General features: G+C 36.0%; 1 protein-coding gene across 1 annotated transcript; it reads left to right on the top strand.

Moving 5' to 3' along the window:
* The first annotated feature begins 33,476 nt into the window (after positions 1-33,476).
* On the top strand, positions 33,477-70,426 carry LOC139962714 (probable ATP-dependent RNA helicase DDX10). The gene is made up of 16 exons (XM_071962949.1): positions 33,477-33,707; positions 35,635-35,826; positions 37,241-37,399; positions 38,191-38,311; positions 40,657-40,771; positions 52,715-52,811; positions 54,532-54,636; positions 57,141-57,303; positions 59,499-59,685; positions 60,734-60,910; positions 63,322-63,610; positions 64,937-65,071; positions 65,290-65,433; positions 67,473-67,538; positions 68,785-69,011; positions 69,461-70,426. The coding sequence occupies exons 1-16, from the start codon at positions 33,540-33,542 to the stop codon at positions 69,606-69,608; spliced, it is 2,493 nt and encodes an 830-aa protein (XP_071819050.1). The 5' UTR covers positions 33,477-33,539; the 3' UTR covers positions 69,609-70,426.
* Positions 70,427-72,089: the final 1,663 nt, after the last annotated feature.

Raw genomic sequence — 72,089 nt, 5'->3', positions numbered from 1 at the left:
CCAAATTATTTTCAATATTTTGTGATAACTGATCAGGTTAATGACCTTATCATAGTTTTGAAGTTCCTTTAACAATATGACAGCTACTGAAATATTGCGATCTTATTTTTCATCAAGGACAAATTTTAATGTACCTTCTTGAAGCAACTTGATAATTAGCCTACCAAAGAAAAGTGTCAATATCGCTTCATTTGATACCACCAAGCATATCAAAGCTTCAAAATATAGCTTTGAGCTAAAAATAAGTCATTCCGTGAACAAAAAATGTGACGTCAGACCTTATTAAAAGTTTTAATGGAGAGAAATTGTTTTGAATAAACGATTTGGTTTTACTTGATGATTCAGGATTAATTGTTGTGTTTGGCTTTGAGTCACATTTGAAACGGGCGCAATGAATACAATCATTTTACTATGGTTGTTAACCGTCTGTGCTGTAATGGGATATGTTATCTAAGTCCGTTATAAATGTGACAATTAAATGTGTAGATGATGATGTGAGATATAAAGGTGTCATTTATCATTACGCTGAAAGTGTCTGTATATATACGTGTGTTAGAAATGTCCGTCGTTATGCGCACAAACGTTTTCATGTTTTAACTTCAAAACTAACGGTCGATGTGGCAATGTGATTCTGTAATTATTTCTTCTTTTTTCTCTTTTTTTCTTTTTGATTTCTACACTCATTAGCATTGTTGAAGGTATACTACTTCAACGTTAGTACAAGTCTAGCTAATCATCTGCATTATTATGAGGTATAGTACTAGTCGAGCTAATTATCTGCATCATTATGAGGTATAGTACTAGTGGAGCTAATCATCTGTATTATTATGAGGTGTAGTACTAGTCGAGCTTATTATGTGTATTATTATGAGGTATAGTACTAGTCGAGCTAATGAGGTATAGTACTTGTCGAGCTAATTATCTGTATAGTATTATGAGGTATAGTACTAGTCGAGCTTATTATGTGTAGTATTATGAGGTATAGTACTAGTCGAGCTTATTATGTGTATTATTATGAGGTATAGTACTAGTCGAGCTTATTATGTGTATTATTATGAGGTATAGTACTAGTCGAGCTAATTATCTGTAGTATTATGAGGTATAGTACTAGTCGAGCTTATTATGTGTAATATTATGAGGTATAGTACTAGTCGAGCTTATTATGTGTATTATTATGAGGTATAGTACTAGTCGAGCTAATTATCTGTAGTATTATGAGGTATAGTACTAGTCGAGCTTATTATGTGTAGTATTATGAGGTATAGTACTAGTCGAGCTTATTATGTATATTATTATGAGGTATAGTACTAGTCGAGCTAATGAGGTATAGTACTTGTCGAGCTAATTATCTGTATTATTATGAGGTATGGTACAAGTCGAGCTAATTATCTGTATTTATTATGAGGTATAGTACTAGTCGAGCTTATTATCTGTATGATTATGAGGTATAGTACTTGTCGAGCTTATTATGTGTATTATTATGAGGTATAGTACTAGTCGAGCTAATGAGGTATAGTACTTGTCGAGCTAATTATCTGTATTATTGTGAGGTATAGTACTAGTCGAGCTAATTATCTGTAGTATTATGAGGTATAGTACTAGTCGAGCTTATTATGTGTAGTATTATGAGGTATAGTACTAGTCGAGCTTATTATGTGTATTATTATGAGGTATAGTACTAGTCGAGCTTATTATGTGTAGTATTATGAGGTATAGTACTAGTCGAGCTTATTATGTGTATTATTATGAGGTATAGTACTAGTCGAGCTAATGAGGTATAGTACTTGTCGAGCTAATTATCTGTATTATTATGAGGTATGGTACAAGTCGAGCTAATTATCTGTATTTATTATGAGGTATAGTACTAGTCGAGCTTATTATCTGTATGATTATGAGGTATAGTACTTGTCGAGCTTATTATGTGTATTATTATGAGGTATAGTACTAGTCGAGCTAATGAGGTATAGTACTTGTCGAGCTAATTATCTGTATTATTGTGAGGTATAGTACTAGTCGAGCTAATTATCTGTAGTATTATGAGGTATAGTACTAGTCGAGCTTATTATGTGTAGTATTATGAGGTATAGTACTAGTCGAGCTTATTATGTGTATTATTATGAGGTATAGTACTAGTCGAGCTAATGAGGTATAGTACTTGTCGAGCTAATTATCTGTATTATTATGAGGTATGGTACAAGTCGAGCTAATTATCTGTATTTATTATGAGGTATAGTACTAGTCGAGCTTATTATCTGTATGATTATGAGGTATAGTACTTGTCGAGCTTATTATGTGTATTATTATGAGGTATAGTACTAGTCGAGCTAATGAGGTATAGTACTTGTCGAGCTAATTATCTGTATTATTGTGAGGTATAGTACTAGTCGAGCTAATTATCTGTAGTATTATGAGGTATAGTACTAGTCGAGCTTATTATGTGTAGTATTATGAGGTATAGTACTAGTCGAGCTTATTATGTGTATTATTATGAGGTATAGTACTAGTCGAGCTAATGAGGTATAGTACTTGTCGAGCTAATTATCTGTATTATTATGAGGTATGGTACAAGTCGAGTTAATTATCTGTATTTATTATGAGGTATAGTACTAGTCGAGCTTATTATCTGTATGATTATGAGGTATAGTACTTGTCGAGCTTATTATGTTTATTATTATGAGGTATAGTACTAGTCGAGCTAATGAGGTATAGTACTTGTCGAGCTAATTATCTGTATTATTGTGAGGTATAGTACTAGTCGAGCTTATTATGTGCATTATTATGAGGTATAGTACTAGTCGAGCTAATGAGGTATAGTACTTGTCGAGCTAATTATCTGTATTATTGTGAGGTATAGTACTTGTCGAGCTTATTATCTGTGTTATTATTAGGTATGGTACTAGTCGAGCTAATTATCTGCATTATTATGAGGTATAGTACTAGTCGAGCTGATTATCTGTATTATTATGAGGTATAATACTAGTCGAGCTAATCATCTGTATTATCATGATGTATAATACTAGTGGAGTTAATCATCTCTATTATTATGAGGTGTAGTACTAGTGGAGCTAATTATCTGCATTATTATGAGGTATAGTACTAGTCGAGCTAATTATCTGCATTATCATGATGTATAATACTAGTGGAGTTAATCATCTCTATTATTATGAGGTGTAGTACTAGTGGAGCTAATTATCTGCATTATTATGAGGTATAGTACTAGTCGAGCTAATTATCTGCATTATCATGATGTATAATACTAGTGGAGTTAATCATCTCTATTATTATGAGGTGTAGTACTAGTGGAGCTAATTATCTGCATTATTATGAGGTATAGTACTAGTCGAGCTAATTATCTGCATTATCATGATGTATAATACTAGTGGAGTTAATCATCTCTATTATTATGAGGTGTAGTACTAGTGGAGCTAATTATCTGCATTATTATGAGGTATAGTACTAGTCGAGCTAATTATCTGCATTATCATGATGTATAATACTAGTGGAGTTAATCATCTCTATTATTATGAGGTGTAGTACTAGTGGAGCTAATTATCTGCATTATTATGAGGTATAGTACTAGTCGAGCTAATTATCTGCATTATCATGATGTATAATACTAGTGGAGTTAATCATCTCTATTATTATGAGGTGTAGTACTAGTGGAGCTAATTATCTGCATTATTATGAGGTATAGTATTAGTCGATCTAATCATCTGTATTATTATGAGAGATAGTACTAGTCCAGCTAATTATCTGTATTATTATGAGGAACAGTACTAGTGGTGCAATTTATCTGTATTATTATGAGATATAGTACTAGTCCAGCTAATTATCTGTATTATTATGAGGAACAGTACTAGTGGTGCAATTTATCTGTATTATTATGAGATATAGTACTAGTGGAGCTAATTATCTGTATTATTATGAGGTATAGTAGTAATCATCTTTATTATTATGAGGTATAGTACTAGTCTAGCTAATCATCTGCATTATTATGAGGTACAGTACTAGTCGAGCTAATTATCTGTATTATTATGAGGTATGGTACTAGTCGAGCTAATTATCTGTATTATTATGAGGTATAGTACTAGTGGAGCTAATTATCTGCATTATTATGAGGTATAGTACTAGTCGAGCTAATTATCTGCATTATCATGATGTATAATACTAGTGGAGTTAATCATCTCTATTATTATGAGGTGTAGTACTAGTGGAGCTAATTATCTGCATTATTATGAGGTATAGTACTAGTCGAGCTAATTATCTGCATTATCATGATGTATAATACTAGTGGAGTTAATCATCTCTATTATTATGAGGTGTAGTACTAGTGGAGCTAATTATCTGCATTATTATGAGGTATAGTATTAGTCGATCTAATCATCTGTATTATTATGAGAGATAGTACTAGTCCAGCTAATTATCTGTATTATTATGAGGAACAGTACTAGTGGTGCAATTTATCTGTATTATTATGAGATATAGTACTAGTCCAGCTAATTATCTGCATTATCATGATGTATAATACTAGTGGAGTTAATCATCTCTATTATTATGAGGTGTAGTACTAGTGGAGCTAATTATCTGCATTATTATGAGGTATAGTACTAGTCGAGCTAATTATCTGCATTATCATGATGTATAATACTAGTGGAGTTAATCATCTCTATTATTATGAGGTGTAGTACTAGTCGAGCTAATTATCTGTATTATTATTATGAGGTATAGTACTAGTGGAGCTAATCATCTGTATTATTATGAGAGATAGTACTAGTCCAGCTAATTATCTGTATTATTATGAGGAACAGTACTAGTGGTGCAATTTATCTGTATTATTATGAGATATAGTACTAGTCCAGCTAATTATCTGTATTATTATGAGGAACAGTACTAGTGGTGCAATTTATCTGTATTATTATGAGATATAGTAGTAGTGGAGCTAATTATCTGTATTATTATGAGGTATAGTAGTAATCATCTTTATTATTATGAGGTATAGTACTAGTCTAGCTAATCATCTGCATTATTATGAGGTACAGTACTAGTCGAGCTAATTATCTGTATTATTATGAGGTATGGTACTAGTCGAGCTAATTATCTGTATTATTATGAGGTATAGTACTAGTGGAGCTAATTATCTGTATTATTATGAGGTGCAGTACTAGTCGAGCTAATTATCTGCATTATCATGAGGTATAGTACTAGTCGAGGTAATTATCTGTATTATTATGAGGTTTAGTACTAGTGGAGCTAATTATCTGCATTATTATGAGGTATAGTACTAGTGGAGCTAATTATCTGCATTATCATGAGGTAAAGTACTAGTCGAGCTAATTATCTGCATTATCATGAGGTATACTACTAGTCGAGGTAATTATCTGTATTATTATGAGGTTTAGTACTAGTGGAGCTAATTATATGCATTATTATGGGGTATAGTACTAGTCGAGCAATTTATCTGTATTATTATGAGATATAGTACTAGTGGAGCTAATTATCTGCATTATTATGAGGTATAGTACTAGTGGAGCTAATCATCTGTATTATTATGAGGTATAGTACTAGTTAACTATCTGTATTATTATGAGGTACAACACTATTGGAGGTAATCATCTGCATTATAATGAGGTATAGTACTAGTCGAGCTAATTATCGGTGTTATTATGAGGTTTAGTATTGATTACTTTTACCAAAACTTTAAACAAAAAATAGTGGAATGAATTGCTTTAAAGAAGATAGTACAACAATTATTATGCAAAGTGTCATCCTAAGGCTTCAAAGTAGCGATCAAATATAAATTACTTTCGGTTTTTGTGATAACGATCGGTTAGACAACGTCACCGTAAGACAATTTACAACTATACTTACGTACTCCACCGTGTCGGTTGAGTGTCGAGAGGGGTCCCTCCGGGGATTATGTCAGGAACCAGTTTTATGTACATGATTAAAAGAGCAAGAGAATTACAAACACCTTCTTAGTTTGATCTGTCACATAGTTATATTTATGGTGTCAGCGGTGGGATATAAATTCCAAAAATGCTGTAATATATCTGTTATTTCGAACATCCTTGGAGGATCTTTGTCACTGAGTCGTTAGTCTTCTGGTGACGACATTCATTTAAAAGTTTCTTTATTTTCATTTATTATTACTTTTTTTCCATTGTTGATGGTGTGGATTGACAGCAGTGGCATCTGCTAGGTGAATGAGCTGAAATTCAAGATATACAACTCGGCTAGCTTATAAACATTGCAACATATTTGAATATATCTGAACATTATAACCGATAGCCTCCACGTGAAAGAGGCCTAGGAAAAACTTTCGATGATAAGTTTAACAGTCTAGAAGTCACACAAGGATATAGACTCTTGAAGGACTATGAAGGTAATTATCTTGCCAAGGGCTCAATGATTTCGGGAAATCGAGGAAGTTTCATTTACTTTTGAGGTCAATGAAGAAGGCTTAGTTGTAATTAAAACTTCCGTGGATGACCAATTTCGAAATAATTTGACCTTACTACGAATTACTTCGCTAAATATAAACTTCACCTCTATCATGCAAGACGGAGTATACAGAATTATATTGCTATATTGACAGTAGCGTGCAGATATATAGAGTTCCTATGATATGATCTTAACTGATTCAAATCTTAAGAAGTTCCTCGTTCAGATATTATTTTTATCTTATGAAATACTAAATATTACACATTTTGAGTATTATACTTTGTATTTTGAACTTTTCAACAGATCTACCAAGAAGACAAGCTCCACTATCACGTCATTATGTGACTGGTTTATCTGTCACATTTATTAATGAGGAAAAAGGGTGGCCGGTTACTGATAGAAACGGATAGTAAAGCAATAAAACGTCTAGATCGAGATATTCTTTTCTTTTTTGCCCTTCTCTCGTCGTTAATAACTCGACAATATTAAAATTGGCCACTTTTTAATTTACGTTTGTAAGGTAAAGTGGTCTTCCTTTCCTTAACTTTTAAAATTGTGTTGAATTTGTAACAATCTGGCGACCGTTAAAGAAAATAAGACATCGGCAAACTCAGTGGCGTAGGAAGGTACTTTTGAGTGGGGGGGGGGCTGAAGACTGATGGCTGGCCTGGGGGAGGGGTCTAAAGGGAGGGGGTGTCCCCCTCCCCCTTTGGAATTTTTTACATTTCCAGGTAGCCTCAGATGCAATTTGGTGCAATATAGCACACTTCAACACCTACTCCATTTTGTAAACTTAATTTTGTATTTTCACCAGGCCTTAGATGCAATTTGGTGCTCCAAATGAGATTTTTTTTCTCATTTGGAAATTAAAAAGGGGTTTTCTGACTTGCGAAGCGGGGGGGGGGGCGGAATGATACTTCCGCCCTCCACATTTTTCACTGGGGGGCTGGCGCCCCCAGCCCCCCGGTTCCTACGCCCTTGGGCAAACTTAATGCGATTCCCCTTTTGTCCTCGGAATGTTCAAAATGCCTCAGGTATTGTAGTCATGACTTATACGAGCAGCCTAGTACACGGATGGGATTCTTACCCACCCCTCTCCCCCCAAAATGTGTCGCCATTTTGTATTTAAACACCCTTAATTATACAAATCCCCCCCCCCTCCCCACGAATGGTGTTAATAAAAAGGTTCACAATCAGTGAGAGCAACACCCCATAGAAAATCATACCCACGGTTCTGTGAAGGTTGCGAATGAAACAATAACGTTATTTCATTCAATATTCCTCTCCTTTTTTGTCTCACAAAAGTGTCTGTAATTAATTGTGAACTTTATTGTTTTCTTCAGATAAATGTTTGCAATCACAGAGATTTCATAGTTAGTTTCATTGCTGTTCAATTATAGCCCTATATGTTTTCACACCTTTTATTGGTTGTTATTATATTTTATATTATAGTTTTAGTCATATATAAGCTTCCTATTTATAAATTGTTTGAAATTTATTCTAGAATAAACCGAAATGAACTACCTATAGACAATGCATAACCTTCCAATATGCTTTCTACGTGTGAGCATGTAATCGGCTGTCCAATTTGTATATCATAACTTACTCTCTATGATTAACGATATTGTGGGAAGAATTTATTTTGGAAATATGTTTGTTTAATCAATTTCAATTTTGACAAACTTGCTCCAAATTGATGCTACATTTACTCATCTTCTGAAGATGAACCAAAAAAAAAACAGATTCGATGTCATTTTGTCAAGTATTAATATACATTAATGAGACTGTAAGGGGCACCATTTAGCCAGAAGAGGTATCTTACTCAACGAAGGCACAAACAGGATTTATTTCTAGTCCTGCAGAGGAAGAGCCCCGGGGTAAACATCTGTTGCTTAGTCTGATTATCAATTTCATCCAAAGAAGTAAGAGGTTCATATGGTACATAGGGGAGGGGTGGAGGGGGGTGGTAAATCTCCACCCCAACTTGCTGACATTGTCATGTTCTGCATAAAAACAATACGCTTACAACTAACTAATAAGGGAAGTGTTGATGTATGTGTACACCTTTGCGATCGAGAAACACTCAGAGCAACTTAGAAGCAGAAGGAATAATACATTCTTCTGTACCAAAACCTTTAGAGGTCCTCTCCTACATATTTTTCGTTTTTAATTTCTTTTTGCCATTGTCTCGAAATACAAAGCTCGTTATTCAAATGATTTCGGTTCAGTCACCATATCATTTCAATACTTACTGATCTGGGTTGGACCTATCTGCTAAGTTTGCAAAACCAAAGTAAAACAATAGAGTTAGAGACATAGACGACGTAATAAATTCCAGATCGATAATTCGTTTCAAATCTAACCAGATTGGAACCCCACTCTAGAACCGTACATGTACCCTATGACCTTTTCAGTTCCTGGTAGCAGTGTGTTATATAACAAATTCCATACACCCTCCAAAATGCATTATACCTTCGAGTGATGCTTGACCTAATTGTGATTTCGTTTCTTTAACTGAGAGGTGATACATTAGCAGAGATTTCGTTCATTTATACGATTCTGGACAAAGACTCAATGTGTTGTCCTTGAAACGGTTCGGTTACTGATCAGGGAATGTAAAGGCATTGCTCTTTATATCTGGTTAAACTCAAAAAGAAATATTCCCTCGAAATCAGATCAAGGCCAGTGCCACTATATATATCTTATGTTTTTGCTCTCTGCTCTGAGATGCACAACTGCCATTACGGCGGCGAACTCTCATTTAAAATGGAGACGCGCGGAAAATCAATAGATGCGCATGCGTGGAAACTACGCGCGTGAAAATATGAAATATGAGTAGTACCGTGAATTGATTTATGTCACTGTGTCTGACAGTAACAGTATGAATTGTGAAAGCTTTAATTTTGGTTTCGTAATTACCATAATCGCACACAGAATAATGAAATGCATTTTCAAGTTGTTTTTGTTTTTACCATGTGTTTCGATTGGCGTACCTTATTTCAACCTTTTAATTAAATTGTATGAAAGCCACGAGCAGTGAGTTGCTGGATTGTAAATCTTGATTATAAACTTTTGAGGACAGAATGTTCACCTTTTTTTTTGTCTCAGTGTCAACAGTTTCCCATCGCAGCAGTGTTGAATCATACAAGGGGCAAGATGGGGGATAAAATATTGAAACAAAATTGATCTGATTGTTCTTTATAGCAGCGTATACAAGGACAGACATAGGAACATATTATTAAATGTTCATTCTCGACAGACTTGGAGAACAGAGCTAACGTAATATATGAGGGGTGCAAGAAAACACGTCATCTGCAATGACCATCAAGTGGCTCCTTGAAAGAGGCATGAAGGGGGGTATTGATGGGGTCATAAAAGGTTACGCCGAGAGGACTTTGCTAAATGGTCAACTTATGTATCTTAGAACAGCTAGAGAGCTTTCATATCAAAAATGATATGAATACTATGTATGATAATCAATAACGGAGAGAAACCGTCCAATAGGATATAGGTTAATTTATCATCTAAGATATTACACAATCCAAAATGGAAGGTTTTCCATAAAAGGCGAGTGAAGGCTGCTTTTTGGCTAAGATACTAAGGCCCGTACATCGGATTTTCTATGGGGGTCGTGCGTTTGTTGAAGATGTGGAATTGTTTGGTTATTGAACACCGATCAGGAGGTAGGGGGTAGGGGTGTCTACATGTGTATAATTTAGGGTGCGCAGAAGGAAAATGGTGCATATTTTACAACCGTATCAAGTTGGTTTGTGACTTTTCACGCAGTTAGAGCAGTACGAAACACCATTGTCTAACCAGGAAACTGTAGACATTTGAGCATAGAGCGTAGGAGAACAACCCCCCCCCCCTCCCCCACCCATCGCCCTCCCCATCCCCATCCCAAGAACGGACCTGCTCCTCAGAAACAGAACTACACCGGGAACCTAGCTTAATGACAAACGATACTCTCTATGTTTCAACGTTTGTAACTAAAGAGAGAGAAATTCGACTCTAAGTATAAGACTGCACTCAATTTATTGTTACTATGTTTGCTTTCGCAACAGCAACAAGTCATATGAATGCCTGAACATGTATGAGCTGTTAATCAATTGTCACGTGATGTTGGATTATAATACATATAGTTTTGACAATGTTGTTCAACACGTCAGGTCATTACAACTATGATATACTCGATACAGTATGTTTTATGATTCCCCCGAGGCCTATATTAATGTAAATGTACGACGTATTGTGTCTAAAGGTGTTCTTTTAAGTAATAAATCATAGGCATGATTAAGATCCGTGAGCAGATATCTCAGCGCGCCGAAATTCACATCCTTGAACTGCGGTAGCAATGAACTTGTTCTTAAGCCAACTCATCTAACGTAACCTTGTTCTCGTTATTCATAACAATACCCCACCGCCTGAGTGAAAGGTCATCCGTATAGAATCACCTTGACTTAAATTTTGTCGCTTTGCCGGGAACTTCTTTCCCCTTTTCCTTTCCTTTCCTTTGGTTAGTGAACATTTCAAAATGAAGGACACAGGTTCCGTACTCCATACTGAATTCGTAATAGTATTACCCGGACTACTATGGTGCGCCAAGTGTGCCAAAAGTCCTGATATCGACATATGTCGATCGAATTAAAAAGTTGACATATGTAAGTTTCTCGTGCTCTGATTGGATGAAAATCGACGTCTAGTGTGCCACGAGTCCTGAAATTGACATATATCGAAGTATCTCAAATGTATGTCAATAAGTAGATTTGACATAGGCCTATTGTCGACTTCAGCACTTATGGCATCCTAGGCCCACCATAGAATTTCATACTGGGATCAAACTTACTCCAGTTCGGTTGAACTTAGAAGCCCATAATTTAAACCAACATCTAGGGCCTTGGGGATACTACAGTCGTATAATTACCGATGAAAAAACATCCTTTTAACATTAGTTAAGAAAATGGTGAGCTGACGTTTTCGTCATAGCAGGATCTTCAGTCTTAGGAGGCTTATTAAGACTAAATTTGAAAACAGGTTAAAAACAGACAGATGGAACCGACAAGTTAATTCAAACATTGACTAATCATGAACATAGTAGAAACAATAGGCAGTGACCAGAAAGAAGCAGGTTATATTTTGTATATGGTAACAAATGGCCGCTTTATTCAAAATTGTTCTTCTGATCTACTGCACATTTGTACTAAACGAAAGAAAACAGTTCAAAAGGAAATTCTGTGAACTCTTTGTACCGCGTACCAAGGTAGCCTATATGACGCCACAGATCATGCCGATTGTACAGGAAGTCTTGAAATATTGAATGCTAAGCTAATATGGAATTACGCATGAACATGATACATGCATGATATGTGTGAGGGAATGGGCGAGGGGGCCGGGTGGGATCGGGGCCGGGACGGGGAGGGGGTAGGAACCACTGAAGACTCACAAATTGGAACGTTTGTCTACTGATTCACAATCCCATTCATATTTAATTGTAGGGGTTTCTCTCAATAAATGCTTGTGATATATTAAACCAACCGTTCCTCTTCTTTCGGTCCCAGACTTACTCAAGTAAACTATCAGACCATAAACAATTGCTTCTCTCCTAAATAGGTACGATTAGTGGACAATTAGTTCCACCAGCTAATGAGAAGACAGTATAGGGTGCAATTAGCATATATATTAATTTTTGAAAATTTGAAGCATATATCCGACAGCTGCAGCCTAGTAAATGTCATCATAGCAATCACACTAAACAAGGTCTTTTCATAATCTTACACATCCTTTTCGCAAAAACACATATTTTGAAAAATTCCTTGAAATCTGATAATAACCATTTAAAAGCTAAAATGCGTCATCGTTTACGGACAAATCGACAAGAACATTTTGATGTCCAAAACCGATCTCTGAGATCCATTTCCGTTCCCGGCAAAGTTAAAATATTATGTGACTGCATACATGCCCATATAGGGCTGGTAGTGGAATGCATATTATTTTAATTTATGTACTGGACACTTGACTGCGTCAAACAGATGAATTGGTCTCTCTTCTCTCTTTCGACGCTACATTCGGTCAGATCCGAGCCTGGTAAGTTGCTTTCTTGAATTTCAATCAATTAAGCTAAGTATGAATATAAGAATTGATTTGCAAGACTTTTTGACCAGGTATATAAATGACATCTCCAATGGTCCGACTTTATACCCAACGCCACAACTATATATAATCCTAACTTTGAAATTTCCCAACGGGATGTGTGATAATACCATTTCATGTATATGATTTCATTCTCTATTTTTTTTATTTTTTTTTAGTCACCGAGTATCTCTCTTAAAAAAGTTCAGAACACAGTCGTCGTCGTTATCAATGCCATTTAAGGCAGGGAAGGACGTGACCTTTTAGTTGTTTACTGCATTATAGAGTGCCTTGGATTAGCCAAGGACGTTAAGTCGCCCTTGAACATGGGACTCAAGCGGAGGTGGCAACTCGCTACATCGGAAGCGTTTCAGTGAGTCACTACAGCTCTCATGGTAGGTTCTCTCTTACAGTCAAGGGGGTTATTATACAGATGGTGGGAACATGAAAGTTTGAATAAAACCGTCCAAAAAAAAAAAAAAAATACAAACGAAGACTTACCGTTGATACATTCTGCTTTATTGTTCAAAATAATCAGTGTGTTCTTTGTTTTTGGCTTTGTATTTGACTTTGATTAGTTCTGTGCAACTGTGCATGCTTAAATCAAGGTAAAACATAAATAGTGATTGAAAATTGTGTAAATGTCTGTCATGAAATAATACAATGGCTTTTTTTTTTTGTATGAGAATAATTGGGTATATACATGTTTTTGTCTGAAAATATTAAATTTCGATCAACGTGGATGTGTATGTTTGTGTGTCAAAGTGTTCAGTTAAAAAGACACGTAGAAACACACATACACACGCATATATATATATATAAATATATATATATATATATATATATATATATATATATTTATATATATATATATATGAACATACGCTGTGCACGGTCTGATTTTCGCAGTTACTATATCACTTCTTCCAAGTAGACCTACCTGAAATTAACATTCTCCCTCTCTAATAGGCTCGCTGCAAACTGAAGAAATTGTTGAAAATCAACCTTGACCAGTCAATCAATTACAACTGAGGAGAAAATCCACTAGCACAAAGAACTTTGAACTTCCAGGAAAGCCTTGGATTTGCAGATTTTAACCTTGTCCACGAGATGACCAAAGCTGACTCAGTCAAAAGTGCTAACGGGTTGCTAGCCTTCGACTAACACGGTCAGATGCGAGGCTGATTTTGGCCCATTCAATTATTTATACAATGTAGGCTACACATGTAAAAAGAAATGAATAATTTGCTTGAAATATGATTTCATGGAATCTATTTCGATTATCAGTACGCGAAGGGAGAAAGACTTCTTATGTTCTAAAGAAGACATGGAGATCTTCTTAGTAACGGCTCCGTGCTCATAGTAAGCTTACTAGAATGGAACGATTTATCATGACTACTTCATATATACAAATAACTGCGAACTGCAGAAGTATATGCCTATAATGGCGGGTGTGTGCGATGGTGAGGGGTGCGGAAACGACAGACGGGTGGGGTACCTTGAAAGAAAAAAAAATATTTTTATTATTCTTTATGACAAGATTAGTTAAATATTAGGAATTGAAGATCACTATATACAATCACAAAACAAGTTATTGGATTCGATGTTAATGGTATGGTTATAGTTTTCCCCATGGCAGTGAAATATGACTGTTTCAAAGAGTAGGTAGGTAGAGTAGGTATAGTTACATCTGAGGAAGTGACCTAATGGTCTGTGTATTGGGCTAAATATTAAATAGTCGGCCAGACACTTTAAATTATGATCCTTATTGTTAAAGGGTCTGAATTCTCAAAACTTAAAGTTGGCACAGAAATAGAGCCTGTACTCATGGCAGTATTTGCTAATGTTCTCCAATGTTATATTCATTCATTCTTTCTTTCATTCATTCATTCATTCATTCATTCATTCATTCATTCATTCATTCATCCATCCATTCATTCATGCATTCATGCATTCGGTCATTCATTCATTCACTCACTCATTCATTCATTCATTCAATCATTTAATCATTCATTCATTCAACCATTCATTCGCATTCATTCATTTCATAATGTAATCCTGTTAATTTCAATACACTATTACCATAGTTTTGTCCACACAGAAAAGTCAGTGTATGTGTATTTCTTTATGTACTACTTGTGTATGTACACATCTGTACGTGCAAAGTTACATGATGCATTGTTGATTGGTGAGTTCAATCACTTTAGCATGTCACGTGAGCATATTTGTTGCCGTGGATATTACGTCTGTATGCGGCACGTCTCTATCTTGCCTGTAGGAAGAAGTGGGCTAATGAAGTCCTCTAAAACATGATGCAAACACGACCATAACAATTAATAGACGAAAGATCATCCCGCTTCTCGCTTCCGTAGAAGGGCACGAAGCATCGATTCCGTAGCGACCTCGCGCAAGGCAAGGTAACTTCCCATTGCAATTCTCGTATTTCGTGATTGCGCACAACGCTGCTTGTAACATGCATTTAGTTTAGCACCTTGACAGACGGAAGCAAATACGTGCCATACCTTTTTTCTTTTCTTTTTTTCTTTTTTAACCCAACTGCAAGCTTTCAGCTGAGGTATAGCTATCGCGTGAGTTTGCCGGCTTTCTGTCACTTTTTTCGACCATGTTTTCAAATCGATTTGGCTGAAAATTCGTGAGGGGCTTTAAGTTTTCATACATGCGATCATATTTTATAAATTCGAGGTCACGAGAGGTCATTTTCTGAAAACGTAAAAAATGCTTCTCCTATTAGAGCTATTGTACAAATTAGCTGAAATGCTATGGATATAACGTTTGGATGGTGGTGAACTAAAGTTGTTCAGGAAAAACATTTTGCCGTTATTCGAGGGCCCATAACAGGGCCCTCTGTATATTTTTCAGTTATGATGAAACGTAGGCCACAGCTGATATGCAATGATCGATATGGCTGAAATAGTGAGTGGTTTGTGTGAGGTATGTTTCCATACATGCGATCATATTTTATCAATATGAAGGTCATTTGAGGTCACGAGAAGTCATTTTCTGCAAATGTAGAAAATGATACTCCTTCAGACTGGTGGTTTTGCATCATCGGTTATGAGAGTATTATCTGATTGGATTACAAATTTAGCTTGGGGTTGGGCTATGTTTAATCAAGCAGATATATATAGATATGATATGAGACAGAAATTCTATAAGGAAAACTTGATATACCTCATGAAAATATACTACGAAGGCAGCTCTGCATTTTAAATATTCAAGAACACAACTTAGCAGTAATTACAGCTTTTTGACTTTTTTAAGTTTATTTCAATCTATTATCATTGTTCATTTTAATAAAAAATAAAAAGTAAATTTATCTTGATGTATTTTATTTTTGCAAAAAAAAGTTTACAACTTCCTAACAATGTAACAAACTATGTCTGCTAAGAAGGATCATAAGGCAAGAGCAAAGGACGTGGGAGGAAAGGAAATGACATCTTTATCCCGCCTATGTCTTATATTTCTCGCACAAACAAATGGATAACCTGCTCATAAATGTTACCAATCATAACAAATTTCAAAAGACGCTTAGCTGAGCCTCTGCAGCATTGCTGCTTTTGTTCCTTTCTGACTCTCATCTGGTACTGTACGTCCTTTATCGAAAAGTTACTTCGTTGTTAAATAAGTAATTTGTGCAAAAGGAAGAGAACCTGACGTAAAAGTATAAGAGGGCCTGACGTTTAAATTAGTAATTTGTAATCATTTAAATATGCACTGTCTGTAACAGTACTGTCTACGGAACTTGTAATTGTTTCATTGTGCAATGTTTGTGAGAATATTAGCCACGGTAACAGTATCAGAGACGTTTTTCAGTCGTGGAATCTTTAAACCTCCGTAATAAATTATCCTACGGAACAATTACACAAAAGTTAAATATTTGAAATAGAACGAAACATTGATTGATGTTTTAATAAAGGTGACCATTTTGTGAGTTTCTATGATAGGATACACCTTCGGTGGTTGATGTATTAACAGTGATCACATGTCCTATACTCGGTTCTAATTCGTACGAAGTTACTGAATAAGCACCAAAAATGGCGGAGATAATATACACGGATGAAAAGAAAGTCCTTGGTTCGGAAATGGTATTGACGGGTACAGTTAGACAGGAATGATTTACAAGGTATAGTGTTACAAAAATGTCAACAAATTCGTGCTTGTGTAGGTGTTAGGAAGTTCGACTCATGCATAATTATTCGACTTACCTTCAATGTATTTGATCATTAGCAAACATAGAACGATTTTGTATTGGTTTTGTGATCTGTCGTGTGATCTGCTGCAAAAACAGGAAGGAATTTGGTAATTTTGGAGATAATGTCAGAAGACAGAATACCATTTAAATAAAATTCGCTATAGATTTGACTAGTCCAGTTTTCTTTCAAGTTATACATTTATGTCAACTTTAGTTTAAATTTCGAGTTGTTGAGCTGGAATTGGATCGGCGACAGAATCGAATACTGTCAAATGATAATTATGTAGTGTACTAGTGTTAGGGTTACCGCAGTATAGACAACTACATGTAACTGCTGCAGAATCATGTTTTCGTCGCCATCATTTCCTACCGAGTGTGGTCCATTTATTTTAACATCACTCCCCACCCCCCTTTTTGGTAGAAGAAAACCAAAACCCGGTGACGTTACAATATTGATAATGGACTGGTTCTGACGCACTCTAGCTGAAAGATATCCCGCTATGATCGATTAGCCCCTCTATTTGTTTTAACATCCATCTATATTAATACGCTAGCGCAACAGTGTTCTACCATGGAGCTAGCTCCATGGTTCTACACAATGATATCAACAATGTCAAACGCATTACGATAAGGTTCGGTGTGGTCGTGACTGAGTCACTAAATAATAATAATAAAGTAATAATAATAATAACAATCAGTTATTTTTGCGACGCTTAACCTACCACAAATGTGGGAAAACCCGCAAGGGCTCATAGATTATAAGTAAGTAAGTAGGTAAGTAAAACTTTATTTCATCCCAAAAGGGAAAATACAAGCTCGCATATGTACATATAAGACAAATACAAGATGATAAAGAGTAAAAAGATATAAGAATGACAAACATGAGAGTATCAGAGAATTAAAGTATAAAAGTTTAAAGGCGTGATGATAAAACAAATGTAACACCCGAATAGATATGTACAAATAAGACAAATACAAGATGATAAAGAGTAAAAAGACATAAGAATGGCAAACATAAGAGTATCAGAGAATTAAGTATAAAAGTATAAAGGCGTGAAATATAACAAATGAACACCCGTATGGATGGCAAGAACGGGAAGATAAAGCAGGCAACTAACGATTGAAACGAAAATTAAAGAGCTTAATGCACTGAGGGATAAAGGAAGATTTGTGTCGATTTGTTACTGCACTCGGAAGCCTCATCCGCCCACTCCGAGAGATTATTGCACTGCTGAGATTAAGAAACAGTGGGTGATTCTCGTCGGCAAGGATGGCGTCGAGCTTAGACTCTATAACATTATGATACATACACTCCATTGTGAGCTGGTCCCCACCCAGAATACGGTTAGCCTGTCTGATAACAGAATCAATGCGACTCTTATCATAAGCAGTCACATTACCACCCCAGCAAATCATACAATATTAGATTATAACTGACACGTCGGGTGGCCTCCAATTCAACATTTTTTTAAACTCAAATTTGGAATATTTTCAATTTAGAAAGTCATTTCAGATGGAAAACCGTAGATTGCTCTTGGATGAAACCCCACCTTACTACGACCCGGCCAGGTATCGAACCCGGAACCTCCCGATTGCTAAGCCTCATTGCTTCAAATGTAACCGCCTTTACACACTCGGCCACAGCACCGGTTCATTTGAACAGTTAAGTGACAAACAAGTTCGTGGACTTTTTCCTCATAGAAATAACACAGTAACGGAAGATGAGGACTCGAATGAGGTCAGTAAAATCACTTTAAACCAGACCCCGGATTATCCAATAGGCAGAGTAGGGCACTGTACCTAGGGCCTACGTAGTAAATGGGAGGGGTGGGGCTATGAAGAAAATTGGGGCCTACGAACAAACCACAGAGCGTGTAAACTGGAGTATACAATATAATTTTATTCTTGCTTCTTTTAACTATAAGAATTGGGCAGTATCACTCCTACAAAGTCCCCATAACTCAACCCATGGGTGGTTCCATTATAGTTGTTACAAAGTGCCAAGAAACTTTTATATATCCATATATATCTTTTTCTACATCTTTGCAAGACCTGAGAAGTGTCATTTCCAGCAATCTAGGAGGTAGTTTTAGCCAAAACAATTCTTTCTTACGGTACTACGCACCAACGCATGGTAACGCTTCCCGGAGATAGTTTCGAGGAATTTTACTTTCAAGCCTAAGTTCCGGGACAGGCCTAGTTCCTATAGGGCCTACGAAACACTTAATCCGGGCCTGCTTGCAATGACTCGGCGACTCTATATTCTGCCTGCCATGGTATCCAAAAATAGTTAACATTAACTAAGAAGCGATAGCCTACTCCGGGAATATACAATCCTCATATTGTGATTCCTTTCCTAAAGAGCAATGAAACGAAAGGAATGGAGAGGTATATGAAGATTCTTTATAATGTCACTTACCAAGGAAGGAAGAGGAATGCGAGGGGTGGGGACTTGAATGCCCAAGATGGTCGTTTAGCTAAGTCTATATTCAAAGGAAGGTTTGTACACACGGCAAATCAGTGATTTGATACTTGAATTATACACGAATATACTGGTACATTATTCCCAAAATTGCTTCTATTATAATTCTTAAAGGTAGTTCGTTTCAAATCCAGTCCACCTCCTTCCATCTTATAAGCTACCCGGTATTCACACCTCTTCTCAAAGTATGTTTGTCTGTTACTATGAGTCGTTAACTTCAAAGAATTTTCAAAAACCTTTTTTTATTAAATCAAAACATAATACACTTATAAGAAGCCATATTTCACTGACATTAAGTAAAGCGTGTGTGATCAGGCTCACAATTATTTCCAGTGTTTTAAAACACGTGACAGCGTCATGTGACATTGACTTAAATTCAAGGTCCGCACTTAATATGAGACCTTGCATGGCATTGAATATTAGTTAGAAAAGTTTCAATATGTCATGCTTGACGTTTCAAATATCAAGTTGAAGGGTACTCTAACTTCGATTCGAAGGTAAGCTGCTACTTAATTCTAAGTTGTGCCGATTAACCTCGGGGTGGCGTGACAATAATAATAATAATCATAATAATAATAATGGTGATCTATAACGCGCGCATATCCACCTGGAAGGGTGCTCAAGACAATGGATAGCCATGCATCATTCACTTATAGATTTTACTATATGTTTCTATACTTGATCAAAAGTACACGTGCATACAGATTTACTTCTTATCAGACAAAAAATATAAGAAGCCAAGAAAGAATTTAAAAAAAAAAAACGAAAATCGCGAGTTTATGATTTTAACAATGACACGTAAGTACATACTTAGCCTTGGGACAAAGGATGTATAGATGCTAGCATATTGCAAGAGCGCATTTGACAGTTATAGATCAATTTCTGAATATGAAAAATGTCAATATAATATATATATATATATATATATATATATATATATATATATATATATATATATATATATATATATATATATATATATATATATATATATATATATATATATATATATATATATATATATATATATATATATATGATGACACTGGTTTACAGTTCTGTACTGATAATGCTTTTCTTGGTGTTGTGCCACTCATACCCACAAGGATAACGGCCGTGGTAAACGTGATAATGACGTTGACGATGACGAAGTCACATGATTTCCTTTTTCTAGAAGTTTCCCTTTCTTTTCACAAACTTCACAACCATGAAACTTGAGTAACATTTGGAAACGGTGATATGTATGTTTGTATTCCCCAGTTTCTTATGTGTGTATTGTCTTTTTGTCTATTTGCTTTTTTTTGTTTTTTTGTTGTTGTTTTAGTTTTGCTGCTTTGAAGGGTCTACTTATGCGTACAAATAAATTATACTTGCCAAAAGTTGCCATGACGGCGGTAACCTACGAATATTTTACTGCTGCCATATATCTTCATAAAAAAAAAGCGATTAAGTTAAGAGCCCATATATCCTCTATAAAAGTTTTCTTTAGAATGTATATAGTTTTCAATCCTACAGTTGGGTAAGATATTCACAGCAATTATTTTAAACAATTAACTTTTCCCCGGTTCAACATGCCCCATAGGTACAATATACTATCGTTGTTTTCACTATAGTTTATTTCTGACCGTGTCATCAGTAAAATCCTGACATGGTGTGCCAGTGGTAACGTTAGTATTGAGTGCCCAAAAAATTTCCACTAAAAAATATGATTTTCGTTTGTGTGTTAAACTACATGCGAACCAGTTTTTTTGTTTTTTGTAACCTAATAAAGGACGAAAAGGGTAAATAAAAAAAGACCTAAAGAGAAATTTGATTTTCTTTAACTGCTTCTTATAATTATGCCTACTGGTCTCATTCAAACCTGTAATCCAAACACTACACAAAAACGGTAAGTTTAAATGTTTACTAAAAATTAAAGATTTCAATTTTCCCGATACTGACATAACTTGATGACGTGTGTAGCGGTCTTAAAGGTAGTCAGTAGAGGCCCTAAGTTATAGCACGCTATAATTGCTAGAAGTTTTCAAAAAGTACTTTCCTGGAGGTCTTTACTCTCCAAATTGTCTCAGACTATTTCCAAGGAACACATGCACAAGATGATTGAATGTCCCAGTGAGGCAAATTTCCTCGAAGGTTGTAATAAATACAGTTTAAGAAGTTTGGCCAAAGGTGACCATATTTGGGGCCAATACAGCATACCTTTGAAAATGAAAATGAATTTGTGATTTGGTTCGTTCTAAGTATATATAAGGCACCTGTATCTTCCTTTGTCTCGCACGTTCTCTGCATGAGCTTGTAATACCCTATGTAACCACTACCGAACGTGCCATGACGGAAATCCCGAGGTTACGGTATAAGATGCACTCAACCCGAAGATTGAATGTTTTACATTAATTTCAATCATTATTCAACATTCGTATTTCGGGATGTTCTTTATACTAATACTTTTATAAAACTTAGGCTTTCAGCCTTCAATCTATTTTCTTTTATTTATTTCTCCCTCCGTTTTTTATTCGAATCGACGAAAGGTCGTAACATTTCACACCAGAATGAACTTTTTTTTTATCATTTATCAGAAGATATATAATTGTCTGGTGCTTTTCACGATTAAATTCAAGGAATCACTTAAAAAATAAAAAAAACCGGTGATCATGATGAAATGCACGTATGACTGATATACCTGGTGGCCTTGACTATAAGTTACCGCCTTAAGCTTGGGATATGTGACAAAGTTTTTTTGCGTCTCAATTTGGAGATTGTTAAATAAACAATTTTAATCATTCCTTTCCGTGCCGATGACTTGATCTATCCTGTCAATATTTTACGGCCTTGGTTTATCGACTTGTTTCTCATACTACTTTTTCTCGCCACTTACAACCTTCTTTTCGTCAAATTTTATGTGGGATTATTACCGTAGTTTGAGGTCAATGTCGAAAACAGCGGCATAAAAAGAAAAATTTGCGAAAATTTCTAATCTGTTTTTCTTTGGGTCGTTTTTATTTTTATTTTTTAGCATCGAAATATGAAGGTCACGTGGTACAAGGCTATCGCTTCTCGTATCTGTTCGCCCACTAAAATCATGTTACGAAGGCCATGTCCTTGCCGTTATTCAGCCTATAGGTTGAGTTTATCTGTAACGTTATGTACTAATATATAACTCCAACATTGAACGACTTGAATCAAGTTTAAATAAAACTGATTTCCTGTTTTGGGTCGTGTAGCTAGCGTTATGAAGCTAATTGTAATGGTATATCACATGAATTAGTATACCGTAATAATCTACAATGGTTTCTTTTGGTTTGTACAAACTAGTTTGTAAAACACACAGGGGCGTATACATTCACTTTTTAGTATTTATAAGTACTCAGGGCTCATGTGGGATACCACGGGGAAACGGTCCCGGAAGCTGCAATGTTCTTAGCTATTGCTTGATCTCCCGAAGCGAGTTTAGTCCATATAATACATATTAGAGAGAGAGAGAGAGGTGGGGAGAGAGAAAGTCAATTTCTCTGGAACGTATTTCAAGCCCTGGTTGGGGGGTCTATAGTGGGTGAAGCCCCCGAAGTTTAAAGCAGTTTCTGATATTTCTTTTTCTCTCAGAAACACATGTCAGAAAGAGAATTTACGATTCTTTGGAAGTTACTCCAAACCCTACTTGACATCCTATAGGGACTTGGGGGGGGGGGGGTCCCTGAATCCATTTGATAGCACAGAAATACATTTCTGAGAGGGATTCAATTTCAGTGGATTGTATTACAAAGCTACTGTGAGGTTACAAGGGTAAAACCCCGGAGGAAATAGTATATTGTTAGCATAATATTTTCCAAAAATGATCTGGAAGATGATAAGGAAGAAGGAACAGAGAGAACTATTTCTTGTCTTCTTCTTCATTTTTGTTTCATACTCTATCTTATGTTCATGGGTGTAAGATCACGATGAGTTGGGCTTCAGTTTTGAGACCAACTTGGCATCGACTTGAGACATACTTTTGTTTTCCGCTTGCGGGATAGGGGGCTAAAGGGGACGAGGGGGGCACTGATAAAGCCTCTGAATAGCCTACTTATTAGACAATGACAGTCACTCGTTACAGTACGCTTCAACTTATAATGAATTGAACATTTGAAGACGTGTTAATATGTTCAAAGGCATTTGCCTTTCACATATGAATGTACTGTCGAATTAGCATATTGTTAACTCCATGACTTTCATGTTTCGATACGTCAGAGTCCTGCAAAATGGAAACTTTGAATGCGTGTCCGCTCTGTTATATATATGTTCATACTGTGACTTTCGCTTTATTCATCTTCGAAATCTGCAAAAAGTCGGGAGTGCTCCTTTAAAGTCATATTTTAACGAGGCCGTCAGTTCCCCTACTCTGCCCTAATTGTTAATGTTAATGCACTGTTTTAGAAATGATAACAACCCTGTCAAAATTCGTCTTTTTATTTCATAGGTACATGCACAACAGGACACCCCATTTGGAAGGAAAACTTCGACACCATTTGTCCTTGAAAAAACTTGTAAAGTATTGTAAACATGTTATTTTAGACCGAAAATGTCTTTGTATATCATTGTTGGATATTTGTGTTGTTTCTTTATAGGCTGATTTGATGAAATGTATGTTACACTGCAGGTAATCTCTCCAGGGAACAGCACCGTGGTCTATCCATGGAACATATCAGGACTGAAGCTCTTATATCCTAAATCCAATTCAATATCTCACACACTTAGTGGTATATTTTACGATTTCTCGGCAAAACGATTGAACCAATTGTAGCTTTAATTGACCAGTTTATTTCTTGGCAGGATCATGCAGACTAATAGATAATTCACATTAAGAGATATGAAAAGTAATAAAATAATAAAAAAAATTAAGTGCTTCCAGATGGATAAATCGATATACAGTGCGTTATAAATAATTTATGATTTTCAATTCGGAAAGCCTAATTCATTCTGTAATATCATACTGTGAGCGTTTGCCTTCTCGGAAATACTTCACCTTGAAGGCGAACGATCTGTACACGTACTTTTAGGTGACTGATATTGTTTATTTGACTACTGACCTTTGACACGTTGGACTTGCTCAAAGTCGTCAACCATTCAGAAAACGTGACTTGATAATGATCAAACGAAAGTACTCAACTGACAATTCCAGAGATATTAACATTAAGTATATGTTCCACTGCGAGCGTTTTCTCCCCCACCCCCCTTTTTTGTACTTTGCTTTCAGGCGAGGTCATAAATATTTTCTCCAACGACGAAACTGTATAAAGTTGTTTACCAATTCGGTAAGTGTTCATCAGAGGAGGCAAAACATTTAACCTTGAATTACAAGATTTGTTCTTTCTTTTCGGCGGCAATTAAAACAAGGGGGAACTGAAGGTCATTGTTCATAAACAGAAGGGGCTCTTATAGATCTGTGTTTGTTTGCGACGATGCCATTCGTATTTTCCAGTCGATGGCTTATATTCAACTATGTCCTTTCCATGTCTTCGTTCTTCATCTTTAGGATCCGTATTATTAAGTTTTGGATATAAAATCATGTTCCTAGGACATGAAATGGGTTAAATCTTTATATATTCAAAGAGGAACTTCCCCACCCCCACCTGCCCCACCCACCCACCGCACCCATTCCCACCCACCAGCCTCCGTCGTCGTTCATGGTATTTGATAGGTTGTTGGATCTATAGAAGCTACAAGCAAATTAGTACCTTTTCCTTGTTTGTGATAATTATGTTATGTTATATCATAAAATACCGTATTATTAGTAACTCCAAGCCAACGCCTGCATGCCCTTTCGTAAGCCATTTATATCTCACCCAACCCCTCCCCCTCCCGCTCCTCCTCCGTTCCCGCCCACACACCCACATATACTTATATGCTAATGACTAAGTGGATATCGTACTGGAATCCATTGCGACCAATGCTATGAATCAGCTGTATGGGCAGAATCTGCGTTAATCTTAAAAGTTTTCAAAACTTAGATATAGTAAGGAGCCTGTTTATATAATGTGTACACATATTTGTAATAAAATATTCATGTGTAGAATTCGATTACGACTTATAATTAATAGTAAGTACCAATATAGTTATACGTCATGGTGACGCATCGATTAATAAACTCATTACTATATGTTTAAAAACATCCATATTCATTTGTTATTGTTCATTCTCCATATTGGTTTAGGTTCATAAATAAACATCAAATGAGTTAATATGTATTCATTGAACAGTGTGTGGTTCTTTGTTTTCATACTCCATGTCAATCTGACCAATGTATACAATTGTGTGTGTGTGTGTGTGTTTTGAAGGCCAATGTTCCCTCCGTTAGAAACAACCAAGGTCTAGCCTGCAGCTTCGCGCCAAGCCGTCCAAGTTCAATTTCACTTTGCAAGGTTCTGTTAGGGTAGATCCCCAAAGAGAGGCATATGATTACGTCACCTTGAATAACAATTCAAGGTGAAGCACAATAAGAAATATGGCGCCGAGAGAGGCGAGGTCAAAATCTCTTGTTTGCTTATCGATTCGGGAGTTAGTTTCTGCCCAAGGTAAAAACAGGACATTGTGGAGACAGAAGGGTAAACCTCGTGACGAGATGATTATAAAGGTAAATGCTCTTTGTCTTTTGACTATGTTGTTTTAAAATCGCGTCTTAAGCTAACACTGTGTGAGTTTAGTAACTGCAAAAGAACACACTGTATCAAAAGATCCACTAATGGAACACGGTGTGGAAAAAATAGTAAACAGTTCAAACTAACTTCAATCAAGTACAACTTTCCATTGAGACACGTAGTCACGTAAAGGGGGGTAGGCCGGGCGAGTGGCGGGGCTACATCAACTTTTTGGAAGAGGACTGGGAAGCAATCACCATTCTTCGGTATGTCGTTGGCAATATGGGTGGCTACATTTTAGGCCAATATCACCGGCCATGATGTCTTTTGTATGTCGTCATCTTACAGAGATGGTGGCCAACATCACACCCAAACATGACCCCCACCCCACCCCACCCCACCAACCAAATGATCCTTTCGAAAGATCGTGAAATGTCAACAGTGCAGAAGATCAAAGAGGGCTCAGAGAGTTAGATCATTTTACGTGTCATTTTCCGTGATTATAGCATTATGTATAACTCATGTAGATACAATTCATTTTGGCTTAACAGCAAACACCAACTTAATTATCATTTAAAGCTTCTATGCTCCAAGCACCAAGAACATTCCTCCATGCGTTATGGGAGATACCCTAGTTTAAAAGTTGAGTATGGGATGTCGTAGTTCCCCTAGGATGCCGTAGTTCCCATAGGATATTGTAGTTCCCCGAGGATGTCGTATAGTTCCCCTAGAAAGTCGTAGTCCCCTAGGATGTCGTAGTTCCCCTAGGATGTTGTAGTTCCCAAAGGATGTTGTAGTTCCCATAGGATGCTGTAGTTCCCCTAGCACGTGATAAAGGCGTTTTGTAAGCACGTGATAAAGGCGTTATGTCTACTATATTATATCTCGTTACATCAACTTAACAAAGGAAATTAAGATCACTGAGATTTCCAGTTATGGAAAATAGAACTTTTGAACCCAGGAAATTTACCATGTTGCACTGTCCATTTTCACGCACGTATACAGCAGTACGTTGAAGGTCATAAGCATAAATATAAGTTAGACATTCAAACACTGGTTACACAAGCTCAAACTTCAAGTTCCAAACAGACCTCTTTACTATCAAACCTTTTTAATACCTAACCGATCTTTATAATTGTGTATAGATCTCTAAAATGCATCAATGTCTACCAATACTGTATACTGTGGCGGCGGCCAGGGTCATAGAAAGTGGTTTTATTCAACAACAATTAGCAACATTAGCATGCCTTAAAGTTAAATGTTGGTGACAAATCTGACAGACTTAAAGTAAAACACTCCACTGTGCATGAGTAGTCTCCTTCGTTTTACCAGGTCGTGGTCATTGGTCATTGTTGCCACATTGATATCTGAAAGGACAGGTCATGAGTACAGGAAGCAACAATTGTTGAAACATCGATGCGATTTCCTAAATCATAATTTCACCACTGCTCTCCCTCATCCAACAATTAAAAGCGTACACAACATGTATTAAGAAAGCGATTATTTTATCTGTGATGCTGCGGGCATCTTTCATATAAATAGATGACTTAGAAGATGCTTCTCAATCTATAAAGCAACTAACCAGCTGGAAACTATTAGATAATAAATATTTCATTTTCTAGACTTTTCTATATATTTAGACTTTTCTATATATTTATTATATACGTAAAATAAAATCACTATTAGACGACAAAAAGGCCGAAAACCAAAAAATTCGGTCAAACAGTATTATACCTTAAGCTATGACCTTGAGCCCTTCAAATAATATTATCCCAGGTCATCTTGGTGGAAACTTACATTTTGTAAAGGTTTATGACTCGGTATGAACACTAAAACTTGACCGTTTGTCAGCCTCAGTTAATCATGCCAATAACTGAGATATACGTATATTTGGCCTTGGACTTTCTTTGTTCCAATAATGAAGAGTTTCAAATATATATTAAAGGTCTAACCCATATATCCTTACAGAGTATTGACCCAATTACCGGTTTATCAGGAATAAGAATTTCAGGCGGCTGCCCAGTAGGTATAATGTACCTATAATGGATGCAATAAAGAGGTCGCCCTTGTCGATCTGTTTCTGACGCGAATGAAAACGTTTGTACATAACGCAAAAAGCTAAAGATGAATTTGATTTTGATTGAACGATATTGCTTTCAAAGCCGGCAAAGATTTTATCAACCTCTAGAACAATTAGAGTATATCGGTAGCCAACGGCCATTAGTGACTAGTTCAAGGATTTCCTTTTTCACAAAGTTAAGTTGCATATTTTGTAGGCCTTTGTTAAACACTTTCAATTTATGAGAAATAAAAACCTCCTTCAAACAGCCGAGGTTCATCATTTAATTTGACTGGACTACACAACATAGCCTACTACACTGTCTACACATATCAGTTATTGGTCAGTTTCATGCAACATAAACGTGTGATGGAATGCTTACAATGAAGAACAAATTGGTCAAAGAAGTTTGGTGTGGAATATCATCCTATAGGGTGTTATGTTGTCTATATGAAGTAATAACATGAAAAAGTTCTGGTTGAGGTTATAAAACAATCAAACTAAGGTCTGCATGAAGCAGTAAAGAAGTATTCCAAAGATTTAATATATATATATATATATTGCTCAACTCAATATATATTGCTCAATATATATATATATATATATATATATATATATATATATATATATATATATATATATATATATATATATATATATATATATATAGGTAGGTTTCTTATTTGAGTATATAATTTAACCAGCCTATTCTGCTTAAAGTTGTAGTTGTTGCATCCTTGCTAAGACTTTATAACCAAACAAATAACATTGAATTAAATAACTTTCTTTTTGTGATTGTATATAGTGATCTTCAAATTCCTAATAGTTAACTATACTCTGATTATAAAGAATAATAAAATACATTTTTATCTGTCAAGGCACGCATCAGTCTTATCCACACTCCCATCACCACCATTCCACATATACCCACCAATACATCTGAAATTAGCAGAAATACGTGTATATGTGGAGTAATATGAATGTATGATTACGTCGTTTCCTGCTATCAGCTTATAGTTTCAGCATGGAGCCGTTTAAGAAGATCTTCGTGCCTTCATAATGTTGCACCTGCTAATGAAAAACAAACTGCCACTTTTGTTTCAGTTTATCAGTCTGTCGGTTACCTTAAACAACATCCTTTTTGTTAAGACCCACCCGACCCCTCTCGTCCCCGCCCTCTCTCTGCATCTTCTCCAATATTCTTTTTTTTTTTTCATTTCAATAACATATTTTACTGTTTAGTCAAAGTAAATACTGGGATGTTTCTATAGAAACGAAGACAACACACATGGGTGGAAAAAAACACATTATAGCACGAAGGGAGTTTGGAGGTGTCACCATACCCCCACCCCGACCCAAATCATTTGTGTAGGAATGTCCGAGGTGGTGGTGATGCCATTTTATTTTCTTCTCATGATACATTTTCCTCTACTAAGCTAGAGTTGATGAACTGAGAGAATGTTTGTCTCAGTCATTATACTTTACGTCTTTTGTTTCAGAGATTAACTAACGAGGTTAAGACCTTTGTTACAGAATAAATCCAGGGATCAATTCCAGTGTCCTTGGGGTTGTGGACGTAGGGTCATATTGATTATTTTGCGTATATAACATGGTTCAGCATTTAACAACATTAAACTTGATTTTGATATCAAATATAAATCATTATATTTCTTATTGTTTTTGTTGTCGTCGTCGTCGCTTATGTTGTAGAAGTTAATCGATGAATTTAAGGTAGATTTGATTTATTCATTAATTAAAGAAACATATTTATAGTCATCAAGGTAACTCCATGTAGGCCGGTCTTACATAATATGTAAATCACCTTCAATGACTGACTGATCATTATGTATAGGTCAGTATATTAAGAAATTTACGCCGACAGGCGTACATGTAATGTGCCTGTACTCAACTACGCAAGATCTGATCATAACATATTTTCAACAAACAAACCAAATTATATTCTTAATTGAGTGGAATCTCCCCTAAATGATATTATCATTGCATGAATCATGAAAGAGATGGGATTGGACTTGGACAGGTTCCTTCTAAAATGTTTTTCCTTCGGTTCTATGTGGCCTTGAACCGTTCTCTAACTTCGCGTCAAGTCGTTGCGGCCTGCTGTGTGGTCATTGTCTTTCGTCGGGTTCAAGTTGTTCACCCGCCAGGCTTTCTGCTGCGTTTTTTCCTCTCCCTGTATACTTACTCGTCGAAACCGAGTGGCCTCGCCCCGGTCATGGTCAATGCGCCGCGAACTGAGAAGGCCATAAGAGGCGGTTTAACTATGGGAGGCCGTTTGTAAAAAAAGAAAAAAAATGGGATGATAATAGCGATAGTGTAGTGTATCCTACCTGCATCGATTTTTAGTGCAAGGTCTTTCAAATAAGGCGAGGTCATAATTCGCTAGATGATTTCTATTAATCTCAATAACTGGGATATTTTGACATTATCACTTCACGTTGTGTTGTAATCAAATCAACAAGAAGAGTACAAAATTTTGGTCACGTATAGACCACGTTAAAGTATGCGTTGAATTCGATGCGATGGTATAGCCTACCTTGTAAACAATTAAAAGCATCATGGAAAGTGAGAGAATCAATCTATTTCAGAACAGAATTAATTTATGTGTCCTTCTGATAGTTGATTGGTTTTCGTGTTCAAATGAAGGAATTTTCTCCCATTTTAATAACTGAGCTGAGACTATGCAATGAAATGAATCATATATAAAAGCAATATGAACTGGAAACACCCCGCAACCTATCACGGCCTTATACGAACCAATCATAGCCTACATCTTGTTACATTGATGTTATCACACAGCTATCAACTAATCACTGTAATAGGCTCACTAGCATCAGAACTATATCATGAAGCTTTTAACCAATCAATGCTATTGTGTCAGTGTATTTATGAGTCCAGTTACCTGTCACTATATAAATACCACAACACAGCTATAAGTTAACGTGACTCTCCAATGGCCTAATTAAACCCTATTTCAAACCTCTCTCATCTCCCAGCCACCAATTTGTCTCTACTGGGGACCACTGATCTGACGAATGAAAATTCCTTATTCGTGTGCCAAAGAAGTATTGAGAACCCTCAGCTCAAGCCATGGCCCATCCCCACCCGCCCGCCCCCCCTTCTGATATTTATTCTTTTTTTCAAAGCAAACATGATCATATATATACGCATAACGATAATTCGCTTTACCCAATGGTGTAATATATACACATTTATGTACACATGTATCTGCGGTCGCCTTCGAAGACCATCATTGGCCGAATGAGCAAATATATAGTGTATTTTGTAACGGTGAAGCATTGATATTGATAAATTACAATATATTATCTAAGCAAGAGCATTCATTGTATTGTGACCTTAAAGTTAAATTGAGTATTAAGCTGTAGACTTATAGTATCGTAGATCATCATACATCGATAGTATCCCTAATCGGTCTATTGGTTTGTATCCTCCGTGTAGTATACTAGAGGCCCATATGTTGTTGGCTTCAATCACCGATGTAACAGACAGAATGCTTATCATGAAGACCCACCTAGAATAGCTAACTATATGCAGCTGTATATATTTAACAACTATATCAAACACACACGCACAAACCATTGAAGATTGTTGGTTTTCGTTTTGCAAATCACCGACGATGACCACTGATGCACTATCTTTTACAAGGTGACATTTTGAGCTTGATCGAAAGTTAGCAATAATCTTCCGGAAATCATTTAGCAACTATTGATAAATTGATCAAGTTTATGACAACATCTCCGGGTTACAGCCACATTGTGAAGCATGCAATAAACAGAACGGTGCGGTTCCTGGTAATGTAATTTGAACATATATTACAACTATGGCGTTATTATGGAATAGCTAAATGCTCATGCATAGGTCATTATGCAAACCAAATCGAACACTAATATCAAATGCCAGAAAAAATATTTCTTAATCATACGAACATCAACACGAAAAGTAACGCGCTGCTCGACAGTGGGATTATGGGACATATTCAGTTATAAAATATCAAAACATCACCATTCAAGGATCATTTTGTAAGCGTGTCTTGGAGTGGTGGCAGTATTACTGAAAGCAATCGAGATAATTGTCAGCTACACATATGCATGTTGAACTCCCAGGAATCCTACTGACACCTCTTAGTCTCCATCCTACGTAAAAATTTGAAACATTTTTGTTCTGTTCGATTACTGTTTAATATATAAATGTTTGTGGTTAACAACAACGCTGATTGCAAAATGCTGTCTTCGGATTTTACAGCGCGAATGAAAATAAAAGCTTCTGTGACTTTCTGGGTAACTGATAATATTGAACAAACACATTACTTTATACATAGCTAGTAACAATTATAACTCAATCAATCAATTTTGCAAAAGTAACTAAGCGTGATTGAGGTAAAAAATAAAAATGTTCTGATAATTACTCGCGCTTTGCATTCATCGTGAAAACAGTCAGTTTCAGATTTTTCAGTCCATGTTCTCTGTATTGAGAATTTTATCCACGTGCATATTTTTGTGTAAAATATTATTTTTCTCTCAGTGGATAAATTATTGAAATATCGCAAAGAATCGCATACCGCTCGTTTTCAGCTCAACTGCCATGATGACATAACCCTGCTATTGCCAGACGCATTAAACCCTGTCACTACTTTATTCTAAATTCATGTATTCAAAACTCATGTGTGGTACCGGTAGGGGTTTGGACCTGACTTGGAGTACCGTATCCTTTCAAAGATCTGCTGTATATACCCTAACTATAGCACACTATCATGGAGAAGTTTCTTGAGATTACGTAATCGACCTGCCTTGGTCGAAATGACCTCTTTTTACCAATTAGTCTGCAACGCCTGCCACATATTTGTTCTTGTATAAGGTTCTTTGTATGATTAACTACACTGTAGACATGAAAATATTTCCACACAGTGTTACAAAGAGCCGAATGGTGCTAAGAAGCTATGCAGGCTAATAGTAGAGCCTGGGGTCGATTTACGACCGTGGCAGGTCGAATACGTAATCACAAAACTTTCCTAGCTATAGTGTGCTATACATGATAATTGGAGCCAATAAAGCAGATCTTTAAACCCGATCATTGAATAAGTGAGCACGCAATTTCTATTATAAGAAAGTTTGCCATTGCTGCAAATTTCAAAGTAGGAACAGGCGTTGCGACAAGGGTTCATAAACCTAAATAATCCATTTTTTCGTATCAGTTATGCTCGTATTGTTAATGCGCACATAAAAAGCAACACATAAAAACAAAACATTAGGGCAGCGACCCCTTGTTCAGTACATTCATAAAGTCATGAACGGTACAATTTTTACCTGATATTAAACTAATTTGATATCTTTATATTAGCCTGATATGCAAAGTCTACGTTAACAGTAACAAACCGATCCCCATGGACAAGGTGGTTGCGAAAGAACCTTTGACGTGCAGACCCAATGAAAGTGTGAACAGAATCCTTTGCTTGAAACTTCACTAGCTTCAACTCGACGTTTATCTGATCGATAACCGATGTACGTTGTACACACACGCTGTTATTGCGCAATTTATATCAACATTTGTTGCGATAGGTAAAGAAGGATGGAAGGTGATATCACAAGCTTAGAAAACAGCAGTAATATCAAAGTAGGTCGTAGATCAAAGAGTCAACAAAGGCAGGATCGAAAGAAGAAACTATTGAAAAAGAATAAAAAGAAATGGGAAACAGAAGTCGAAGAAGCTAACGAACTTCAATCTCGTTACGATAGTGTAAGTCGTACTGTCGTAGGGTACACATAGGCTAGTACTTACTGAGTACTAGCCAAAGCATACTGTAAAATAGGGAAGCTAGGCCTGTGAAGAATTTAGAGAATGATGTTAGTCCTATTGTTGTTGAGACTAAACGATAAGACATGACGATTTTTAATAATATTTGGTCGAGTGGGGTTGAAGCCAGGAAGGGGGATTATGATGTGATGTCACTGTGGTTAAATGTTAACCATGGTAAGCTAGTTTTCAAGCTAGGCTATGTAACTGCACACCTTTTGAAGAATGAAAACAACTGATTCAAAATGTTTGAGTTATGTGTTTTCCACTTTCTTATATGGATCTTTAGCAGCCATGATACCACATATTTATTTTCAAAGTAACTGTGCCCAATCAATGCCTCTGAAACAGTCAATCATATACAAGTTTGTCTGTCAAAAGTAATGTGTAAATATCAAAAGTAAACCTTAAATATACTTAATATGTTCAGACATATGTAGGTTTTGGATTACCCGGTCAGTCCTCTGTTTTAGCTCATGTGAGCCTTTTAGTGTATATACAACATATTTAGAAGTGTTAAGATTTTTGGGTAGTTCCAACAGTTGTAGGAAATACAGTGGAAATACATTGGCAACCATGATTTGTCTAGTTGGCTACTACAATTTCAGCACAGCAAGGCAAATTTAGTATAGTAACAGTATCCCACTCTGATTATATTCTAAGGCACATTGCTTCCCAAAAACCTGGTATACCCGGTAATACCAGGTACTTGTAAGTGGGTATAGCGGTATCTGTTTTTGCTTATACTGACGCACCCTACATTGTCAAATGAAATGAGATGTTCATAGTCTAACACAGTAACAGGGTCTGTAGACACATTACTGTAGCAACTGTACTTGCAGCATAAACAGTAGGCTTATCTACACAATACAGTTGGGTTTTAATATGCATATTGAACAGGCACCAGAGAGACAATGAATTTTGCAAGCAAGTACCTCAGATCAACATGTCGGAATGTTCCCATTATTACACAGCGCAATTGATAGGTTCAAAATACATAAACTGTAATGCACCATGTCTATTTCACTGAAGCGGTTATGGCTTGTGCAAGTTCGCTGATGAAATTTATCTGATCTTCACAAAATTTTGCTGATATTCTGTAATAAGAAAAGGTGATAAATTACTTGGCCAATTTGAAAGTTTGATCAAACCCCATTCACAGTTGAAGAAGACAGAAACCCTACCATCATTAATCATTTATGTGATAGAGATCAACTGAAGTGAACAGCTTCCCCAAACAGCTTTACAAAAAATATGATGCCATTTAGCAGAATTTCATGTTTCTACACACAATGCTGAAGACTTGAGTCTTAATATGACAACAACAAACTACATGTGCTTCAAATACAATGCTCATTTTCCCTAAATATTGATGCTCTTATCATGACCAAATGATAGCATTCTTTTCAGTGTCACTGGAAACTATGGAAAGAAAAACAGTAACTTAGTGTTCCATATGATCGTTGTGGCTCTATGACATTACAGAATTACAAAATGACAGCCACTAGATGTGACTTTTAAACCAGGATATCTCCCAAACAAAAGCAAACATTTCTTAGCTGTTTGAGGTATTGTTCGTTACAAGAAGTCTGTGATATTTTAAGCCAAAGATGATGTTTGAGTTTGTGTCTCCTTTAAGCATAAATTAATAGTTAGAGATGGACAGTAACTTTACTGACAGTCTACATTGCTGTAGGGATGGAGGGACAGTTCCAGATGACCAAACATTATTATTTAGCTCTTTTCCAACATTAGAAGAGATAATGAAGCTAGAAATTAATGAAACATAATTTAAGTTTTAAGTAAAGATATTTGGTAGTATTGACAGTTAAAAGTTTATTTACTTATATATTATTTTTAATTTTTTCAGATAATACCTGAGAACCTCAAGACATTTGCAGATTTTCCACTTTGTAAGAAGACACTGCTCGGTTTGAAGAAAGCTGGCTACACTAACCCTACAGAAATACAGAGATCGTCCATCGGCCTTGCCCTGAAAGGACATGATATCTTAGGTGCAGCTAAAACTGGTTCTGGTAAAACACTAGCATTTCTCATCCCTGTGAGTATATCTATCTCTCTCTCTCTTTTCTGCTCAGGTGTTGCCATCAAGCTTTTGATCAGATGTACAGTTAATTGATAAATGCCACCAAATATGTGTAGTGTTATAATGGAAAGGTGGTTAGTCAGCCACATGACCTTGTGTTTCTTTGAAGGTTAACATAAAAAAAGTGGGGGGAGATGTTGGAAAGGGTGAAGGGGCAGGGGTAGGGCAAAGAGGGGTAGGGGCAGGGCAAAGCAGAGAGTGTCGATAATGGGTTCAGCTTGAACTTGCTGTGGAATTATTTCGAAGAAATTTCTTCCAAGAATGTCTCGACTGTAAAGTTTTTTCTTGTTTGTTTCTGTTGTCAATAACTAGGCCGATCGCTGAGCCAACTCCTTGAGCCATTATCATTATTTGACTACTTTAGGTTGTGATTCACGAATAATTTAACAGATCTTACAAGTCAGCTTCGTAAATAGACATGTAATGTTTTTATGAAGTGATTGGGCCATGGTATTGCCTATTAACAGTGCGTTCTCCCAAATATAGCTCATATTACTATTGATCTCTCAGGTATCAGAATGAAACCACAAACAAAACGACAACAGTTCTTGCATTGTTGGGGGTTTGGGGAGGGGAGGCAGAGGTGGGGGTGTGGCATGAGTCAAATGTATGGATGTAAAGTGAAACAGGAAATCGGCCCCTTTGAATTTTCTTTCATGTCCATATTCCACTCAAGATATAAAATAACTTTTTGAGATGCTGTTGATAAATGTATTAGATATGATAATCCCAGGACACAGAACAGTAAATAAGGAATCATGTGGAGTGATTTTGACATGGTCCATTAGCTTAAATACCAACTGTCCAGTTTAACTTCAAATAATGGGCAGCATGATGTTTCGCAGTTTACTATTTACTTTGTAGTTAGATACTAAAATGATTGGTGTGTTGGCAAGGAAATGGCGGAGAATTGAATGCAACCCGTTTCTTACTCCTTCATGAACAGTCACTTGTTGGTGTAATCTAGGGGGGGGGGTCTTAGTTTGTCCAATTAGCATTTCATTTTGTATAATTCTTAATGGATTTGAATAAAATTGTCGATGAAATCATGAAAAACAAAATGCTGCTTTAACATAATGTGGTTAGTATGTTTCTATAATCATAATGATAATGTTAAAGACACTTTCCACTTTGGGTCCAATGGGTCCGATATATTCAATCCAAAATCTTTAAGATTGAGGGTATGTAATGTTTTATCCCAAACCCGATGGATTGATTCTTACTAGCAGTCAAAAAATTTATTGTAAATAGTATCTCAACTTAAGCTTGACTTACTCATCAAAGAAACCCTGTGAGAAATGGTTTTGATGATACTTCTTAGGGATTGTTATCAGTTTAAATCCTGACATAAACCTTCTCTTCATTGCAGATGCTGGATTGTTTGTTCCGTGAACGGTGGACCCCAGAGGATGGGTTAGGCGTCCTCATCATATCACCAACAAGAGAATTAGCGTACCAAACATTTGAAGTTCTTTACAAGATTGGGAAACAGCATGAATTTTCTGCAGGCCTTGTAATTGGTGGAAAGGTGATATTTTGAAAATAATGGCCAACTTACCCCCCTCCCTTACCCCACCCCACTCCTTAAAATAAATATGCAGGGGTAGATGGTAGTATTTTTTAATCCCTTCCAGGACAAGTAGACTCCAAGAAGTCCAATCTTCACATAATGCTCACTCCACTGAAATGGCATTTTCTTGATGATTGTGTGAAATTAGTGACTTAAATGGATACAAATTAGTTGAAACATTTCTGATATTCTAGTGGCTCATTGCATTCTTGGAGAAGCTTAACTCAGTGGTCATATAAATCAGGTAATTGGTTGTTGCTCTCCAATGGCAAGAATTACTAGGCAGGAAGAAAGTCTGGTTTGTGTTATACACTTAAATGATCTGATGATCATTTTAGGAGAGCAGAAATTCACAGCAGTGAATCCTCAATCCGACATTTGTCCCCAAACACATGTCCTCTCACAGCTACCAAATTAGGCATTTGTAGATCTTTCTGAAATTGCAGGGATACTTCAAACCAGTTTTTGCCAAAGTTAACTGACCTTTGCAAACATACATGTAGCCTAGGTTTTGGAATAGTTACAACATTCAGCAGTGGTTATGAGTAGCCCATACTGGTCATGTTAATAGAGAAACAGCAGCATTGACATACGTGCAAAGTTTAATCAACTACTGTAAATGACACCCTTACCTTGGCACCTGTGGTATAAATTTGATCTCACAGAGGTTGAGGGTCATAATTGGAGAACCATGTAAGAAAGAAGTCCCTCGGAATAATTTTTTTACTTTTCCTTTCTTGTTTCGTCAGGATGTGGAGGAAGAGTCTGCCCAGATTGGGAGGACTAATATAGTTGTATGCACCCCAGGAAGGCTACTCCAGCATCTTGATGGTACACCAGACTTTGAATGCAGAAGTCTCAAAATGTTAGGTAAGCAAATAAGTGGAATATCATACCTCCATTGTTGTAAAAACATGAAAAACTCTACTTGCCTAACAATAATGCATGTTAGTGTGAACTAATGTCCTACTGTATTTAATGACCAAAATAAAATAAAACCGTTAGCAAATTGCTTATCCACTAGAGAGCCTGTGTAAGAGAATGTGTAAAAGTAAGTTGGCCTGACGTTTCAATCCTAGCAGGATCTTCTTCAGAGGCTGAATAACAAATATCGTACAGTAACAGAAGGGACAAAAAACACGCACAGAAAACAGACAGGTTAATAAGAAATGATAATTTTTTATAATTAATGTTAACTACTGTCTATCATAAATTTTTATCATTTCTCATTAACCTGTCTGTATTCTTTCGTGGTTTTGTCTCTTCTGTTACCTTACGTTATATGTCATTTAGCCTCTGAAGAAGATCCTGCTAGGATGAAAACGTAAGGCCAACTTACTTTTACACACAAATTCTATTACCAACGAATGTTACGTAAAAGCAAGAGAATGGACAACACACGTAACTGGTATAGTAGGCAGGGTTATTGGAAGGGGGAGGGGAGGGGGGAGGGGAAGGGGGAGGGGAGATGGTAGGATGTTTAAGGACAAGGTGTCCATATTACAGAGAGTTTCATATGCCACAAGTAATGTTGTTGATTAAGTATATTGTAAACTAGAAAGTAGATGTAGGACGCCAAAACAAGTTTTGCCAGTGGTTGACACAAAAAGCAGTGGAGCACTTATTTTGCCCTCATTTTAGACCAAAGATGCAGCAGCTTTAGTTTCACTGCAAATTTTTTAATCTTCGTTCTGTATTTATCTTGCTGGGGTGGATTTAATCACTCCATATTCATATTTATTCTTTTGAAAAGTAGGTAATTGATTTATAGTAAGCAACATTTCCATGTGATGTCGCTACTCTGTACACTGATGTCAATTGATTTTAAAATGTCATCTTTCTTTGTGTCTGTAAAGATGATTCAGTATAAACATGTAACTATCAATGACGGCAAAAGTTGTGTTAGTATCGGATCCTTGAACCGAAGTGTTTTCAAAATCTAAAGAGCAAAAATTGAGGGTTTTCTTGTTTTTGTCATTAGCCATTGATGAAGTGATTAGTAAAGGACCTTGCTACTGAGGTCATAGATTTATTTTAAGGTAGTTGATTGTGTTAGCATTGTTACTTCTTCTGCGATGCAAGGACACTAACCAAACACTTTCTGACATCATTTGTGTCACAACAGCTGCTGAAATATCTCCAGTAAGTCTTTAACATTCAAATAGCATATCAGCTCAAAACACTTTGTTAGTAAATGTTTTGACAATTAATCCTTGGGGTGCCAAACTTAAATGTCAGGAGCCTCAGTATTTCTCATTATAAACAAGGGATTTGTTTTTTGTACATCTTACAGGCTCCTTCACTCGAGCTAAAGGTGGTTTCTTCTTAAGGAAATCTATGGTTTGATACCTAAAATTGAGTAACTTATTGAAAGGCTTCTTTGAAAGCTGGTAATACTTTGTTATTTGAGAAAATGTATGAACTTGATAATTTGAGTAAACAAAAAAAAAGGGCAATGACATCACAAGCAGAAAGTCTTTGCAGTATTTTATGGTCATCTGTTGGGTAACTTCTAGAGAGGTACAACTACACTTGACTTAAAAGATGAAGAGAATCGACAGCAAATAGCCATCAGTTTGGTGCCGTCTTTCTATAGTGACTGTTACGGCTGACAGGGATGTGCCCACTCTGGGCGGCCCCGCCCAGCACTAAAAATTACCGCCCAGCACTGTCTTAAAAATCGTGAATCCCGCCCAGCACTATTTTCATTTAAAATCCCGACATTCCTAACAATGTATTCAACATAAATTGGGCCTCGCCTGTGCCAAAATCATATGTACAGACTAATAATGCATCAGTTACGCATGCCAGAAACATTACTTACGGCTCTCAATCGGTCCCTTGTAAAATCTCTTTGAAACAAACTAATAACATTTACCAGGTACGTAATATATTTCACTAAAAAAAAATTAAAAATGTAAATTGTTAGCAAAACTAGTACTTGTGTATGTGCTTAAAAAGCTACACAAGTGCCAGCATTTGGCATGTGAGCACTTTCAAAAATACCCGGCACTCAGGAAATCCTGGGCACATCCCTGGGCTGATTAGCAGCTAATTTCATCCACTCATTAACTAAGCACTCTAACAGAGAAAAAAAAAACATAGGACTAGACAGCAGGCTTTGTCTGCAAATGGAATCTTTCCAGTAGGTAGTCTGTAGGTGGTTGCTATTTTGTACTTGTAATTTTGATTCATAATTTTGTCCTCATTTTCAGTTGTGGATGAGGCTGACCGCATTTTAGATCTCGGATTCAAGAAGACCATAAATGCAATCTTAGATCACTTACCAACTACCAGACAGACCCTTCTCTTCAGTGCAACTCAAACAAAGTAAGCCATTTCATGTTATGCCACTGTAAAACTCTCAGGAAACTTATCCTTCATCACTCAGAATAAGCTGGAATCTGCTAGAATGGTCGGTTACATCCTTTCTATCTGGTTGGTATGAATCGCAAACAGTAATGCCAGTGTGTTTTTTCTTGAAATTATCAATTTTGGTGTCCTGGACAAACAACGTCTGACCAAGCATCATCCACTGTTCCTTGCCTCGAACTCTCCTCAAGGAGCTTGATGCTGACCTTGGTAATTGAAGCTGACATTGTATTGCTGGATCGGCCTCTTTCAAATTAGGATATGCAGCCCCTCCGCATCTGAAAGCAATCATACCCTCCCTCCTAGCATGGTCACTTTAATATAGATGAAAGATGATATTATAACCACAGCTTTGAAACCCCTGGTTGTATAAAGTGACACCCTTTGGAGGGTATCGATCTTTGTAGAGTTTAATAAAGAGGGGACAAGCGACAGGGCAAATACAACATGTGAAGTTTCAGTGATGTCTCTTCAAATCAGGGTTGCCTCTGTTGTTTGAAATCCGTCTAGTTCTGTTCATTAATGATGGTTGCTTGTATTTGTAGCATCAGAACATTAATTGCATGCAATACTTTGGATGAGATACAATTATAATCTCAACACGTTTGGTATTTGAATGTTGTTTTCGTGCAGTCTGCCCAAATCAACTGAGTGCTATTCGAAATGAAGATTAGAATTGATCAAACTAAGAAAAGCCTCTTCCGTCTGTTGTTGACCACATTATCATTACCCAGCGAGCAATAAATAATTACTCAGTGAGCAATTAATAATTACTCAGCGAGTAATAAATTATTATTCAGCGAGTAATAAATAAATACCTTTTGATGCAAATAATCTTGTTGTCCAGACACAATGGCAAAGAATATTAGACACACAAAAACCAATTTGGAAATGATTGAGAAAAGATGTTCATGTCATGCTAATTAACTGCATTTCAAATTTGATTAGAGTATGGAATCCTACTTTTTGTTTCTCTACTTTGATAAACTCTACCTTGCTGTACTAACAAAGAATCTTTCTTTGATTGGACATTTATTTGACCTACTTTTTATTTACATCACTGAAACTTCTTGCAGTTACAATAAAGCATCATGGTTAACTTGAAATATTTCCTAAGGAAACCTCATTTTATCTCGCTGATTGCATAGAAGCATGTCTTTTAGCAAAAGTACAGTAACCTCTAGCATGTATGATAGATCCCATAATAACCTGCTGGTAGTATTGTGTTTCTAGTTCATCAAGTTTACTGTTTGGTGGTGTAATTGCACTTTTTGGCAAAAACTTTAAAAAAAAAAGCATTTCAGATCTATCGTACCGTGTCATAAGGGCGGTTTAACGCCTACAACGCATCATTCCTTCCATCCTGCGTATGAATTAATGAATGAATGGGTAATCTTTGTAATCACTGAAGGTTGATTAGTGGCCATTAGAGATGATTTCAATCGTTATGTGACTTCGGTATAAAAGAATGAAACCACAGACCTTGACTTGTGGTTTCATACATTAATTAGTTATTAATTAATTAATGGTGTTCTAACTGTTCTTTTGTGGCCTGATTGCATTGTTATTACAGTAAGTACAAGTCCTCTATTGTATGTCACATTAAACAACGATCCACAAACTGTGGGTCACAAACCAAATGTTGGCAGAGGAAAATTATCAGTGGGTTGCGGGATTTTTCCAGAAAATTGTGAAGAATGTTGGAATTTTTAACAGCCTTACAACATTAATGATAGACAGTAGTTACAAACTGCATATAGTCTTGTCTGAACTTTGCTTGAAAGTGGAGATGCAGCAAGTACTTAGGGACCCCAAAGGGAAGCGCTTCATATTTAACTGTTCTGCATTCATAATTTACTTTTCATGGAACTTAACATGGCCAAGTCATGAGTCAAGTTGAATGTGTAGTCATTATAGAATCAAGTCACTGTGACACACTTCTGTGAGCCATTACTGCACAAGGTGATTTGACAGTGTTGTATTTTTCTATGGTTATGCAGGAACACTGGAATTAAGATAGCAACGTTGTCACTTGTCTGTGTTGTTTAAAGCCACAATTGACCTATTGAAACATGGTTAGGAACATTCTAATTAGCATATTTTCATACTTTCAATACATACTTTCAACATTTGGTTTGATAAATTATAACATTTAAGATTGAAATGCACTCTTTCAAATTTTGTTCTTGATAACTTGGCCTTGTTACCATTTTCCATGGAAAATCCTTTGGTGAATGGTACATTAAATTTAATTGCAAATAAACAGTTTTCCAGAAAATTGTGTTAAAGGTAGTGAGTCATTTTGGTGGATTAGTTTGTAACTTCTTGAAAGAACTACCCTGTAGTCGTATTTAATCAGTTTGGACCGAGCGGGGTGGACAGATAAAGTAACAGACCTAGAATAAAAATGGTCATGTAATCCTACTAGCACACATGTTAGGCTTTCAGTAGAAAAAGTTGTAAGATTACTGAGAGTTACAAGTTTCCACTGTTTTTTTTTTTTTTTTAAATGAGATACGAATTCATCATATACTTTAGTAACCTTCGAAGTTTCTAGTCAAGTGACTGCATTAGACAACCTTGGAAATGTTGGCATGTTTAATGAGTCTGTTCTTCCTGACTTGCATTGTTGAGCTGGAATGTTGACCTTGTACTAAATGGTGCATACTTCATGACGAGCTAGTCATTAAATACTCAATCAGCCTTGGAAGTGACAACAAGAATACCATTTTCGGCATTTACCTAGTCACGATTGTTACCAAGTACTTATTGCCCACAATCATCAGGTTCATAGTACTTTTCCTCACAGAGGGAAATCATATTTTTTACTTAAGGTTGAATAATTTACTTTTGTGTCACATAATTTTTGTTGACAATGGGATAGAATACTGTACAGAAAAAAGTAAAGCCAGCTCACAGTGTGATGTGCACAATGTAAGACACAAATCGAAGATGATAGGTGAAAAGAACCAATGGATACCTTCAGCATTAACAAGTTGAATAAAGCTCTCTTTAATTCGTGTAGTCTGAGATAAAAATAAATATGAAGGTCACTCATATCATTGATCACATAAATGGAAACTCCCCCAAATTAGATAGCAAATCCAACCAGGGTATGATGCACAAATGTGATACACACATCGTTAGGTTTTACATTAAAATAATTAAAAAAACTGTTAGCAAACTGCTTATCCACTAGAGAGCCTGTGTAAGAGAAAGTGTAAAAGTAAGTTGGCCTGACGTTTCGATCCTAGCAGGATCTTCTTCAAAGGCTAAATGACAAGTAACAGTAACAGAAGGGACACAAACACACACAGAATTCAGACAGGTTAATGAGCATGGTGAACACAAAGAGATAGATGTAAGGGGCTTAGTAGACAAGGGATGGAGAGAAGAAAGAAAGAAACCAACAGGGAAAGAGGAGAGGTAAGAGATAAACAGTGGAAGTTTACATTAGTTAGGCTGTTATCAACACTGGGAAATTCACAGGGTATGACAACAGCAGGGGGTGGTGGTGGGTGGGGGTGGGGGAGATCACTAGTTTAGTATTGTGCAGTAAATGGATTGTAAATTGGTTAATTATTATCTCATCGCTCCCATAGGGAGGATGAAATATTGTATTTCCTTTGCCAGTTGGGTTATATACATTGCGTGGGAGGGTGTGTGTATGTGTCCAATTTGTTGTCAAGAGCTATTCAGCATAAATGGCTGGGCCATTTTTTCTTCAAACTCGGTGGGATGGTACCCCAAGGTCACCCAGACCCCCCTCCCCACCCCCAAAACCAAATGGTGACATGGTTAAATGTCAATTGTATATTTTTAGCGCAATTTTGTGTCAAAATCTCCTAAACGATTTGCTGGATTGCCCTCGTGTTCAATTATGCAGAACATTAAGTCTTACTTTTAGCTAAAGAATGATTCTTAGGCTGTGAAAACAAAGTTGACAGTTGCCCAAAATTCCACATACAATCATATTCTGGATGAAGCATGTTGCTAAAGTTTGTAAAGTACGTCACATGCATGTACAGTACTAACCGAACCGAACAAGGACGCTTGATTTCCTGATGACATTTCTAGCCGTCCATGAGCTACTTCAGCCATTCACTGACAAGTACTTGTAGTGATTCATTTCATAGGAAGAATGGAAATATTAGAGTAACCTATGACAGTGCTGAGCTTGGAATAACCTACAAAGCCCAGTAGTGCCCCCCCTTCCCCCTTAGTGGCGCTTCCTACTCCCAAAAGATGGTCTAGTTCAGGGGGGTGGGCAACCTACGGCCCACGGGCCACATGCAGGCCAGCCTATGATTTTTTTACGGTCCATGAGATGTCTCAAGAAAAGGAAAAAAAAAATCAATCTATTTTACATCATCACAAAAAACGAGCTAGCTGCTTAGAATTAAAGATTTTGTGAATTGAGATTAAGTACACACACCTATTGCTTGAATTTAAGTCCTCGGAATCAACGGTTTGAAATCAACAGCAGGTCCTTGGTTAGGTGCGGCCCAGTCAATTTTTCACTCCTTATATCTGGCCCATTCATTCAAAAAGGTTGCCCACCCTTGGTCTAGCAGTAATTCTAAAATATATTCATTGAATGGTACATCTTTGCATATGTATACTAAAATTTAAATACCTGGGTTAAATACATAATGGGTCAAGTATATATTCAACTCGTGAAGTACAAGTTACCATTAAGAGTAACGATGTAAAAAGGTTACGGTAATTTTTTTATTATTAATATTTTATTCAAGTCTTTATTTGTAATGAAGAGAATGGATTAAGCAGATTAAAAGATTAAGCCCATGGCATTAGTAACTATAAAAGACACAGCTGTGATAACTACATCCTATCATTTTGATTTGTATCAATTGCTGAATAACCTTCATAATATTTGCATTGGTTCTACTGTATTCAATTTGAGTAGAATGATATGATTATTTAAACCCTTACGTTTCATTTAGTTTTATATTCCAGTCTCTATATATCTTTATTTTCTAATTAAGCCATTGAATATTGGCCTCAATGAAGTCCAATATTCTAATCAATATACCACGAAAGCATTTTATGATGCAGTATTTGTACATCAAGGTTAATAGATAAAGTTTTAGACACTAGTTTGCAGAAAAGCTCTGAAATGTGAAATTACTTTGCACGAATCATTAGTTATGTTCTGCTTGGTGGCGTGGGACAATACTTAGAAGTCTTTCTTTTCTATCATCTAATTGAACATTGCATGTTAACTTCTGTTTACGTTAAGTGCTAATGCCATTCACAGACCTGTGCAGCCTGCCAGGTTGTAATTTCATTCTCATTTTATATATATGTATATATATATATATATATATATATATATATATATATATTTTTATTTTTATGCTCTTCGAATCCGTTCAGTAAAGCTAATATTTGAGGATTCCAGACTGTTATCTCGTTACCAGTTCATTTGTCTTCCCAACATTTCCTAAAATATTTAGTACTCTGAAATATAACCAAAAAAATGTATACATTTGACATTTCTCTGTCAAGTTTCTTTGAAATTTGCATAAATATTAAAGAGTGTTCTGGTAGCTTGCTACCTCCACCCCCTCCCCCATCTCCTCCCCAGACCCCCACCCTATTCCCATCTCCTCCCCGCCCCCCTCCCCATCCCCTTCCACTCATTGCATTGAAACTCCAAAATCAACCACATGCATTGTTTTTGTTTGAACATGTTGGCCTGTTGTACCTTGTGGGGGATGTCAAGTTAAATAAAGGTTGGGCCTGTTGGTCATACGGGTATGATCTACTCATACAGGTATGAGCTATGCATACAGGTGTGATCTACTCATGCAGGTTATATGATCTACACATATGTAATATGATCTACTCATGCAGGAATGATCTACTCATACAGGTAATATGATCTACACATATGTAATATGATCTACTCATACAGGTATGATCTACTCATGAATACAGGTATGATCTATGCATACAGGTATGATTTATTAATACAGGTAACATCATCTACTCATGCAGGTATGATACACACACAGGTAATATGATCTACTCATACAGGTAATATGATCTACTCATACAGGTAATATGATCTACTCATACAGGTAATATGATCTTTGGTATGTTAGTTTGACATAAATGTAACTTTAAACAAACTGGTGTCATACCCTAGATATAACTTGGCAAAGGTTTTGCTTTTATATTTCACTCTCCTGCTTTGACCTTAAATTGGCCTTGTAGAGGACATGCAATACCAATGAATTCATACATCTAATCATACAAGTAATATGACTTACTCATACAGACCTGTGTGAGCTATGCATACAGGTTATATGATCTATTCATACAGGTAATATGATCTATTCATACAGGTAATATGATCTACTCAAACAGGTAATATGATCTACTCATACAGATAATATGACTTATTCATACAGACCTGTGTGAGCTATGCATACAGGTTATATGATCTATTCATACAGGTAATATGATCTATTCATACAGGTAATATGATCTATTCATACAGGTAATATGATCTACTCAAACAGGTAATATGATCTATTCATACAGATAATATGACTTACTCATACAGACCTGTGTGAGCTATGCATACAGGTTATATGATCTATTCATACAGGTAATATGATCTATTCATATAGGTAATATGATCTACTCAAACAGGAAATATGATCTATTCATACAGGTAATATGATCTACTCATACAGATAATATGATCTTCTTATATAGGTATGATCTACTCATACATGTATGATCTACTCACACAGGTATGAACTACTCATACATGTACTGTATGATCTATTCATACAGGCAATATGATCTACTGTACACATACAGGTATGATCTACTTATACAGGGTAATATGATCTACTCAAACAGGTAATATGATCTACTCAATACAGGTATGATCTACTCACACATGTATGAACTACTCATACATGTACTGTATGATCTATTCATACAGGCAATATGATCTACTGTACACATTTAGGTATGAGCTACTCATACAGGTATGATCATATCCCTTAAAATGTAGAACCAAGATACTAAGATTGCCCTCCTCTTGTACATATCAAAAATATATCTACTAACTCAACGATATTTTTTCAAAGTGTTCAAGGCAACCAGATGAAACTTAGTATATCTGTGGATGATTTATAACAGTGTAAAATAAGGTTTAAGGTCAGCCTTTACTTAAGTACAGCCAAACCATTAGGCCATGAAACTTATCCTTCAACTCTTCATGAACATCTATTAAGGTTTTCTCTCTCTTACAGTATATTATTTTGTCTCTGATAGTGGTTTTTTCTTCTGATTGATGACAGCAATCAACAACAGGCAAATAACACTTTATGTGGATCTGCTCTTAAAGCCTTAATACGTTACATCCCTGAAACTACTCATAAATTTTTTGTCAAGTAATTGCAAAAGTTGAATTGGTAGACTACTGTATGCTCTGAATATCAAGATAGTACAGTTTAGGCTGATCTTGCCAGGAGGGCTTCCTCTTCCCAAAGCAGCTAAAAAATCTTACTCCATTTGGCAGAATATCGCAAATTACATGTTTCTTGACACACAAGGCTAACAACTTTACTAAGTCTACAGTATATATGACATCATTGAGCCACAAGTGCTTCATTTTGTTCTGATTTTTTTCTTCATATTTTTCCTTTTAAATATTTACCTTCTATCAGGGAGATGGGCTTTGCAAATGTCAGTGAATTTAAAATACTGAAGCTTTTAACACAACCTAATGATGGCATTGGTTTACAGTGTGCAAATGTGAGGAATAAAACAAAGAGAAAATAATAGGTTTCATGTCCTAGTGGCACTGTGACATCACACAATTTGCAAAATGACAGCTTCGAGACATGGTTTTCGAAACCACTGTGGGGAATCTCCCAAATGGAGCAAGAATTTTCATAGCTTGTTTGGGAGGGTTGTTATATTCATAAACTGATTATATTCATAAATTAATTAAATGGTTCATATTGATACCTTTGATTAGCAGAGATCAGGGATGAACATTGAATTTTGGAAATAAAATTGTTGTGACATGATGATCTCAGAATTAACTGGTTTTGATCGCTGTTTTAAGAGATAACTGTAAACAGATGTAACATTTGAACGGTTGTAGAAGGTCTCAAACACACTGCTCGCAATCCATCTTGCATCTCTACACCTATACCACTTTTTAGCAAATCATTATCAAGGCATCAATCAAATTGGCTGGACTGGTAAGTCTACCCAGGTATAGATCTTTAGGTCAGCTCTTTAGAAGTAACACAAAAACCTAATAGAAAGTAAGAGATTTTTATGACTACCCTCATAGAACCCTGTTGACAATACATTTGTCTTTGTTATCAAGGACAGATGATGTTGAATATCATCCATGGGTGCTCTGTTGCTTGTGTAGAATTAAAACACATTGTTGCATAGTATCTTGTACATAGTTGCTCCATAAAGTGTTTTGTAACGAGCACATTTCATTTGATTCCAGATCTAGTGTGAACATGTGCCAACATCATACATGTGGAAACATCATACATGTGGAACACGTATAGCTAACCAGTTCTCTCCATGGTTACATAATGCCCTGAGTTTGAAGGTATCTGTAATTTGGCCAAAAAAATTGCCAATAATACAGAAATACTCTCACCTACAAAACAGAAATACTCTCACCTACAATACAGGAATACTTTCACATAAAATACAGTAATACTCTCACCTACAATACAGAAATACTCTCACCTACAATACAGTAATACTCTCAACATACAATACAGTAATACTCTTACATACAATATAGTAATACTCTCACATACAATACAGTAATACTCTCACCTACAATACAGTAATACTCTTACCTACAATACAGAAATACTCTCACCTACAAAACAGTAATACTTTCACTTAAAATACAGTTATACTCTTACCTACAAAATACAGAATTACTCTTACCTACAATACATTACTACTCTCACCTACAAAACATAAATACTCTCACCTACAATACAGTAATACTTTCACTTAAAATACAGTTATACTCTTACCTACAAAATACAGAATTACTCTTACCTACAATACATTACTACTCTCACCTACAAAACATAAATACTCTCACCTACAATACAGTAATACTTTCACTTAAAATACAGTTATACTCTTACCTACAAAATACAGAATTAATGTTACCTACAATACAGTAATACTCTCACCTACAATACAGTAATACTCTCACCTACAATACAGAAATACTCTTACCTACAATACAGAAATACTCTCACCTACAAAACAGTAATATTCTTACCTACAATACAGTAATACTCTCACCTACAATACAGTAATACTCTCACCTACAATACAGAAATACTCTAACCCACAATACAGAAATACTCTCACCTACAATACAGAAGTAGTCTCACCTGCAATACAGTAATACTCTCACCTGCAATACAGTAATACTCTTACCTACAATACAGAAATACTCTCACATACAATACAGTAATACTCTTACCATCAATACAGTAATACTCTCACCTAAAATACTGTAATACTCTCACCTACAATACAGTAATACTCTCACCTACAATATAGTAATACTCTCACATACAATACAGTGATCCTCTCACAAACAATACAGTAATACTCTCACCTACAATACAGTAATACTCTCACCTACAATACAGAAGTAGTCTCACCTGCAATACAGTAATACTCTCACCTGCAATACAGTGATCCTCTCACATACAATACAGTAATACTCTCACGTACAATACACTAATACTCTCACATACAATACAGTAATACTCTCACCTATAATACATTAATACTCTCACCTACAATACAGAAGTACTCTCACCTGCAATACAGAAGTACTCTCACCTGCAATACAGAAGTACCCTCACCTGCATTCAGAAATACTCTCACCAATACAGAAATACTCTCACATACAATACAGTAATACTCTTACCATCAATACAGTAATACTCTCACCTAAAATACTGTAATACTCTCACCTACAATACAGTAATACTCTCACCTACAATATAGTAATACTCTCACATACAATACAGTGATCCTCTCACATACAATACAGTAATACTCTCACCTACAATACAGTAATACTCTCACCTACAATACAGAAGTAGTCTCACCTGCAATACAGTAATACTCTCACCTGCAATACAGTGATCCTCTCACATACAATACAGTAATACTCTCACGTACAATACACTAATACTCTCACATACAATACAGTAATACTCTCACCTATAATACATTAATACTCGAGATCACCTTCAATACAATAATACTCTCACCTGCAATACAGAAATACTCTTTCCCCCATTATGTCTGCGTCCTCTCCCATGAGATGGCATCAGTAGATGTAAAGTATTCTGCCATTCTTCACCAGTTGTCATAATTCTACAAAGCTGGTTCACCTCAAACAAATAATCTATTCTGCCATTTAATCTGTTTCCCTCTTAACCACTCCCCCTTCCTCCCCTCCCACCCCTCCCCTCCCACCCCACTTGCATAGAATATAATTGTTTTCAACAGTTCATGGTTGCTAAACAGTAGATAACCAGCTTTATTCTCAAGGTCTTCATAAATATCTCTTTTTAAAGCACTTTATATGCAAACCCACAACACTTAATTGTCAGAAATGGAATGGCTGACATTAGGTGTGAAACTAGTATAGTCCACTGATAACTGGTAAACTGTCTGTGCATTTGAAGTTAAAATGTGTTCATAATTTTAATTTTTTTAATTGGTTATGCAGATCAACCATTACAGATATGGAGCCCTCTCTTTGAACTGCACATTATTTTCTTCAACTTGTTTATCAGTTCTTGTGGATATTTTCAATTTTGGTTTCGATGATAATCGTAACCTTTGCATTCATGATGGCGTATGTGTGAAAACCTTGTAAACACGATATCTCAAGAAGGGAATCATGGGCAGACCTCATAAATGGTGTGTAGAAGTACCACATTGTTTAAAAGAAGTTTAATGTTTTTGGTGGATGGCAAAGGTTATTTGGGGTCATCAGAGGTCAAATTGTGAAACCCTTGTAAACATGTACACCCTCACTATACATTACGTCAGATTCATGAAGAAAGCTGCTCATGTTACATCATCGAAACCACAATGCATTTTTGCATTCTGGTTTGACTTTGTCTGTGACTTGTTCATTTCTTTATTCTGCTTCCCCCTCTCCTTTCCGTCTGTCCTGAGCCTACAATTAATCAACAGTTCAGACAAAAATGCTTAAAATTGTATCATTTCATTGAGATTCTTGTTTTATTTACAATAGAATCCTGGAGAGACAATGATGTTGGTTTTATATTTTGTGTTATTTAAGGTTGGTTTGGTCAGATTCTGTCAGAATGAGATAACTCACTAAGCAATTAAAAAGGTCCATAACAAATTTGCATATGCACTCAATTTTACTACATGATTTCTGTAAATGGGTTAAATAATTTATGAAGTTTTTTGTTTTACTATACATTTCGTTAAGTCAGTACTTGCTTGTTGGTTAAAAGTGCTTTGAAAAAGTTAATGTATACCATCATAAAGATAGTATTCAATTAGCCAATTATAAATATGGATGTTGCCCCTCAAATTTACATGGCGCATATAAATATCCATTTGCATTGCCTGGAATTTTCATTGTTTCAAGTTTCTCAAGAATGATCAAAGGTACATTCTCAAAAGAAGTTCTAGTTACAAAACTATTCCCTGGAAACTGTAAGATAAACGTGTACTTTTGGGATAAAAACAAAGAAGCAATTGTGGAATTAATAAACTATATTACTTTTTTACCATATTTTTGTTTCAGAGTAATTTGAACTGATACTATTTTGTTTGTTCACTTAGGTCAGTGAAGGACCTTGCTCGCCTCAGCCTGAGGGACCCTAAATACATTGCAGTACATGAGCATCATGAACACAGTACCCCAGCACAGTTGGAACAGGTACATCTATGTGTAGATATATATGGTCACATATGACTATATATATGACCATACATATGATCATATATATGGTCACATATGACCATATATAATATGGTCACATTTGACCTCCAATGGAACAGGTACATGTATGTGTAGATATATTTGGTCACGTATGATCACATATATGGTCACATGTGACCATATATATATGGTCACATATTACCATATATATGTATGGTCACATATGACCGCACATTGGAACAGGTACATCTACAGTATGTGTAGATATATATTGTCACGTATGACCGGATATATGGTCACATATGACCTCACATTGGAACAGGTACATCTATGTGTAGATATATGGTCACAAATGACCGTATATATATGGTGACATGTGACCGTATACATATGGTCACATATGACCTCCAATGGAACAGGTACAGTTATTTGTATATGGTCATGTATGATCTCATATGAGAACAGGATAAGAATTGTACCAATGAAAAGGTAGGACTGATTTGATGGTTGTTGGATTAGCTGGATTATTAACCAAATTAGCATGTGTGGTTGCTCAAAGGACAATTGTGTAATGTTACATTTAGTATATTGCGATAGGCTGGATTGTACTGCGGCCATGTTTTACAGGTCTGTATTAAGTTGTAACATTAGGCCACATCGTCACATGCTTAATCACAAAACAGCATGATGTTGACTGAATAAAGACAAGCTGTTTGTTTGTTTTTTTCCATCGTTTTATAGGACATAGGAGTTATTAAATTATCATCTAGGATTCTCAGTTCCAGCTTTTGGAAATTTCGTGTCTGGCTTTTTCATTTCACTCCAATCAAATTTCTGTTGTGACTAGGTGAATAGCATTTACTAGGATTATAGCTGTTGCTTGCAAGAACAAAAAATGGATTTGCCCCTGCTGATTGGAATAGACTAAACTGTTTCCATTGCATGGATGGCGCTATCAGATAAACAGGGATGATCCCGATGATTGCAATCCTAGACAAAAAGGAACTGAGGGGGATAACTGCAAATATTGATTTCTTTCTGAAAAGTCAGGTTACTTCGGAACAGTACTGTTATTGCAAGCACTGTAGTATAGGGGCAATCAACTGTGTTTAGGAACATCTATCTATTTGTGATAAACACAAAATATTACCACACAGTAGTGAATGTCAAGAGATATTACTTAATTCATTGATCGATAAAATCCATGATCAATGTATAATATGTAGGCAGTTTACTTCTGAGGGGATCCATTTTGGGTATAAAACTCATCTGCTCTATTTTGAAGTAGAATATTAGTGGATGTTCATTCATAGCAAGCAACCATAATTGTTATTGACATAATTGTGAGCGCCACATATCATTCTAAGCAGCGTGAATATGTAAGTTTATCTATCATACAAGTCTCATAATAATAATAATAATATAAGAATTGGAAAGCGCTTTTATCCAGTTAAAAAAAACTGCTCAGAAGCGCTGCAGGGGCAAAGTACCCAAAATGGACACAACAGTTGGATACGCATTCATGAATAAGAACGTCTTGAGTTCTTTCTGGAAAGTTGACACATGCTGGATTGTTTTCAGATGTAAGAGGAGACTCTTCCAGAGCTGTGGAGCTGATCTAGCAAAGCAACGTTCCCCATAGGGAACTGTGTGTGGTTGATTCTGTGCATGTAGGCCATATTAACAGATATATCTCGTTATCTCTTTCTTTCCACAGAGCTACATTGTCTGTGAACTGCAACAGAAGATAAACATCCTCTTCTCCTTCATCAAAGCTCATAGGAATAAGAAGATCCTAGTTTTTATGTCCAGTTGTAAGCAGGTTGGTTTCCTCTCAAAGATTTGTTCCATAATATAATTTACAACTTTATTTTGTTCATGCGTTGAAAGCGTGGTGGCCAATTGGCTAAGGTGTCGGACTCGTGATCCAAGGATTGCTGGTTTGATTCCTGCCTAGTTCATTACGTTGTGTCCTTGGGCAAGATGCTTTATCCTCACTTGCCCCTCTCCACCCAGGGGTTAAATGGGAACCTTTGAGGTAACTTGTCATTAGGCGCAGTATATAACTGCTGCTGACTGGAGGGATTGTCTCTGGGACAGGCTATCATTGACCAGGGGTAATATAACGTCTGTAAAGCGCTTTGAGACCTATCGCTGTTGTAAAGCGCTATATAAAAATAAAATATTATTAATATTATTATTGAGTATGATGCCCGAGGTAGACTGTCTTTGATGACAGAGGTCTTTGGGTTATTTTATAAATTGTGCTTTCATATCACTGTGGTGTTTGTGTTCAAAGTTACGCTGTGAAACTGGGCCACACAGTGCCGGACTGAATGCCACCCGACTCAGTGCCACCTGACCCAACCTATGCACCCTTGTAAAATTGTGAAAAATATTTGGGCAATGTGCTTGGTGATTTTATCATGTGATATATGCAGAGTGAAAAAAAGATAGGCACGGAAATATACTTTATTGTAATTATTATTATTACTACTATGTAATTGATAGAGCACTCTACAAAAGATCACAGCGCTTTACAGAAACAAATATAAACTACACAATAAAAGCAAACACCAATCCCAAACACAAACAAAAAATACAAAAACTACTGCGCAGTAAATAAATATGTTTTCATGAGACCTTTGAAGACCGAGACGGAAACCGCCACACGAATAACCACAGGCAGCTGGTTCCAGAGACGGGGAAGTACAAGTTAAATGTGGAATTGAAAGTGGATCATCCATGAGAAAAGGACTTGTTAGAATACTACTAAATGTTTCCTTTGATATCATGTATATAGTATTGTATCATCCATTGGATGTTGCTGTTTCATCACCTTATATTTAATTTTCGGTTATAACAATATTGCAGGTATACAGTTTTGGAAATGATTTTTGCGGTAACCTAGCACCAGAAACAACACAGAGAAATCAGATCCTAACCATTTACATATTAAATGATGCATTTCTATCTGCTCTTTTGCTTCAGAGGTTGTCAAAGATGAGAACTGTTAATTGTCTCCTTGCCACCCCGTTTAAAACTCTTGTGTCTTTCTTTGCAGTTACTGAATGATATTTTTTTGTCCATAATGTACAGTTTCTGTTTTGTTTACTTTTATTTTCAAGAGGGGTTTCTTAAAGTCCAATTTATTTGTAGCAGCCAGGATACCACTAAAATTTGTGTTGCTTAGTTTAATTACTGAACATATTGAAGGGCTTTGCATTGAAACAATTTACTTACATCATAATTCAAAGTAAATAAGGAATGTACATAAATTTGTTTACAATGGTTTAACCTGACCTTGTTACCCTTACAATTATGTATGTATATAGGTGTGTATGTATGTATGTATGTATGCGTGTATGTATGTATGTTAGATCTTCCTGGAAGCAGGAACTTGCGAAGAAGCCATCATTGGCTTATCAAAGCCGCAAGCTGACGGAAGTCAGTCTCTTACATTCATATTTAATGTCCATGATTATGAATTGTCAACAACTCTGTAACTGGACAATAATACATTAATCTTGGAGTGACTCGAACTCGGGACCTTATGATTGAATAGGCAAATTGAAAGGCAAATTATCTCAAATGTGAATTGGAGCCGTGATGATGTTATTACCATGGGTCTGTGCAGTGAGGCATAGCACATCAAACAGAGGGTGACATTCATCTATTGAAAATGCGACCCAGCACAGTTGAATTTTAACACAGTTCTACAGTACCTACATTTAAAGCTAAAAGCAATGTATGATTGTAACTGTTTTATAAGAGTTAAATCTGAATTTTCTATTCTTAAAAGATGCTGCTCAAATTTTCACTGCTTCACTTGGTCATTCCTTGAATTTAATGAATTCCCAAAGTTTAGTATAAGTTTAATGTTTTAGGGCCACCAATATAACAGCTGTGGTGAAACCACCATTGCCATGTCATTGCCGAAGATTTAAACCGCAACTTTGCCTTACATCTACTAAATTATTTCACGTTGTGAAAATTCTTTCGGTAGTCACTGGCTTGTATCTTCATGAAGTTGTGATGTTGAGGAAAATTTAAAAATGTTATTTAATTCTATTCTGATTTTCAGTGGTACGTAGCCTTTGGATGTCGTATGACAACTCTGAGTTTCAAGGTTATACATACATGTAGATTATCAAGTGAAGTAGGTAGAATTTTGAAGGTAAATTGGGTCCTTCCGATTGGAATGAATAAATTAAACTGCTTTGAGCATGTTATTTTTAGAATTTACTATCACAACGGTTCAGTCTAGAACATCGGATAAACTGATGGCAATATGTATCTAAAGCAATATACCTTTTTATTTGTCAGGTCAAATTTACTTTTGAAGTGTTTTGTAAACTTCGTCCCAGCACCACCGTGATGTCACTCTATGGCACCTTAAATCAACTACGAAGGGTATCTATCTATGACGAGTTCTGCAAGAAACCATCAGCTGTCCTCATTGCCACCGACATTGCTGCCAGAGGCTTAGGTCAGTCCTTCGCTGTAACTCTTTTTCACCTCAAAAACTTGATAAAGAACTTCGTTGGAATTTTAAGTAAACTACAGTATAGCTTAGGCTTGCTAGTAGTCCCGAAGTTGTATTTTGATGAGTAGTATGTGTTAGTACCAGTATGTGGTAGTAGTATGTGGTAGTACCAGTATTTGGTAGTATGTGATAGTACCAGTATGTGGTAGTACCAGTATGTGGTAGTACCAGTATGTGGTAGTACCAGTATGTGGTAGTACCAGTATGTTTTAGTAGTATGTGGTAGTAACATACACAGTGTTATTGGAAAGAAGTGTGGTAGTATGTGGTAGTACCAGTTTGTGGTAGTAGTATGTAGTAGTACCAGTATGTGGTAGTACCACACACAGTGTTGTTGGCAAAAAGTATGTGGTAGTACTAGTATGTGGTAGTACAAGTATGTGGTAGTACCGGTATGTGGTAGTAGTATGTGGTAGTACCATACAGTTTTATTGGAAGGTATGTGGTAGTACCAGTATGTGTTAGTAGTATGTGGTAGTACCATACACAGTGTTATTGGAAAGATGAGATGCCTGAAAATCTTCGATCTGTTACTTTAATTGTCTCCATCGTAATCCCACAATGGAGTCTGAAATTGTGCATAAACTTCATAGGTGTGGCAGTGAAAGGCAAAAACATTGTAATATTGACTTGTCTTCAGCTGTTTAAAAGAAGAAAATATTCATTTACCTTTTTGCCAAATAAACAACTTACAAGACGTAAACAAACGACTGCTTTAAAAAATTAATTAAGAAGTAGCAACTGATTCAACTTTAATTTGTTATGTGAAATTTGCCCTCTGAAGGTGTGTTGATTGTTAAACTAAATGTCATGGATTTATGGGGAAGCATATAAAACTTGTTTAAGGGAATAAAAAACAAACCATACTTGACATATAATTGACCTCGGATCCCCAAGAAAAGTAATCAGTAAGCTCATTAGGGTCTTTGCTAGAAAGAAAAACAAGTAAAAGCAATTACTTTGATTCAAACATATGAAGTTACTACCTTGTGGACTCTCCTTAGTCTTTATCCAATTCAGCCAGGCATTTGAGAAATGTTTCACAGTGACTAGGCAGATTTGAAACTTGGCATTTATTGTTAAAGACATCAACCAGGGTGTTCAAGATGTTGTCAAGTGACACTTTGTTGTGTTTCATTATATACTATGACCAGTACAGTGACACTTTGTTGTATGTTTCATTATATATTATGGCAAATATAGTGACACTTTGTTGTGTGTTTCATTAGATATTATGACTATTACAGTGACACTTTGTTGTGTGTTTCATTAGATATTATGACTATTACAGTGACACTTTGTTGTGTGTTTCATTATATATTATGACTATTACAGTGACACTTTGTTGTGTGTTTCATTATATATTATGACTAATACAGTGACACTTTGTTGTGTGTTTCATTATATATTATGGCAAATATAGTGACACTTTGTTGTGTGTTTCATTAGATATTATGACTATTACAGTGACACTTTGTTGTGTGTTTCATTAGATATTATGACTATTACAGTGACACTTTGTTGTGTGTTTCATTATATATTATGACTATTACAGTGACACTTTGTTGTGTGTTTCATTATATATTATGACTAATACAGTGACACTTTGTTGTGTGTTTCATTATATATTATGGCAAATATAGTGACACTTTGTTGTGTGTTTCATTAGATATTATGACTATTACAGTGACACTTTGTTGTGTGTTTCATTAGATATTATGACTATTACAGTGACACTTTGTTGTGTGTTTCATTATATATTATGACTAATACAGTGACACTTTGTTGTGTGTTTCATTAGATATAATGACTAATACAGTGAAACTTTTGTTGTGTGTTTCATTAGATGTAATGACTAATACAGTGAAACTTTTGTTGTGTGTTTCATTATATATTATGACTAGTACAGTGACACTTTGTTGTGTGTTTCATTATATATTATGACTAGTACAGTGACACTTTGTTGTGTGTTTCATTATATATTATGACTATAGTATAGTGACATGTTGAGTGTGTCACGACTAGCACAACATCAATTATCAAAAAATGTGAATGGCACTCTTACCCCTTTTTAAAATGTTCAAGTTTACAAGTATGATAGTTTATCTTCTAATATTGGCACTTTTGTGACATCACAGACTTCCCTGCAGTTGATTGGGTGATTCAGGTTGATTGCCCGGAGGATGCGAGCACTTACATCCACCGTGTGGGAAGAACAGCCCGCTATGAGAAGGATGGGGAATCTCTACTTTTCCTCCTTCCATCTGAAGAGTATGCGATGGTGAAACAACTGAACGACAAAAAGATCCCCATTCTAAAAATTGAGTGAGTTATGAAGACAGCTGACATTGAAGAGTTTGTTGTTTGATATTCAGTCATGAACGCATTTCAAATTGTTATTGCACATGATGAATTTCGGAATTTAGTCTTGAAATTCTCAGCAACAGAACCAGTCATTTGAATGTAGAACACATAAAAGATGAGTTTGGTGGGAAAGGGAATTATTTAAGCAGCTTTTTGAGTTGAAATTGATAAATATTTCTATTTAATCTAGTAAAATCCCATAACTATGCAACTCATTAGTTTGTTTAGTCAAGTTTCATGCAAACTGGTGAAACATAAGTGGATAATAAAGTGTCCAGCTAACAAAATGTTGAGGATTGAATCAAACTCATCAATAAGTGAATCAATAATGGGTGGCTTCCAATTCAACATTTGAGCTCAAAGTTGGAATCTTTCAATTTAGAAAGTCATTTCAGATGGAAAAATATAATGTTTGAATTTAAAGTAGGTAGGTTCTGTGAATCTACCATAAAAGTCTTGTATGTTTGTGCAGCTATGTGTTGATGTCTTTTCGAAAAAAGTATCAAATTATCTCAGCTTTCAAACGTGGAAGAGCATTACCAGAAAGTTGAATGAATTTGAAAATTCCAAATTATACCCTGATTTTTGAGGAGTGTTCATTTAGACAATAAAATTGACCATTATGGTTTGAGAGTGGCTGAGTAATGGGTGTTAAAGATCCATAAATGACCATTACTTGGAATTTGTAAAATTTATGACGAGGCCGTACCGATGACCTTTGTCCCTCTGTCAGACATGAGCTTTTTCTGAGAATTCGCGGAATATCTGTGATTTCTTTTCTACCTCGGGGACTAAAACTATTATCCTAACACACTGTAGCATATGCAAACTGGAGCCTATACCGCAATTTTTGCAAAGTTCCGTGATTTTTTTTCTTACCCCAGGCTCATCCCTGCTCTGTGTTGACAGTACTACAACAAGAGAGTACATGGTTTTTAAGGCTAAGTGGATTTCAAATACTGGCGTTGATATAGACATGTATCCTTTTAATCTGTAATCTCTTTTGTAGAGTTAACCCCTCCAAGAAGATGGTGATATACAGGAAGCTCCAATCCTACTGCGCCCAAGACCCGGAGCTGAAGGAATCGGGTAAACGAGCCTTCATCAGTTACGTCAAATCTGTCTACCTCATGAAGAACAAAGATGTCTTTGATGTGACCAAGTTACCATTGGAAGAATATGCTGTGTAAGTATATATATATCTTGAAATGCCTGTAAACTGTAGGTAACTATGTGAAAGATAGACGGCCTGAAGTTTCAATTTTTAGCAGGATCTTCTGCAGAAAGGGAACTTCACCTAAATTACAAAATATATATGATAGGATTATAACATTAGGCCCTCCAACTTTTAAAACGAGGAAAGTAACGAACAAAACTTTGTTGACATTTTAAGTTTTTCTTCGTACAGATTCTTTCATTTATGTTGAAGAACCCCAATTTGATTTGAAGACATAGTACAGTAATTTTATCTTGTAAAGTATAAAGTAGAAAAGGTCCCACATCTTTCTTTGTATTTCACTTCAAAATATATGTTCAAAGGACACTGGCTAAGTATAGTGTCTCTCATGACATCACAATCAAATATTCACTGGTAAAGTTTTAATTGCATAATTGTTATAAAAATGTTCTAATAGTTTTCAGCCTTAATTTATTTCTGCAATTAATAATGATGATGCATACGTAATATTTTTTTATGATTTCATAAATGGCAAGGCCATCCACTGCTCTAATTAGTAATAAAATAACATTAAACTGCATTTCATCGCAGGGTAAGTACCTGGAGGCACTTTAGAAGTGCCAAATTTTTTGAAAGTTTTTAAGTGGGTTCAAGGATTATCTAGTCAAGGTTGTTAAGACCTAAAAGTGGGTTCGTGCTCAACTGTGAAGATCTGTGACATGCTTGAAAATTTACAGAGGTAAAAGGAAGTGAAGATTGATAAAAAAAACAGGTTTTAGGGAGGAATGGGTGAACTCTGCCAGAGACCATTAAACTTCTTTAGCACCAATTTTTTATTTTAGATTTTAATATATAAGATTTGAATAAATCTTGAATAGAAATCATGATTCAAAGGTAGGGTTACCTAACATTTGAGCTGTTGGAGTGCAAATAATAGCAGTTACCACACTCATAGTGATAAACTGTTTGCCTGAGAATGAACGCAAATCAGTCTCTATCATCTCAGCAGAGGTAAGAAGTCAATGGTGTGGTCCGTGCAAGCAATAGCTGTAATCCTAGCTAATTAATGCTACTCATCTAATCAAAGAAATTTGATCAGTGAATTAATCACAAACTCAGACATAAAAGTTCAAAAGCACACCCGACAACCCTAAGCAAGAATTTAATAACTTACATGTCATATAAAACAATAGGAAATACAAATGGCTTCTGTATTTATTCAGTCAGCCTTGTGCCCTTTCGTAATGAAAGTGTAATGATATATGGCCTAATGTTATGACTGAATTCAGAAATGTACAATATGGCTGCAGTACAATGCAGCATACTGTTACATGTATACTAAAAGTCACGTTACCAAGAAAGTTTATGTGCATCGCATGTAGAAGGTTCCAGAATTTAAAGAAACTCCTTGACTGTGCACTTTGTGTATGTTAAGTAACAGTACTTTATATTGTGCAGAAGAGTAATGGACATAAGACTAGCTAACAAAGCCTTTCATTGTACCAAACTTGTGATTGAACCACAAAAATGAGGAAACAGTACAAATGAAAAACTTAAAAAAGATAATTGAAGTTGTTTGAGTAGCTTTACTGTAGAGATAGCAGGGTAAGGCAAGAACCTAGGCTAGGGGCTTACTGTAGATGCAGCAGGATAAGGCAAGAACCAGGCTAGGGGCTTACTGTAGATGCAGCAGGGTAAGGCAAGAACCTAGGCTAGGGGCTTACTGTAGATGCAGCAGGATAAGGCAAGAACCAGGCTAGGGGCTTACTGTAGATGCAGCAGGGTAAGGCAAGAACCTAGGCTAGGTCGCCAAGCTAGATATAGCTTAGGCCTAAGAAGCAAGCTGTGTAGGATATAGATCTACAGTATGTTAGTTTCTAAATTATGCAGTAATAATGCCCATTTGCAGGCTTTCTTAAGCTAAATTTTCTATGCATGAAAGTATAGCTACTTCACAATTCCTTTATCACCAGAAATAGGTTAAAACTTGGTGCACAATAGCTATATAATCATTGATGAATCACAAGTCCAATATGTATTCCATGTGTGTTTTATAAAACAAGTACGAGAATATTTGTGGCAGGTACCTCTTAAGTGTTTAGGTCTTGTTTTCACAAACAAAAATGGAAAAATAAACTAGTGTTGCTGTTCTTATTGCATTAGGAACAGGTGCTGTACCTTTTGTGCAACCATTCTTTACCAATTTGTTTCATTCTTTACTTTTGGGTGTTATACTTTCATAATTTTCTTCAAAGTTGAGTGGAAGTTTGTGCTCTCTGTATGACCTGATTTGGTGTTAAAGTTTAGTCTCTTGAGGTAACATGGTACTTAACTCAAAATCATTTTTTCTCGATATACTAACATGAGCTTCAGGACCATCTGCAAAAGATATCTCTCATTACTAAATGTTTCTTTTTCAGATCATTAGGACTTCCATTTACTCCAAGGATTCGGTTTCTGGAACGAAGACAGAAACAACAACAAGATAAATCCTTAAAAGGGAAAAAATCCTCAGGGGAACAAAAAAATCAGGAAGAAGACAGCTTATTTACCAAAAAAGAGGTTGCAAATAACAGGGGGAATGAAGGAAATGATTGGAGGAGAGAGAAGAGGTTGAGAGAGTTGGAAGAGTTGAAACCAGACAGTGGAGATGAAGAGGACGATGAATTACTGGTGAAGAAAGAAGGTGGAATACTAGAGGGTATTGAGGTAAAGAATAACCGTATAGCTACTCAGAGTTTAGTTGACCTCAAAACTTTGCTGTAAAACTGTTATACTGGCTCTCCCTACCACAGACATAGTACAGTGAGTTATACAGTAAGGCTCTCCCTACCACAGACATAGTACAGTGAGTTATACAATACTGGCTCTCCCTACCACAGACATAGTACAGTGGGTAATACAATACTGGCTCTCCCTATCACAGACATAGTACAGTGAGTCATACAATACTGGCTCTCCCTACCACAGACATAGTACAGTGAGTTATACAATACTGGCTCTCCCTATCACAGACATAGTACAGTGAGTTATACAATACTGGCTCTCCCTATCACAGACATAGTACAGTGAGTTATACAATACTGGCTCTCCCTACCACAGACATAGAACAGTGAGTTATACAATACTGGCTCTCCCTATCACAGACATAGTACAGTGAGTTATACAATACTGGCTCTCCCTATCACAGACATAGTACAGTTAGTCATACAATACTGGCTCTCCCTACCACAGACATAGTACAGTGAGTTATACAATGCTGGCTCTCCCTACCACAGACATAGTACAGTGAGTTATACAATACTGGCTCTCCCTATCACAGACATAGTACAGTGAGTTATACAATACTGGCTCTCCCTACCACAGACATAGTACAGTGAGTTATACAATACTGGCTCTCCCTACCACAGACATAGTACAGTTAGTCATACAATACTGGCTCTCCTTACCACAGACATAGTACAGTGAGTCATACAATACTGGCTCTCCCTATCACAGACATAGTACAGTTAGTCATAAAACACTGGCTCTTCCTACCATAGATATAGTACAGTGAGTTATACAATACTGGCACTCCCTACCACTTTCTTAGTACTTTTCTGATTCTAAAGAGACATTCAGTGATGTTTTAATCTTTTCGGTCACTTTGTGGTTAACTTGGGTTTTATCTACATTGCATAAATATTAATCAAATGTAAGAATGGTGTAACCACAGGGATGTCATGTTTTGTTGGCTGACAACCTACAGCAAGTGAGATCAATATTCTCCCTTTATACTTTATAATTTTTAACTTTGAGGACATTTTCACTTTGATTATAATATGGTGATGAAGACATTTTGGAGGCCTTTATGTTTGAATCCTTTTATAAGAAACAAGTGATTTAAGGGGGGAAAATTGAGAAGGAAAAAAATTATAATTTGAAATGTAATGTATACTTAAATTATAGGATAGCTTGATGAGCCTCTTTTCTTTGAAGTCTCGGGAAACAATTTCAAAATAATGATATATTCTTCCTCTTGATATTGATCTTTAGTCTGAAGATGATGATTTGGAGGAACATTTTAGCAGCAAGAAACCACAGACTAAAATAGCGATCTTGAAGAAGGCAGCCAAGGATCAGAGAAACACCAAAATAAGATTTGCCAGAGAAGACAAGAAAGAAACTAAGGTAAGTGCATGTAAGGAGATGGAAAGATTGGGAAGAATATAAATATATTTATTATCGCATATACATGAAATTCTGGAACAGAAAGTCTGAAAATGACACCTATAAAGTGTGTATCATATAGGGCTTGTATCATGTAGCATTAGCAAAGGCTTACAGCTGTTATAAATTCTAATCCTTGTTTCATAGCCTTAATCCATTTTTTTTATGATCTTTTAAAGTCTGATACTGATGGAGATGGAGAAGATGATAATGAAGGTGAATACGAGAAGGGACTAAACCTACGAGAGGCAGAGAAATATATGAGGGAAGCTGACAAGGAAGATAAACAAAGATACCAAGAGAGGATCAAAGCAAAACACAAGGTAGTCTATATCTGTAAAAGGAAGGGTATATCTCCACCAGGGGTAGGGTGCATATCCACCATTAGGTAGTCTATATCTGTAAAGGGAAGTGTATATCTCCACCAGGGGTAGGGTGCATATCCACCATAAGGTATATCTGTAACATACAGTGTAGAACATCAAGGGGAGGGTATATCTCCACCAGGGGTAGGGGTGCATATCCAACAAAAGGTAGTCTATATCTGTAACCTACATTGTAAGACATCAAGAGGAGGGTATATCTCCACCATTGGGCAGGCTGCATATCCACTGTAAGGTAGTCTATAACTGTAACCTACAGTGTACAACATTGAGGGAAGGGTATATATCTCCACCATTGGGCAGGGTGCATATCCACCATAAGGTAGTCTTTATCTGTAACCTACAGTGTAGAACATCAAGGGTATGAGTATATATCCACCATTGGGTAGGGTGCATATCCACCATAAGGTAGTCTATATCTGTAACCTACAGTGTACAACATCAAGGGAAGGGTATCTCCACCATTGGGCAGGGTGCATATCCACTATAAGGTAGTCTATATCTGTATGCTACAGTGTAGAACATCAAGGGAAGGGTATATATCTCCACCATTGGGCAGGGTGCATATCCACCATATGGTAGTCTATATCTGTAACCTACAGTGTACAACATCAAGGGAAGGGTATATATCTCCACCATTGGGCAGGGTGCATATCCACCATAAGGTAGTCTATATCTGTAACCTACAGTGTAGAACATCAAGGGAAGGGTATCTCCACCATTGGGCAGGGTGCATATCCACCATAAGGTAGTCTATATCTGTAACCTACAGTGTAGGACATCAAGGGAAGGGTATATCTTTAGCAATGTAGTGTGGGGTACATCTCCAGTCTCAGGTGGGCATATGTGGTACATTTTCAGCATGAGGTAGCGTACATATCACGGTATAAATCAAACATGGAATAGGGGTATAAATCACTTTGCTATTGCATATTAATATGTCTGTGATTATTTGTAAGGTTTTGTGGGTGCTGCAATCATCCCATTAGTCAATTAAATTAGCATGCATAAACATAAAATATGAGTCATATAATAACAAACACATAGTTGAGACTCAAAGCAGTTAATATTACATACTTGATATAGCAAACATGAGTGGAAAAGGTCCATTCAAGCAAATGACATAAATTACATAACTATCAACACAGAACACATCTCCAAACTACCGTTTTTATCCCGTTCATTCTCTTTAACTCCACATTGATATCTCTTGCCACTTCCTTTCCTAGTATCTATTTTCAATTGTCTTAATGTACATCATTCTTTTAAGTTAACTTAGCTGTTCATTTAATTCAGCTTTGTTTCTACATATGGTCAGTTGTCTGACTCATGCTACAACCTGTCTGGCTTACTACAGCCCTCCTAGTTTTACTAACAAATTTATCAAATTGTGCAATTGTTCCATTTAATATTAATGGCTAAAAAATTTGGGATATGTCAGCCTTTTCTCTTGTTTGATGAGGGTAGTTCATCTGTATATATACATATAATATAATAAATATAATAATAAATACATACAAAATACAAATACATACAAATACATAACTACATAATACAAAATTATGCAAATAATAAATGCAAATAATACATAATACAAATATAATTCAAAATACATATACAAATACATAATTACATACAATAATAATAAATACATTATTTCACATATAAATACATATATATACATATATATGTAAGTATCTAGTAAGGATCTAACTAGTAAGGACAGTATTGTGCATAATCCCTTTAAATGCTTAGTGCATGTAAGAAGATAACGTTATGAAAATCTAATATTCAAATATTACACAGTTTACGCAAAGGTAGCTGAAGTTGGCACACTCACCACATCTATCAATTTAAGATAACATATGTAATCCTATTATAATTTTAAAAATATATATATATATATATATATAATATTATGAATTCATGGTTTGTGGTTAGATGAGAATAACTAAATGATGTATTTTGTGATGTTTCAGGAGGAGAGGATTAAGAGGAAGCAGGCCAAACAGAAGGATGAAGATGATAATTCTTCAGATGAAGAGGTTAGTAGAGTCCTCCAGGTATCTAGGGATGTTGGTATTAGTCTTTACTCGTCCACTGTCTTTGACATATTACCAAATCTAACAGCTTTTTAATATGAATTTAGCATGACAAGACATGACAAGACAAGACATGACAAGCATGACAAGACATTTACCACATGAGCTAAAACTTTCACCAAGAAATTGTATTCCATTTTGAACATATATGTTGACCAATGGATCAGGTTTGAATATTTTTTTTCAGCTGGGTTTGAATCAGTACTGTTCTTGGGTAGATTAATATGACTCCATACAAAATATAAAATGAAAACTTGCATCATATGAGTTTAAATCCTAGCTGGGTAAAATAATCATGGATTTGTCATCCAGGTATATTATTTTGCCTCTTCTCAACTAAACTAGTCATTAAACTCAATGAGAGCTAAACTTTGCGACTAAATTGTTCCCCGAAGTAGGCTATGTATTATTCTAATATTTTTAACATGTATCTCTGACTGCATAAACTTATTATTGTTACTTTAGAGTTATCCTATAAATGATTTTGATTCATTAAGTAAACTTAAAACCCCCATTATGAATTTCATTATAAACAAAAACTAACTTTTCCCTCACTCTACATTGTCTTTGGTACTATATGATAATAATTAATAATCACATAATAATTAATAATCACATAAGCCAGAATTTTGTCCTATTCCCAGAGATCAAGCCTAATGAAAAATTCAAACCTAAACAATTGTGTCCCGTTCTTTGAGATTGTTTCGGTTGAGATGAAGGCATTTGTCCGATCAATGTTTTAATCTCAACCAAAACAATAACAAAGAATGGGACTTCTTTGTGTTGGTTTGCTCTTTTTCCATTCGCTTGGTGTCTGGGAATAAGCCAAAAGTTTGGCAAAACAGTACATCATGGTTTTGTGATTATTTACTCTACAATCGTGCTGAAACAAGATTGTTTACACCATCAAGATTGAATGAATTGGGGGGCTTGTAAATTGCATCGGACTCTAACTGCAACCCCACAATTTGACTAAATTACAGCATAAACATCTTTAGTCATCAAATTATGGTATGGTATGTATTAAAATAAAACATAAAAACAACAATTAAAATGAAATGGAAGTAAAACACTGGAGGAGTTTTACACCCTGTAATGAATGTTTCTTAATTTGCCAGCTAAAGGATAGGTGACAACTTTGCAGCCTATCTATTCATCTTGTTATGAGTGTATTTTCATTGATATGCAGGAGTATGCAGGTGTCCAGCTAGATGTAGGTGATAACTTTGAAGAATTTGATGTCAACACATTACCAAAGCCTATGAGTGACATGGAAGATGAAAGCAATAACGAGAGCGATGAGGAGGATGGTGAGAGTGGGAGTGAGGAATCCGAAGATGAAGAAGAAGCAGAGGAAAGGTGGAGCAAAGATGGAGAAGATTCATCAAGTGATGAAGAGAGAGAAGATAGATTAATGTGAGACAAGAGCACCAGATGAAACAAAATTTAAATATGTGGTTTAGTAAAGCTGTATACAGAGGTGAATAGAATAGGGAGACAGTGTCTTATGTAAGGTGATAAGGGGGTATAGTGTAGGGAAACACTGTCTTATCTAAGGTGATATAGGTGAATATGAATATTATTATTTTATGATTGGTTAGGCTGATATTGCATTGTTATGTTAGTACCAAGTGGAATCAGAAATTAACCAAAATAAATCAAAGAGCTGTTTTAATATCATCTTTTAAGGCCTCAACAAGGTTTTAGTCTTTTGGAAATCATTGTTGTCTGTTATCAAAGTAATTAATTATTCAGTAAACACAGGTCTGGGATTGCAGAGTCCTCACTAAACATTATATTTATCATTGTTGGATGATAATTCCTATGGTACATTTTTTCCAACTTTTTTTTTTTCACTTTTAAAGATTGGCACAGCAGAAAAGGAAACCACAGAGGGAAGGGAATGCTGAATCGAAAAGGAAAAAGATGAAAATATCAGAAACAGATGAAACGGGATTGACTTTAGAAGATGATGAAGAGTTAGCATTACACATCCTTTCTGGCAGAAGTTGACCTCATCTTTGACCTCTATGCCAACCAATCACAGTGGCAGATTTGAAAGGTTAACGGCAGCCATCTTGATCTCACAGTCCTTCAGAGTTATAGAAGGGGATGGTAAGAGGGTTTCAAGGGTATGCTGAGTCTCAATGGAACTTGAAATACATCTCTGTGGGTGACCAAATATCATGATTGATGATTGACTATGTAAAGGGAAAGAGAATGGAAAGTTTAAGATAAGGAGTGATAAAGTTTAGTCTTTTAAGGAGCTGTTAGTCATGACATTAACTTTTCCAAAACAAAACAACTTGGATGAGTTTCAAACGATGGCTTCAAGTGAGGAAATTACTAGCCATGACTTAGTCACTGGACTCAGATGGTATATTATCACATATTGATCACATAATATCAGTGTTATATGCAGTATGTGACACATTAAGAATGACCTCTTTTTCGTCCAGGATAGGTAACAAACTAAAATGTAACTTTTTTAAGGAATAAATTTGCGAGATGAAATGTCAATTACTACATACCACCCTGGAGGACTTCTCATTGTGTTTGTGATTGTAATTCATAGTGTGACCTTTGGTCTTTGTAAATAAAGTTCCATTGTTAATCTTGAAGGTAATTCAATTGTTTTCCCTCTCTCCTACCGTGTGTAATGTTGGAGGTAGGCATGTTTATTTATTTACCTATGGATGGTAAAAATGGAGACACGCAAAATAATAGACAAACATGTTGAAAAGTCACAAAAGAACCGCTCATGTACAAATGTTAACATTCATTTCCATCAATTGAATAATACATTTCCTCCCAGTGGTGGGGCTATTTAACTTCCTGATTTTCATGTTACTTATTGCTTGGGAATTATCCGGAGCATTAGCACTGCCAAGAATGTGCTTTTAAATATTTGAATTCTTGTTTACGTTCTTTTAAATGTAGAAGCAATACTGTTATGCTAGCATACTCTGTACAAAAGCGCCATTGACTTACACACTTCATTATCAACATAGTGTGGTCTTTAAGTCATTATATAAGTTCTCGCCAGCTGATCCCTATCCACCACTTTACAGCTGACACGTTAGCCACTCATGGACAGTCTGAGAAGTGGCACAATATGCAGTAAAAAAAAAATAGTTCAGAGGTCATCTTGAACATGTTAACAGGGGAAAACATGGTTGGTTGCAGTACATACTAATCTCTCTCAGCAGTCTTTGCACCCACAGTTTAGCTGACCATCTTATCTATGCTTGTTTGGTTAAGGTCAAACAAGGTCAAGGTTCATCACAGTGCAGGGCAGGTTACCCATCAATAATAGTCAAAGCAGGGGTCAAACTGGGGTGCCCAAGTTTGATGTCAATTAAGTGGACATTTATGTTTAAGGATAGTAATTCGCAAAACTTTCTCTGAAGGATGGGCTTGATCCAGATTTGTCTGAATTTAACAATTGTTAAAGAGACTGTCTGATGAGTCTGTTACTCTATTGATATCCATCAGGAGTTTATTGCAGTGTAGATTCATTCTGTCAATCACAACATTTGAAAAATAAACTTCTTGCTGAATATTGACAATTATGATCATTTCTGGACATATTAAGCAGTGTTTGAAAGTGGGAAATGAGGTCAAGGTCTTTTGAAAAGGGAAGCTAATGTAAACCAAAGTCTTTGAAAATGTTTCTCCTCCAAGGAAGGTATTTACTGAGAGGACAGCCGTGTCGGACATGAACTTTAAACAACTTGGCCTTCTTTCCTCTGAAACTCTGATTACTCCAAGCATCCAGTAAACATTAGAACTTATCTGTGGCCCTGAGGTGAAAGAGAAAAAGGTAGCAATTACTGTGGTTTTACTTTTTACTTTGGTTTTACAGTTTGTCAGATTTGGGGTGAAAATGCTCACGGCAGCTTTGTACTGAAATGAGGGCGCTGTTCAACAACATTCACCCGGCATCGTTGTAGTCCATCATATTGACTAGTTTCTCGGTTTAAAGCTCGTCTTCAATCATTCTATGTCCACCTTTTACAACAGTTAAGAGTTCCCATAAATGTTCACAAAAAACTTGGGAATAAGTCACTGGAAAGCTTGTTATTTAATGGGTAAAGTCTGAACATGATTTACAAGGATGGGAATGTTTCATTGATATCTTGTTTTCATGCCTGTATAAGTTGTATACAACTTATAGGCGTGCCTGTAAATTGTATGTTATGGCTATAATGGAATAGCCAGGTAGAAATATTTCCAAGATTAATAAACAAAGCAACTATTGGCAAACTAGAAACAGAGAAGGGTCTAAGCCACTTACAGACCTGCCAACCCCATCCTTCACAAAGAATTTAACTTCCCCAAATTTGAGCAGGTGTTATTGTAAGTTAGCAATCAAATGGGGAAGAGCTGCTATGAAGGGTACTGAAGTCTCAACCACCCCCCCGTCCCCCTCCCCCTCCCCCATAATAAAATATTTAGTGCATGAAACTTTTAGGTGTATTCAGAAGAAAATTA

Source organism: Apostichopus japonicus, chromosome 21, assembly GCF_037975245.1.
Source record: "Apostichopus japonicus isolate 1M-3 chromosome 21, ASM3797524v1, whole genome shotgun sequence".
NCBI lineage: Eukaryota > Metazoa > Echinodermata > Holothuroidea > Aspidochirotida > Stichopodidae > Apostichopus > Apostichopus japonicus.
The sequence above is the reverse complement of the archived record's forward strand: the minus strand, read 5'-3'. Positions and strand labels throughout refer to the sequence as shown.

Coding starts and splice junctions, on each gene's coding strand:
- LOC139962714 (XM_071962949.1), top strand. CDS start 33,540: ATGGAAGGTGATATCACAAGCTTAGAAAACAGCAGTAATATCAAAGTA. Junction 35,827..37,240: donor CACTAGCATTTCTCATCCCT/GTGAGTATATCT, acceptor TCTTCATTGCAG/ATGCTGGATTGTTTGTTCCG. Junction 52,812..54,531: donor CCCCAGCACAGTTGGAACAG/GTACATCTATGT, acceptor TTCTTTCCACAG/AGCTACATTGTCTGTGAACT.